The sequence below is a fragment of the Aegilops tauschii genome, chromosome 4, assembly GCF_002575655.3.
Source record: "Aegilops tauschii subsp. strangulata cultivar AL8/78 chromosome 4, Aet v6.0, whole genome shotgun sequence".
Lineage (NCBI taxonomy): Eukaryota > Viridiplantae > Streptophyta > Magnoliopsida > Poales > Poaceae > Aegilops > Aegilops tauschii.
Genome location: NC_053038.3, coordinates 418,442,379 through 418,514,467, shown reverse-complemented (window position 1 = coordinate 418,514,467; position 72,089 = coordinate 418,442,379). Strand labels below are relative to the sequence as shown.

Genomic DNA, 72,089 nt, shown 5'->3' with positions numbered 1-72,089 from the left:
AGAAGATCTTTTGTCATTGTAGGACCTTGACTTGGAACTTCTTTCTTTGCTTCTATACTCTTGTAGAACTTGTTGAAGTTCTTCACCATTAGGCTCAATTCCTCATTGAAGGCTTGTTTCTCACTTGATGATGTAGGAGCATAACATGAGGATTTGTAAGCACCACTAGACTTGTTGTGAAGCTCTTCTTTATCCTTGAGTGACATCTCATGAGCAACAATTCTTCCAATGACTTCGGTTGGCTTGAGATCTTTGTAATTGGGCATCATTTGGATCAATGTGCACACGGTATCATATTTTCCATCCAAGGCTCTTAGAATCTTCTTGATGATGAACCTGTCGGTCATCTCTTCACTTCCTAAGTCGGTAATCTCATTTGTGATGAGAGCAAGCCTAGAGTACATTTCAGCGACACCTTCACCATCCTTCGTTTTGAACTTGTCAAGCTGACTTTGAAGCACATCCAATTTGGATTCCTTGACGGAGTCGGTACCTTCGTGCATATCAATCAAAGTATCCCAAATTTCCTTTGCATTCTCAAGATGGCTGATTTTGTTGAATTCTTCGGGGCACAATCCGTTGGAGAGGATATCACAAGCTTGAGCATTGTATTGCAACATCTTCAATTCTTCCGCGGTAGCTTCACGATTCGGTTCTCTCCCATTGAAGAATTCACCTTGCAAGCCAATACACATAATAGCCCAAACGATGGGGTTATGCCCAAGAATATGCATTTTCATCTTATGCTTCCAACTAGCAAAATTAGTACCATCAAAGTAAGGACCTCTACGGTGGTAATTTCCCTTGCTAGATGCCATACTCTCCTAGGTTGTGAAACCAAGGCTATGATCACCAAAGCTTTGGAAGTCAAGGCTAATGGAGACCAAAGCTCTAATACCACTTGTAGGATCGAAAGTAGGTCTAGAGGGGGTGATTAGACTACTTGACCAAATAAAAATCTAGCCTTTTCCCAATTTGAAGTCTTGGCAGATTTTAGCAACTTATCACAAGTCAAGCAATCAACCTACACATGCAATTCTAAGAGTATAGCAGCGGAATGTAAATCATTGCATATGAAGGTAAAGGGGAGGAGTTTGGAGGGAGCAAACGCAATGTAGACACAGCGATTTTGGCGTGGTTCCGATAGGTGGTGCTATCGTACATCCACGTTGATGGAGACTTCAACCCACGAAGGGTAACGGCTGCGCGAGTCCACGGGGGGCTCCACCCACGAAGGGTCCACGAAGAAGAAGCCTTGTCTATCCCACCATGGCCATCGCCCACGAAGGACTTGCCTCACTTGGGTAGATCTTCACGAAGTAGGCGATCTCCTTGCCCTTACAAACTCCTTGGTTCAACTCCACAATCTTGACGGAGACTCCCAAGTGACACCTAACCAATCTAGGAGACACCAGTCTCCAAAAGGTAATAGATGGTGTGTTGATGATGAACTCCTTACTCTTGTGCTTCAACTGATAGTATCCCCAACACTCAACTCTCTCTCACAGATTTGGATTTGGTGGAAAGATGATTTGAGTGGAAAGCAACTTGGGGAAGGCTAGAGATCAAGATTCTTGTGGTTGGATTGGAATATCTTGGTCTCAACACATGAGTAGGTGGTTCTCTCTCAGAAAATGAATGCTGGAAGTGTAGGAACGTTCTGATGGCTCTCTCCACGAATGGAGGAAGGGTGGAGGGGTATATATAGCCTCCACACAAAATCAAACCGTTACACACAATTTACCAAACTCGGTGGGACCGAATACTCAAACTCGGTCAGACCGATTTAGTTCAAAATGTGAACGTTAGGATTTTCGATGGGACTGGCATGTCAACTCGGTGGGACCGATTTCATTAGGGTTAGGGCATAACGTAATCTCGGTGAGACCGATCACATGAACTCGGTGACACCGATTTCTATAATAGGCAAACAGAGAGTTGGTCAGGCAAACTCGGTGGGACCGATCGCTCATTTCGGTGCGACCGAAACGTTACGAAAAGGAAACAGAGAGTTTGCATTGCGAACTCGGTGGGACCGATCGCTCATCTCAGTTAGACCGAAATGTTATGAAGGGAAACAGAGAGTTTGCAATACCATCTAGGTGAGACCGAGATCCCTATCAGTGAGACCGAACTGATTAGGGTTTCTGGCTATGGCTATGTCAAGTGAACTCGGTGGCGCCGGATGGATCAAATCGGTAGGGCCAAGTTTGACTTTTGGTTTGTGAGATATGTGGAAATGAGAAAGTGGTTGAGGGCTTTTGGAGCATATCACTAAGCATTTTGAGCAAGCAAGCCATTAAGCAACACCTCATCCCCCTTTAATAGTATTGGCTTTTCCTATGGACTCAATGTGATCTTGGATCACTAAAATGAAAAGGTAGAGTCTTGAGCTTGAGCCATGTGTCCTTAGCATTTTGAGGGGTCCACATCTCTAGTCCATGCCATGCCAATCATTGAACTTTCTGAAATGATTATCTTGAGAGAATATTAGTTCAATGAGCTATATGTTGTTAAGAATTACCAAAACCACACAGGGATTAGTTGCACTTTCACACATCTACGCATAACACTAGTACGACTAATACAGAAGTAAGCAGGAGCGAGATAAGCGGGTTATACCCTCCTGCAGGCCATGACAAAGCCGCAGCAGTGGCGGCGGCGATGTCTTTGTTGGGAATCGTTGCATGGAAAACAAAAAAAATCTACGCACACGCAATGATCTATCCATGGAGATGCATAGCAATGAGGGGGAGAGTGTGTCTACGTACCCTCGTAGACCGTAAGTGGAAGCGTTTCACAACGCGGTTGATGTAGTCGAACTTTCTTCGTGCTCCACCAATCGAGTATCGAACGTACGGCACCTCCGAGTTCTACACACGTTCAGCTCGGTGACGTCCCTCGCCTTCTTGATCCAGCAAGTTGTCGAGGTAGTAGATGAGTTCTGTCAGCACGACGGTGTGGCAACGGTGATGGTGATGTGATCCTCGCAGGGCTTCGCCTAAGCACCGCGAAGATATGACCGAGGGTGTAAACTGTGGAGGGGGGCGCCGCACACGGCTAACAGTTGATGTTATGTGTTCTAGGCACCCCCTCCCCACATATATATAGGTGGGAGGGGAGGAGAGGCAGCCAGGGGCGCCCCAAGTAGGATCCGAATCCTACTTGGGTTTTCCCCAAGTGGCGCCCCCCCCCCCTTTCCTTTTTCCACCGGAGAAGAAATGAAGGGGGAAGAAGAGAAGGAAGGGGGGTGAACCCCCTCTCCTCCTTCTCCTATTCGGCCTACTACCATAGGGGGGCGCGCCACCCCTTGTGGGCTGGTGTGCTCCCCTCTCATGGCCCATACGGCCCAATATTCCCCCCGGGGGTTCCTGTAACCCCCCGGTACCCCGATAAATACCCGATACACTCCGGAACACTTCCGTTGTCCGAATACAATCATCCTATATATCAATCTTTACCTCTCGGCCATTTCGAGACTCCTCGTCATGTCCGTGATCTCATCCGGGACTCCGAACATCATTCGGTCACCAAATCACATAACTCATATAATACAATATCATCATCGAACGTTAAGCGTGCGGCCTACGGGTTCGAGAACTATGTAGACATGACCGAGACACCTCTCCGGTCAATAGCCAATAGCGGAACCTGGATATTGACTCCTACATATTCTACGAAGATCTTTATCGGTCGAACCGTTATGACAACATACGTTATTCCCTTTGTCCATCGGTATGTTACTTGCCCGAGATTCGATTGTCGGTATCTTCATACCTAGTTCAATCTCGTTACCGGCAAGTCTCTTTACTCGTTCCGTAATACATCATCCTACAACTAACTCATTAGTTACTTTTCTTGCAAGGCTTCTTATGATGTGTATTACCGAGAGGGCCCAGAGATACCTCTCCGATACTCAGAGTGACAAATCATAATCTCGATCTATGCCAACCCAACAAACACCTTCGGAGATACTTGTAGAGCATCTTTATAATCACCCAGTTAGATTGTGATGTTTGATAGCACACAAGGCATTCCTTCGGTATCCGGGAGTTGCATAATCTCATAGTCGAAGGAATATGTATTTGACATGAAGAAAGCAATAGCAATAAAACTGAACAATCAATATGCTAAGCTAACGGATGGGTCTTGTCCATCACATCATTCTCCTAATGATGTGATCCCGTTATCAAATGACAACTTATGTCCATGGTTAGGAAACCTTAACCATCTTTGGTTAACGAGCTAGTCTAGTAGAGGCTCACTAGGGACACAGTGTTTGTCTATGTATTCACTCATGTATTTGGGTTTCCAATCAATACAATTCTAGCATGAATAATAACATTTATCATGAATAAGGAAATATAAAATAATAACTTTATTATTGCCTCTAGGGCATATTTCCTTCAGTCCTCGGCCGCCTTCCTCTTGGCTTCAAGTTCCTCGGCCACGAGTCAGTTGGCTTCGGATTGCTGACTCATGGTGGTGACGAAGGCGGCGTGGATGTAGACGATGTAGTGGACATAGACGAACAACAGCAAGCAGTCGCGTAGGTGATGTTCCCCAAAAACCTAATAGCCCATCCCCCGTACAGGATCTCGAGAGGTGGGGGTTCGGAGGCCTACTCTCCTGTCAATCGTGCATGCGATGGGCGGGATGGGATAGCTGGCCGCAGTAGTAGCAAAAGGAACAATAGTGGACGGGTGCGCGTGGAGGCAGAGCAAATGCGATCTGTTCTTCTTGTGGCGGCTAGGGTTGCCAACGCCTTCATTGTATAGGCGCGCTCGGGTAGGAGAACATGGGCTGGACCCACACCCGAGTCGGTGACAACCCACGATCCAACGTCAAGGATTCGTGGCGTGTCTGTTGCGGACTCTTCATTTCTGACCGGCAAAAATAAGCGCATAGGTGTGAGCTCGGTCGGCTCATTTCCGCAACTTGTGGAGCGCGCGCATCATGACAAGGCCTGGCGAGGCGGTCGTCGAAGAAGGAGCGTGCGGTAACCCCTTCTCTTCTCAAGCTCCAATAGCATTTGAAAGAGAACCCCTTACAAGGAGGCCCAACTCCTCTTTTACTAGTGGGGTGGGACTAAACTTCCCACCACAATCATTGTCATATAACCCACATAGGCCCTTATTTCTGAAACTGATAGACATGCCCAAGGTATATTTCAACATTGGGGACAAGTTTGTCTTTTTTGTATGCAGGTAGTAGTGACTTTGTTTGCTGGAAGAACTCTTTCTGGTTGGATAAACCTTGGTTCCCTACTGAGGTAAATACATATTGCTAGGTTACTTCACCCTTATACTTGGGGGTGACCCAACCACTCTTACAAGAGAGCAATCACTTAACTTACTTCATATCTTAGCATAGTACATGTTCTAACTTAGGTTGAAGATTCATTACAACTTACATAATAACTTAGCATGAATAGTTCTAACATAACATATTGGAGTTCAAATGCATTGCAAGGCCCTAATTAACTTCACATAGGACATCCCCAAAGTGTACACCCAAATCAAGCATCGGACTCTTAGGCCATCTACTTATAAATGCCTGAAATGTACTTCACCACCACAACTACCAATTCATGAATCCTTGATAATCTTGATTTTCTCTATATTCTCCTCGCTCCCATAACCATCTTCCAGCAGCTCACCAATCACAGGCTCAATCTTCATATTCTCTTTTTTAAGCAGATCGTTGTCCACTTCAATCTCCTTCGTGGCCTTCCTAGTGTTCTGGATAATGTCAGCTTGGGTGTGTAGAATGCACCTCTGCTCCTTGGCAAGCTTAAGCTTTTCCATTTGAACATCCAACCTAGCATTCCGTCTAGCTCTTTCTTCTTCTTCTGAAACTCTTCCTCATCTACTGCCTTCTGGTACTCCATGTGGTCCACCTTCCCGTCTTGCTAATCAAACATATTGGAAATATCATCCACAAGCTTGGTATACTCATTGCACAGTTTCTCATTCTCCTTCTTAAGCTTGCCTAACTGTTTCTGAAATGCCTGTTTGTCAGTAACCCTTCCATAATTTTGCTCATGAAACGTTTCCCCACAGCTTTGATATACAATTATGAAGAATAACATGCCAAGGCCTGTCAAGCCACTCAATAACACCACCGTTCACACCTCCACCCTCCAATTGCAACTGCATAATTACATAACAATTGACAGTGCCTAACTAACAAACACATAACACGTTGTTAACACGAACATGATGATAGACAGACTGCAGCTATTCATAAACATATCAGTAAATGGGCTTATACTAATGCATCACATTCAAAACATATCACTAATGGGCTCAAACATATCACATTCAAAACATATCACGGAAACATGTTCGGACATATTCAGCTACATTTGCTACCTAATGCATGGGTTCAGAAAAAGCATAGATGTAATTCATAGATCTAGTGCTAAATTGAAAGGAAATATTGCAACCTCCGATTTGGGTTTTTTTATGTAATGTCCGTGCGCACGTGCCCTACTGGCGGGCCACCTTTGTCAGAAAACGGGTTGAAATGTTAGCAATGACCGATTTGGATTTTTTGAAACAGCCGACCACACTTTTGATAGTTACCAGTGACAAACAAAATCTGGTGACTTCTTAGAACCATAACCCAAAAAGTGATAGTTTTATGCTGTTCACTAAACTCGTTTAGAATGCAATAGCTTAATCTGATGGGTGCGGCATTGGAGGTATATTTTCAGTATTTCACCATTCCAAAAAAGGCGCATGAGTATTGAGTAGCCGTTGCATCTATCTTGCAAGCTAAGTCACACCTAGCCGGTAAAACAGAGCACATGTAGCATAATTGCGGTCCATGATGATACATAATAATGCCGTAGCGCACGGGGTGTTGTATTTGATAATTGCCATGTGCTTACCGAAAGTCTACAACATCTTATAATTATTATAATCTCGTCCCGTCGTCGTACCATCACCCTAGTGAAACATGACACTGCATGCATGTTCAGCTTCTGCCAAGATGCTCAGACCCGAGTGCATCGGCTCAACCTTAATCAACCCAATATCCCAAGATGTTCAAGAGCCATGGGATTTTTTCTACTAGTACTTTCTCTGTAAAGAAATATAAAAGTGTTCAGATTACTACTACTTAATGATCTAAACATACATGCAGTGCCATGTTTCTTTACAGAGTGAGACTCACTACTTAATTTGAAGTGGGAGACTAGGTTGGCTGCCATTGCATTATTAATCCACCCATGCATGCATACACAAACTGCGGCTCGTGTACTCATCACCTTGGTCCGACTCACACTCTCGCTCACTCACTGCCATAGCAAGCTATGAAGTGCTAACCATCATGGACATTTGTCATAATGCCAACCCCGGCACTTGATGAAATCCTGCCTGTCAAGCCGGTTTGTAATCTCGTACTGTACTAGCCTTTCTTCGCCCTTTATTTCCCCATTTTCCCGCGAAAGCTAGCCGCAACCCGCTGCGGACTATCATTTCGCGTGCCGTCGGAGAGTCCAAACCTCGACCCCTTTTGCTCCTACATAAACGGTCACAGATTCACAGTTCGACAGGCAGAGCAAGCAAAATTTGAGCGCTTAATTGGCCCCTGAGTGCTGTGAATTGCGCGCGCAGCTGAACAAGAAGCAGCTGTGACTGTGATCGATCGAGCACGTCGTCATGGCAGCAGCCATCGGCGCGGAGGAGCAGGACGTGCCGCTCTTCCACCCCTCCCCGTGCGCGTACTACGTGCAGAGCCCCTCCGCGGCATCGCACACCCTGAGCCACCCGGCGTCCGAGTCCACAGCGCTCATCCTCTCGCCGTTTCCCGAGACCGCCTTCGCCGCCCCGCGCCGTAGCGACGACGCCGGCGCCGGCCGCCACGAGCACGACCAGGAGGCCTCCCGCCTCGCCCTGTCCCGCTACTCCTCCTCCCGCGGCTCCAACAACTCCTTCCTCACCGACAAGAAGCCCAGCGGCGGCGGCGGCAGGGGGGCGCGGCAGGTGCTGAGGGTTGTCTCCGGGCGGTCCGACGACGGCGACGGCGACGGCGCTGACCAGAGGAGCGGGGCGTGGAGGTACGTGAAGCTGGACCCGGAGGCGCCATGCTGCTGCATCGCGTTCCAGGTGGCGTGGAGGGTGGCCGTCAGCATGGCGATCGCGCTCCTCGTCTTCGTCGTGGTCACCAAGCCCGCGCACCCCGGCGTCTCCTTCAAGGTCGGCAAGGTGGAGCGGTTCAGCCTCGGGGAAGGGCTGGACGGCTCCGGCGTGATCACCAGCTTCCTCAACTGCAACTGCTCCGTGGAGATGGCCGTGGAGAACCACTCCAAGGTCTTCAGCCTGCACCTCCTCCCTCCGCTGCTCGACATGTCCTTCGGCCACTTCACCTTCGCAAACTCACAGCAGGTACGCACACATCACCAACCATGTACACGTGCATTGCAGCGGCACGCCCGCCTAGTAGTGTGCTTATCATCTTGCGTGATCGACGCAGGGAGAGGGGCCGTACGTCGTCGTCGGGCCGCGAGCCGCTACGACGGTGAGGCTCTTCGTGGCGGCGCAGGAGAAGCCGATGTACGCGGCGGGGCGCGGCATGCAGGACCTGCTCGAGTCCGGCAAGGGCGTGCCGGTCGCCATCACGGTGCGGTCGCGGTCCCGGTACCGCGTGGTAGGGAGCCTGGTCCGGCTCACGTACCGCCACGACTCCCAGTGCGTGCTGTACCTCAGGAGGAGAACGCCGCGGCGGGACAACGCCCTCGCTGCCGCCGGCCACGCCACCTGCTCCGCGGCAGCTCTATGAAATATACTACTTGCTCATTTTGGCCACTTTGCATCTCGAAGTCTAGAATTCTAGATCGAGGATTTCATTTGCCACTTCACGAGAGACGTTGCAGCTCAGTTTTTACGTGTGGAATTGGAAACGGATGTGATTATATATAGATTAATTTGACTTGTGCAAAATTTCTACTGAGTATATGTTTCGTATGATCTGAAATTTGTGCAAAAATCTTCCTTGAAGATGCTCGTCCCATGGACAAGCGCGTTTAAGCACCCATCGTGGCCGAAGTGCCAGAGTATGTAGTTGGCGCTCGACCGCGCGCTGCCATGAATGGCCCGCTCGTCGGGAGACGTAGTGCGGTGGACGAAGCGCATCTCGGCGCTGGCGAGGGGCGGGCGCGCAGCGGAGGCCGTGGCGGAGTTCTCCAGGATGGACGCGGCGCCGAACGCGCTCACGCTGGCGAGCGTCCTCCCGGCGTGCGCCAGGCTACGGAGCCTCGTCCTGGGGCGGGCCATCCACGGGTTCTGGCTCCGGCGAGGGGGCGGCCCCGGCGCGAACCCGATCGTGGACAACGCCGTGCTGGACGTGTACGCCAAGTGCGGGGCGCTCCGCAGCGCGCGCCGCGTGTTCGACGGAATGCCCGAGCGGGACGTCTTCGCCTGGACCGCGATGGCGTGGGGGCTCGCGAGGAGCGGCAGCCCGCAGGACGCCGTCGCGATGTTCAGGGCGATGTTGTCCGACGGCGGCGAGGCCGCCCGCCCGAACGAGGCCACCTTGGTCAGCGTCCTGCACGCCGTGGCGTCCACCGGCGCTCTGGCATGCGGCAAGCTGCTGCACTCGTACGCGCTGAAGCGAGGGCTCGGCGGCGAGCAGGTCGTCGCCAACGCGCTGGTCGACGCCTACGCCAAGTGCGGGGAGGCGCGGCTGGCGTTCGAGGTGTTCGACCTGCTCCCGGACAAGGACCTGGTCTCCTGGGCCACCGTCATGAGGGCCATGGCCGTGCACGGCCGGTGCAGGGAGGCGCTGCAGCTCTTCTCCATGATGCTGCGCCAAGGTGTTCGACCGGACGGCGCCGTGTTCCTGTCGTTGCTCTATGCCTGCTGCCATGCCGGGCAGGTGGACCAGGCGCTGCACCTCCTGGGCGCCATGGGAAGGATCTACGGGGTCGCGCCGCAGCGGGAGCACTACACGTGCGTGCTCGACGCCTGCGGCCGAGCCGGGAGGCTCGACGGAGTTGGAGAAATATTCAGGCGGATGCCCGTGGAATGCGATCAGCAGGCACTTGGAGCTTACTGCTCCCATGCAAGTGCGAGCAAGGCAAACGGAGTTGTTGCCGGCGAGCGGTTCCTCTGGAAGAGGTTTCTCGCCGGAGAAGTGGCCGCCGGACGGGACACGTGCGTGCTCATGTCCAAGTCTCTGGCTGATGCCGGGCGATGGGACGACGTTTGTTCTGTCAGGGAGAGGGCTGCTGCAACAAGGATCGACGAGACTGCTGCTTGCACTTGGATTCAAGTGTAGCATCATTGCTCACATCACCTTTCAACAAGGTGAAAGTTCTACCTTGCATGAGATCTTATAGGCACGATTTTGATACAAGAATCTATTTTCGGATTAACAAATGAACAGTGCAAAGGTATGGAAAAATTCCTTGTAAGTTGAAATATGTACACGGGAAAAAAAATAACCCAAGCAAAATACGTTACAAGCAAGTAATGGCCGACTAGTGTGAAAATTTGATGCTCATCTGGCATTGAACCTATAAAGCCTGAAGAACCGCTAGGCAGGCGGAAGGTGGCCACGTCGCCTTTAAATCGCGAATGCCACCGCGTGTTAATTCGGTGCCCCGCTGGGGGCATTTTCGTCATTTCATGCGTTGGAGTATAAAAGGGAGCCGCTCCAATGGAGAAGACCTAGCCGCTGCTCCTCCCGCACTCGCGCCGCCCCCTCTCCCCTTCCTCCGCCCCCTCCTCCTCCTCCTCCTCCCATTGCCGCCCTCTCCTCCTCCTCCCACGGTCGTCCCCTCCTCCTCCGCCCCCCCCCCTCGCATCTCGTCCGCCCCGGGTGCGGAGGCGAGCTGCTGCACCCACGCCCCTCCTCCAACTCCCCCACCCCTCCTCCAATGGCGCTCCCTCCTCGGCTCGAGCCCTAGGGCCGCTGCCGCCTGGCACCACCTACGGCCGCGGTCGCTGTTGGCAGCACCTTCACCCGTCTTCGCCTACGCTGCCGCCGCCTCTGGTGGCCATCGGCCCCTCCGCCCCACCCACGGTCAGCACCGACCCCCCTCTTTGTTCCACCGCGCGTTAATTCGGTGCCCCGCTGGGGGCATTTTCGTCATTTCACGCGTTGGAGTATAAAAGGGAGCCGTTCCAGTGGAGAAGACCTAGCACTTGCTCCTCCCGCACTCGCGCCGCCCCCTCCTCCTCCTCCTCCCATCGCCGCCCCCTCCTCCTCCTCCTCCCACGGTCGTCCCCTCCTCCTCCCCCCCCCCCTCGCATCTCGTCCGCCCCGGGTGCGGAGGCGAGTTGCTGCACCCACGCCCCTCCTCCAACTCCCCCACCCCTCCTCCAATGGCGCTCCCTCCTCGGCTCGAGCCCTAGGGCCGCTGCCGCCTGGCACCACCTACGGCCGCGGTCGCTGTTGGCAGCACCTTCGCCCGTCTTCGCCTACGCTGCCGCCGCCTCTAGTGGCCATCGGCCCCTCCGCCCCACCCACGATCAGCACCGGCCCCCCTCTCTGTTCTTTTTTTGTTTAATGTATAGATTTAGGAATTGATGGATCTGTGGATGGATGGTTAGATCGATGGATGTGTGCTTCAGAATCTGGCAAAGCACCTCTTGTTGTATACATATGCAAATAGTAAAGTTCATTTTGTTGCATAGTGGGGAGAGATATGAAACTGCAGGTGTAATGTGATTTTATTATTTTGTGAACTTGTACTTACTGTAATTGTTGCCCTTTTTCAGGAAGTGACAGTGACTCCATATATTTTGGCAGCTGAAATGGTCGAGAAGTTTGAGTCAGGGACTAGAGATTTGGGCAGCCACTACAGCAGATCAATGTCTAATGTAAGTTTAACTACTCCTTTCCACATATCATGTGGGTGTATGTTGCTTACTTTTCGTTATTTTTGGCGCATGATAGTAGTTCGGAGTTTGATAAAAACAAACATACCCTTATCATTAATCTGTGAATATTTGATGGTGAAAACGGTACTTTCCACATATCGTGTCGGTGTACGTTGCTTAATTTTTGTTATTCTTGGGGCTGATAGCAGTTCGGAGTTTGATAAAAAAGAATCATTACCTTTATCGTCCATCTGTGAATATTTGATGATGATAACGGTATTAGTAGTTGATTAGGAGCTTTACATCCATATTGCAGTTTGTATGCTCATTGTGAATTGTTGTTGTTTAATTTATTTTTCCTGGTGCCATGATATGGATATCTCCACTAGCAATCCAGAGTTTGATGAATTGCCGCATTTATTACATCTTAATACTTGTACATGAAAAAAATATTAGTAATTTGGACTCACCATGCAGGAGGATGCAGCAACTGCCTCACAGAGAAGGCCCAAACTTATGCTAACAAGGCCAAAGGAACCTGAGTTTCAGACTACCCACATGGTCCGAGCAGTCAGAATGAAAAGCTCTTCAGAACTAGAGGAGGAAATGCTGGCCAAGATCTCAAAGTTCAGAGCATGGCCATTTAACAAAAAGGTGGGAAAGTTTCCTATATTTCTGTTTAACTAAATGAATTGCACGCTTCAGGGCATGAAGCCTAACTAATTTCTTGCTTCTGCTTTTAGATAGCATGAAGCCTAACTAATTTCTTGCTTCTGCTTTTAGATAGCATGAAGCCTAACTAATTTCTTGCTTCTGCTTTAGATAGTTGAAGCTCCGTCTTTCCCTCCTCTTCCAAGGACAGCTCCACAGCTTCCCGATTTCAATGTACGTATTTGACCGTCATAACAAATTCACCGAGTGACCGTCCACTAATCAAGTCATGCCTTTGCATTGACTACAGGAGTTTCACCTTAAAACAATGGAAAGAGCGTCTCGACATGCTGACACATGTTCATAAGCTTCTTCTGTAGGAACTATGCGGGTAAGCATACTAGCACCTGGTTTTGCCATGTTATGATGTTCATTGTGGCAGTTGCTGAATGTTAAATACATCTTATAGAGTCAGGGTAGTAAGCCACTTAAACTGACTGAAGCGAAACCCCCACAACTTGAGACAGCACTGCGCGTAAGGCCATCAAGGTACATTTAGTCTGAACATCGTTCCATGCAGATTCTTGAGAGGAAGGGCGGTATTGGTGTTTTTGCCCATCCGAAGGCCTAGGCAACAGAGCCCAAGGAGTTCCATTTTCGTACTGACGACCTCTTGGGACCTCCTGCAGTTGCGGATCTTCTCGACAAGGTGTGTGCTGAAGTAAAGCAAATAGTGTTGTCAGCAACCTTTTCACCTTTTTAAATCTGTTGTCCCATTTTTGCAGCTTTCTCTGTACTCTGAATCTTCTTCCTACAATGACAAGAGAGATATGCCGGGACTGACAATACCCAAACCTTTCAATTCACATACAGATGTATGTGAAATGTGTTTGGCCTATCCATCAGCATTATATCTCCTTCATCAATTGTTTTTTCTCATATTCTTTATGATGAAGGCTAGGAACTATGCTAAAATATACATATGTCTTAGTTGTTGCTTTTCTTAATGCAGATATGGAAGGTCTAAAAGCCTCTGTGAAAGATTTTTGGTTCTGTAGAAGCCAATGATCTGGCACACTGAGACCTTAATTTCTGGAGTGAACGACTGCAGGAATCAAAATACAATGTTGATGAGGTTCTTTCTTTACAGAAGTAGATTACAATATTAATGAAATTAGCTCCTGGCCATTGCATCTTTGCATACTTATTGGAAGTTGATTTGCTTATTGTGCTCGTTTCATATATGCATGCCCACTACTCCCTCTCATCAAGCTTTCTTTTATTTCTCTAAATTTTGGTGCGCAAGTCCGAGAAAGAAATAAGAGGAATAAACTATGGTAAGGTTGCGAAGAACATTATTTCCCTAGGTTGTGAATTTTTTTGGTCCTCTGGTATTGATTTCATGATTTGTGGTTAATACATGATGTTGGTATCTGATCTCTTTGTTGCTCATGCCTCACTTGATGTTGCATGGGTTACAGACAATACCATTGGAGTGGAATATATTTGATTCCATTTTATTTAACTACTGCCTACATGTGATTCCATTTTATTTCACTTTGATTTTGTTTTTCTGCAGATTGTTTCTAGGTGGCTGCTGATGAATCATGTAAGGATGATGCAGAACTCACCAGAGGGCAATGAAATGTTGATGGGTCCTTCTCTCACCCTACTCCATATAGATGCTTAGTTCTTCATGGACATTGTCTCTAATGTTCTTCGTAATATATTTTGGCTTAGACATAAAAACTCTGTGCCGCCTGTCACACAATTTTTTGTCATCCGGGCAAACCCTGTTTTCCATTAATTTCTTGATGTATGGTTAACATGCAGTCTTCTAGACGAAGATGGATTTAGGCTGTGTGGTTCCATAGTATGCATTGCACTCCCTCTAAGCATGAATATCTAAACATGCATGATGTATATTGCTCAGTCATGTTTTTTTCCCTTTATATTTCCAGGATATATACATATGTATTGCATTAGAATATAACTTCTACTTTTGTACTATTATTTTTCTTCCAGGTCAATGTGGCAGAACACCGTGTATATCAAATATCTTCAGGTTTCAGGATTTAAATGTCCTTTGTTTTGTGTACCAGGTGGTTACCTAAGTTTTTTTTTCTTATTATGTTAGATCATGAACAAATTAAGACATATATATTAATCTAGCAATTGATAGCATTTATTCTCATATTGTTGATTCTCTTACAGATCCACCACCTTAAATGGTGATGACAAAGATGCAAAGCACTCTGCAGTAGAGTTTAAGTACCAGGTTTTAAAGTGAACATTTGCCCTCATGAAGCCCCCACTTTGTGGCCATTGCAGCTGTGGTTAAGGAGGATTCCCGCCAGCACCATCTCACTGCTGGCCTGTGTAATCAATTTATGTTTCCAACCTTTTTGTTTAGAGTAAGTAGAACATCGCCTAGAAAGAAAGTAAGGTTGTTTCTGCCATGCCTATGTGGCCACTGAAGCATATCACTTTTTGTTTCATGTGCACCATAGTCCAGATTTAGTTTAGTGATATCCCAACCCTTTTGTTCTTGCTCTCAAGAACAAGACATGTATTGACCTTAGACTATCGTAATCATCTATGTGCCACACATCCTTTGGTGGCCGTGTATTCTAAATGTAAACAAGCACTTCCTAATATTAATGTATGCCCCCAGTTATATTGGTACTACTACATATTTGTCATAACACTACCAATCATATATAGTAAATTCAAAGGTGTCTATTTGATGCATCTCTACCTATGTGCCTTGCTTGACAAAAGCAATGTACTTACATAGTATGCTATTATCAAGTGACCTCATTACTTTTAGTCTATCATGGTACCAAGTATCTATTAAGTATCGGTCATATATACATGGTTTGAATACTTGGCTCGCTCTCGCTTTTTGCGCTATGGGCGCTCTGTTCTTGATCATGAATCTTTACGTGTCTGTGCTCAACTGAATCGTGTTTGCTTGGTGTGATCTCTCCCAGAACAAGAAGCTTGATGAGCAAGGAGTAGTATAACTGGCGGGAAATTCTAGAGCTTTTTTGTTATGTACCATCAAGATAATATGGCTTATCATTTTAAATAGCAATGCCTGTTGAGTGCTGATCATATTAATCTTTAATACTCTGTCTTGCTGGCCATGTACTAAAAATGGCACTTCCATGTCTAATATGCTTGTGATATGCTCAATCTGGACTATGCCCTAGAGGCAATAATAAATGGTTATTATTATATTTCTTTCTTCATGGTAATTGTCTATTATTCATGCTATAATTGTATTGTCCGGAAATCGTAATACATGTGTGAATACATAGACCACAACGTGTCCCTAGTAAGCCTCTAGTTGACTAGCTCGTTGATCAACAGATAGTCATGGTTTCCTGACTATGGACATTGGATGTCATTGATAACGGGATCACATCATTAGGAGAATGATGTGATGGACAAGACCCAATCCTAAGCATAGCATAAAAGATCGTGTAGTTTCGTTTGCTAGAGCTTTTCCAATGTCAAGTATCTTTTCCTTAGACCATGAGATCGTGAAACTCCCGGATACCGTAGGAGTGCTTTGGGTGTGCCAAACGTCACAACGTAACTGGGTGACTATAAAGGTGCACTACGGGTATCTCCGAAAGTGTCTGTTGGGTTGGCACGGATCGAGACTGGGATTTGTCACTCCGTGTGACGGAGAGGTATCTCTGGCCCCACTCGGTAATGCATCATCATGATGAGCTCAATGTGACTAAGGCGTTAGTCACGGGATCATGCATTGCGGTACGAGTAAAGAGACTTGCCGGTAACGAGATTGAACAAGGTATTGGGATACCGACGATCGAATCTCGGGCAAGTAACATACCGATTGACAAAGGGAATTGCATACGGATTGATTGAATCCTCGACACCGTGGTTCATCCGATGAGATCATCGTGGAACATGTGGGAGCCAACATGGGTATCCAGATCCCGCTGTTGGTTATTGACCGGAGAGGCGTCTCGGTCATGTCTGCATGTCTCCCGAACCCGTAGGGTCTACACACTTAAGGTTCGGTGACGCTAGGGTTGTAGAGATATATGTATGCGGAAACCCGAAAGTTGTTCGGAGTCCCGGATGAGATCCCGGACGTCACGAGAGGTTCCGGAATGGTCCGGAGGTGAAGAATTATATATAGGAAGTCAAGTTTCGGCCACCGGGAAAGTTTCGGGGGTTACCGGTATTGTACCGGGACCACCGGAAGGGTCCCGGGGGTCCACCAGGTGGGGCCACCTATCCCGGAGGGCCCCGTGGGCTGAAAGTGGAAGGGAACCAGCCCTTAGTGGGCTGGGAAGCCCCCCTTGGGCCTCCCCCCATGCGCCTAGGGTTGGGAACCCTAGGGGGGAGCTTCCCCCTTGCCTTGGGGGGCAAGGCACCCCTTCCCCCCCTTTGGCCGCCGCCCCCCCTTGGAGATCCCATCTCCCTGGGCCGGCGCCCCCCAGGGGGCCTATATAAAGGGGGGGAGGGAGGGCAGCAACACACAGCCTTGGGCGCCTCCCTCCTCCCCTGCAACACCTCTCTCTCTCTCTCGCAGAAGCTCGGCGAAGCCCTGCAGGAGACCCGCTACATCCACCACCACACCGTCGTGCTGCTAGATCTCCATCAACCTCTCCTTCCCCCTTGCTGGATCAATAAGGAGGAGACGTCGCTGCACCGTACGTGTGTTGAACGCGGAGGTGCCGTCCGTTCGGCACTCGGTCATCGGTGATTTGGATCACGGCGAGTACGACTCCGTCATCCACGTTCATTGGAACGCTTCCGCTCGCGATCTACAAGGGTATGTAGATGCACTCCTTTCCCCTCGTTGCTAGTAGACTCCATAGATGCATCTTGGTGAGCGTAGGAAAATTTTAAAATTATGCTACGATTCCCAACAGTGGCATCATGAGCCAGGCCTATGCGTAGTTACTATGCACGAGTAGAACACAAAGCAGTTGTGGGCGTTGAGTTTGCCAATTCTTCTTGCCGCTACTAGTCGTTTCTTGTTTCGGCGGCATTGTAGGATGAAGCGGCCCGGACCGACCTTACACGTACGCTTACGTGAGACAGGTTCCACCGACTGACATGCACTAGTTGCATAAGGTGGCTAGCGGGTGTCTGTCTCTCCTACTTTAGTCGGAACGGATTCGATGAAAAGGGTCCTTATGAAGGGTAAATAGAAATTGGCAAATCACGTTGTGGTCATACGTAGGTAAGAAAACGTTCTTGCTAGAAACCTACAAACCACGTAAAAACTTGCAACAACAATTAGAGGACGTCTAACTTGTTTTTGCAGCAAGTGCTATGTGATGTGATATGGCCAGAAGATGTGATGAATGATATATGTGATGTATGAGATTGATCATATTCTTGTAATAGGAATCACGACTTGCATGTCGATGAGTATGACAACCGGCAGGAGCCATAGGAGTTGTCTTTATTATTTTGCATGACCTGCGTGTCATTGAATAACGCCATGTAATTTACTTTACTTTGTTGCTAAACGCGTTAGCCATACAAGTAGAAGTAATCGTTGGCGTGACGACTTCATGAAGACACAATGATGGAGATCATGGTGTCATGCCGGTGACGAAGATGATCATGGTGCCCCGAAGATGGAGATCAAAGGAGCATGATGATATTGGCCATATCATGTCACTATTTGATTGCATGTGATGTTTATCATGTTTTTGCATCTTATTTGCTTAGAACGACGGTAGTAAGTAAGATGATCCCTTATAATAATTTCAAGAAAGTGTTCACCCTAACTGTGCACCGTTGCGAAGGTTCGTTATTTCGAAGCACCACGTGATGATCGGGTGTGATAGATTCTAACGTTCGAATACAACGGGTGTTGACGAGCCTAGCATGTACAGACATGGCCTCGGAACACACGCAATACACTTAGGTCGACTTGACGAGCCTAGCATGTACAGACATGGCCTCGGAACACGGAGGACCGAAAGGTCGAGCATGAGTCGTATAGAAGATACGATCAACATGGAGATGTTCACCGATCTTGACTAGTCCGTCTCAGGTGATGACCGGACACGGCCTAGTTGAATTCGGATCATGTTTCACTTAGATGACTAGAGGGATGTCTATCTGAGTGGGAGTTCATTAAAAATTTGATTAGATGAACTCAATTATCATGAACTTAGTCTAAAATCTTTACACTATGTATTGTAGATCAAATGGCCAACGTTGTCCCCAATTTCAACGCGTTCCTAGAGAAAACCAAGCTGAAAGATGATGGCAGCAACTATACGGACTGGGTCCGGAACCTGAGGCTCATCCTCATAGTAGCCAAGAAAGATTATGTCTTAGAAGCACCGCTAGGTGAAGCACCAATCCCTGAGAACCAAGACGTTATGAACGCTTGGCAATCACGTGCTGATGATTACTCCCTCGTTCAGTGCGGCATGCTTTACAGCCTAGAACCGGGTCTCCAAAAGCGTTTTGAGAAACATGGAGCATATGAGATGTTCGAGGAGCTGAAATTAGTTTTTCAAGCTCATGCCCAGGTCGAGAGATATGATGTCTCCGACAAGTTCTTCAGCTGTAAAATGGAGGAGAACAGTTCTGTTAGTGAGCACATACTCAGAATGTCTGGGTTGCACAACCGCTTGACTCAGCTGGGAGTTAATCTCCCGGATGACGCGGTCATTGACAGAATCCTCCAGTCGCTTCCACCAAGCTACAAGAGCTTTGTGATGAACTACAATATGCAGGGGATGGAAAAGACCATTCCCGAGGTATATTCAATGCTGAAATCAGCGGAAGGGGAGATCAGAAAAGAACATCAAGTGTTGATGGTGAATAAAACCACTAAGTTCAAGAAGGGCAAGGGTAAGAAGAACTTCAAGAAGGACGGCAAGGGAGTTGCCGCGCCCGGTAAACCAGTTACTGGGAAGAAGTCAAAGCATGGACCCAAGCCCGAGACTGAGTGCTTTTATTGCAAGGGAAGTGGTCACTGGAAGCGGAACTGCCCCAAATACTTAGCGGACAAGAAGGCCGGCAACGCCAAAGGTATATGTGATATACATGTAATTGATGTGTACCTTACCAGTACTCGTAGTAGCTCCTGGGTATTTGATACCGGTGCGGTTGCTCATATTTGTAACTCAAAACAGGAACTACGGAATAAACGGAGACTGGCGAAGGATGAGGTGACGATGCGCGTCGGGAATGGTTCCAAGGTCGATGTGATCGCCGTCGGCACGCTACCTCTGCATCTACCTACGGGATTAGTTTTAAACCTCAATAATTGTTATTTAGTGCCAGCTTTGAGCATGAACATTGTATCTGGATCTCGTTTAATTCGAGATGGCTACTCATTTAAATCCGAGAATAATGGTTGTTCTATTTATTTGAGAGATATGTTTTATGGTCATGCCCCGCTGGTCAATGGTTTATTTTTGATGAATCTCGAACGTGATGTTACACATGTTCATAGTGTGAATACCAAAAGATGTAAAGTTGATAACGATAGTCCCACATACTTGTGGCACTGCCGCCTTGGTCACATTGGTGTCAAGCGCATGAAGAAGCTCCATGCAGATGGACTTTTGGAGTCTCTTGATTACGAATCATTTGACACGTGCGAACCATGCCTCATGGGTAAGATGACCAAGACTCCGTTCTCCGGAACAATGGAGCGAGCAACCAACTTATTGGGAATCATACATACCGATGTGTGCGGTCCAATGAGTGTTGAGGCTCGCGGAGGATATCGTTATGTTCTCACTCTCACTGATGATTTAAGTAGATATGGGTATGTCTACCTATTGAAACACAAGTCTGAAACCTTTGAAAAGTTCAAGGAATTTCAGAGTGAAGTTGAGAATCAACGTGACAGGAAAATAAAATTCTTACGATCAGATCGTGGTGGAGAATATTTGAGTCACGAATTTGGTACACACTTAAGGAAATGTGGAATAGTTTCACAACTCACGCCGCCTGGAACACCTCAAAGAAATGGTGTGTCCGAACGTCGTAATCGCACTCTATTGGATATGGTGCGATCTATGATGTCTCTTACCGATTTACCGCTCTCATTTTGGGGCTATGCTTTAGAGACTGCCGCATTCACTTTAAATAGGGCTCCGTCGAAATCCGTTGAGACGACACCGTATGAATTATGGTTTGGGAAGAAACCTAAGATGTCGTTTCTAAAAGTTTGGGGATGCGATGCTTATGTCAAGAAACTTCAACCTGAAAAGCTCGAACCCAAATCGGAAAAATGCGTCTTCATAGGATACCCTAAGGAAACTATTGGGTATACCTTCTACCTCAAATCCGAGGGCAAGATCTTCGTTGCCAAGAACGGGTCCTTTCTGGAGAAGGAGTTTCTCTCGAAAGAATTGAGTGGGAGGAAAGTGGAACTTGATGAGGTGATAGTCACCCCTTCCGAACCGGAAAGAAGCGCAGCGCGGGAAAATGTTTCTGTGGTGCCTACACCGACTGGGGAGGAAGTTAATGATGATGATCATGAAGCTTCGGATCAAGTTACTGAACTTCGTAGGTCCACAAGGACACGTTCCGCACCAGAGTGGTACGGCAACCCTGTCCTGGAAATCATGTTGTTGGACAACGGTGAACCTTCGAACTATGAAGAAGCGATGGCGGGCCCGGATTCCGACAAATGGCTAGAAGCCATGAAATCCGAGATAGAATCCATGTATGAAAACAAAGTATGGACTTTGACTGACTTGCCCGATGAGCGGCGAGCCATAGAAAACAAATGGATCTTTAAGAAGAAGACGGACGCAGATGGTAATGTGACCATCTACAAAGCTCGACTTGTCGCTAAGGGTTATCGACAAGTTCAAGGGGTTGACTACGATGAGACTTTCTCACCCGTAGCGAAGCTGAAGTCCGTCCGAATCATGTTAGCAATTGCCGCATACTATGATTATGAGATATGGCAGATGGACGTCAAAACGGCATTCCTTAACGGCTTCCTTAAGGAAGAGTTGTATATGATGCAGCCGGAAGGTTTTGTCGATCCTAAGAATGCTAACAAAGTATGCAAGCTCCAGCGCTCAATTTATGGGCTGGTGCAAGCATCTCGGAGTTGGAACATTCGCTTTGATGAGATGATCAAAGCGTTTGGGTTTACACAGACTTATGGAGAAGCCTGTGTTTACAAGAAAGTGAGTGGGAGCTCTGTAGCATTTCTCATATTATATGTGGATGACATACTATTGATGGGAAATGATATAGAATTCTTGGAAAGTATAAAGGCCTAGTTGAGTAAGTGTTTTTCAATGAAGGACCTTGGAGAAGCTGCTTATATATTAGGCATCAAGATCTATAGAGATAGATCAAGACGCCTCATTGGTCTTTCACAAAGCACGTACCTTGACAAGATATTGAAGAAGTTCAGTATGGATCAGTCCAAGAAGGGGTTCTTGCCTGTATTGCAAGGTGTGCACTTGAGCAAGGCTCAATGCGCGACCACGGCAGAAGATATAGAAAAGATGAGTGTCATCCCCTATGCCTCGGCCATAGGGTCTATTATGTATGCCATGCTGTGTACCAGACCTGATGTAAACCTTGCCGTAAGTTTGGTAGGAAGGTACCAAAGTAATCCCGGCATGGAACACTGGACAGCAGTCAAGAATATCCTGAAGTACCTGAAGAGGACTAAGGATATGTTTCTCGTTTATGGAGGTGACGAAGAGCTCGTCGTAAAGGGTTACGTCGACGCTAGCTTCGACACAGATCTGGATGACTCAAAGTCACAAACCGGATACGTGTATATTTTGAATGGAGGAGCAGTAAGCTGGTGCAGTTGCAAGCAAAGCGTCGTGGCGGGATCTACATGTGAAGCGGAGTACATGGCAGCCTCGGAGGCAGCACAGGAAGCAGTCTGGATGAAGGAGTTCATTACCGACCTAGGGGTGATTCCCAATGCGTCGGGCCCGATGACTCTCTTCTGTGACAACACTGGAGCTATTGCCCTTGCGAAGGAGCCCAGGTTTCACAGGAAGACCAGGCATATCAAGCGTCGCTTCAACTCCATTCGTGAAAGTGTCCAAAATGGAGACATAGATATTTGTAAAGTACATACGGACCTGAATGTAGCAGATCCGTTGACTAAACCTCTCCCTAGGGCAAAACATGATCAACACCAGGACGCAATGGGTGTTCGATTCATCACAATGTAACTAGATTATTGACTCTAGTGCAAGTGGGAGACTGTTGGAAATATGCCCTAGAGGCAATAATAAATGGTTATTATTATATTTCTTTGTTCATGGTAATTTTCTATTATTCATGCTATAATTGTATTGTCCGGAAATCGTAATACATGTGTGAATACATAGACCACAACGTGTCCCTAGTAAGCCTCTAGTTGACTAGCTCGTTGATCAATAGATAGTCATGGTTTCCTGACTATGGACATTGGATGTCATTGATAACGGGATCACATCATTAGGAGAATGATGTGATGGACAAGACCCAATCCTAAGCATAGCATAAAAGATCGTGTAGTTTCGTTTGCTAGAGCTTTTCCAATGTCAAGTATCTTTTCCTTAGACCATGAGATCGTGCAACTCCCGGATACCGTAGGAGTGCTTTGGGTGTGCCAAACGTCACAACGTAACTGGGTGACTATAAAGGTGCACTACGGGTATCTCCGAAAGTGTCTGTTGGGTTGGCACGGATCGAGACTGGGATTTGTCACTCCGTGTGACGGAGAGGTATCTCTGGGCCCACTCGGTAATGCATCATCATGATGAGCTCAATGTGACTAAGGCGTTAGTCACGGGATCATGCATTGCGGTACGAGTAAAGAGACTTGCCGGTAACGAGATTGAACAAGGTATTGGGATACCGACGATCGAATCTCGGGCAAGTAACATACCGATTGACAAAGGGAATTGCATACGGATTGATTGAATCCTCGACACCATGGTTCATCCGATGAGATCATCGTGGAACATGTGGGAGCCAACATGGGTATCCAGATCCCGCTTATGGTTATTGACCGGAGAGGCGTCTCGGTCATGTCTGCATGTCTCCCGAACCCGTAGGGTCTACACACTTAAGGTTCGGTGACGCTAGGGTTGTAGAGATATATGTATGCGGAAACCCGAATGTTGTTCGGAGTCCCGGATGAGATCCCGGACGTCACGAGAGGTTCCGGAATGGTCCGGAGGTGGAGAATTATATATAGGAAGTCAAGTTTCGGCCACCGGGAAAGTTTCGGGGGTTACCGGTATTGTACCGGGACCACCGGAAGGGTCCCGGGGGTCCACCGGGTGGGGCCACCTATCCCGGAGGGCCCCGTGGGCTGAAAGTGGAAGGGAACCAGCCCTTAGTGGGCTGGGGCGCCCCCCTTGGGCCTCCCCCCATGCGCCTAGGGTTGGGAACCCTAGGGGGGAGCTTCCCCCTTGCCTTGGGGGGCAAGGCACCCCTTCCCCCCCTTTGGCCGCCGCCCCCCCTTGGAGATCCCATCTCCCTGGGCCGGCGCCCCCCTAGGGGGCCTATATAAAGGGGGGAGGGAGGGCAGCAACACACAGCCTTGGGCGCCTCCCTCCTCCCCTGCAACACCTCTCTCTCTCTCGCAGAAGCTCGGCGAAGCCCTGCAGGAGACCCGCTACATCCACCACCACACCGTCGTGCTGCTGGATCTCCATCAACCTCTCCTTCCCCCTTGCTGGATCAAGAAGGAGGAGACGTCGCTGCACCGTACGTGTGTTGAACGCGGAGGTGCCGTCCGTTCGGCACTCGGTCATCGGTGATTTGGATCAAGGCGAGTACGACTCCGACATCCACGTTCATTGGAACGCTTCCGCTGGCGATCTACAAGGGTATGTAGATGCACTCCTTTCCCCTCGTTGCTAGTAGACTCCATAGATGCATCTTGGTGAGCGTAGGAAAATTTTAAAATTATGCTACGATTCCCAACAGTTATCACTCCTAACTCAATAGTATGGTAACATTCATAAGGCAATATAAGTAGGCATCAGTCTCTAAATATTCTAACTTTCACGATTTGAAAGCCTGTTTCGCTCCCGCTCTTTGCGACTTATTTCCATATATATTTTATTTTCTGTTTACATATTTTAATGCACACTCTTTCAATACCTGGATTACACTCGGCCTTTGCGCCATGGCGCAACGGGTCATCTAGTAAGTACAACAACTGAACGGTTTAGGCTCGTGAGACCCATACATCACTCTGATGTGCTAGTTACATTGCCAATTTCAGAAATAGCAGAGGTAATATATACTATGATGCCACATATATCTATGAAGTACTCCCTCCATTCCAAAATAGATGACCCAACTTTGTACCGTTCCAAAATAGATGACCCAATTTTGTACTAAAGTTAGTACAAAGTTGGGTCATTTATTTTGGAACGGAGGGAGTATGAACTACTCCTGTTCTGGAACTCTAAATCAAATAATATCAGGGGATAGCTATTTGAGCGTTTGTATGTAATTTGTGCACTTTACATGCCCTGTTTCCACCATCCACTTATACAACTTGGAGTGGTGGGGAGAGGAACATGTGTTAACGAAAATGTATAAAGCTTTTATATAGAGATAAATTTTGTTTCTACCACAGCCATCCCCATAATTGAACACTAGCCGGATGTACCAACACATCGACCGACTCCACTTAAGCACCTATATAGAAACTTAGCTTGCAACCAGGAAAATGTTGTAGCATCGCCATAACTGATGTTGCATCACCAAAGAAGCCAACGGTGCTATTAGGCTGGTTCCAATGCATGGGTCTTAGAAGAGGTGCTAAGCATATTAAAGGCCTTAGCAACCAAACTCCCCAATGCATAGGTTCTTAGCTTCTTGTAGCTAAGCTCTCTTCATCTCTACTATTAGAGGAGGATAGAACGTCGTGATGGTTCGACCTCCATCGACCCCCCTTCCTATCGCTAGCTTTCCCACCCACATCCTCCCACCAATTTTTTTCAATCCCTCTAAAAACCAGAGACAAGTAAACAAGGGAACCAAGCGGTTCAATCAACACCTTCCTGCCCACCTTGTACGGTCTATCACTAGTAGAAAACAGGGCTTAGGTCACAGGGCAGTTTTCACATTAGCCCCGGTTCAGTCACGAACCGGGACTAATGTGAGCATTGGTCCCGGTTCGTGAGCCCAGGGGGCCGGCCGGGGCCTCGTGGGCATTGGTCCCGGTTCGTATGGACCCTTTGGTCCCGGTTGGTGGTACAAACCGGGACCAATGGGCCACGCTCCTGGCCCACCACCCTTTAGTCCCAGTTCATACCACAAACCGGGACTAAAGGGCTGGTCCTAGTTGCGGCCAGTGTTTAGTCCCACCTCGCCAACCGAAGGGCGCTCACACCAGTTTATAAGCCCGTCCCTCTATGCCTTGTTGAGCTTCTATTAAAGTGAAAATAAATGCCCTTATACAGGAAATTTGACTTAAATTCATAGTAAATTTCATAGAAATTTAGTAAGAATTTAGGTTGAATTTTCTCTATAAGTGCATCTATGTTCATTTTTATATTTATAAAATAAATAAACCTTAATAAAATAAATAAAACTAAATAAACCTTAATAAAATAAAATAAACTAAACTAAAGTAACTACAATAAATAAACCTTAATTAATTAAGTAAAAAATAGCAGCAAGTAAAATAAATAAAAATAGCAGCAGTAAAATAAATAAAAATAAAATAATTAAAGTAAAAGACATAAGTAATTAGAAATAAAATAAATAAGTTTTTTGTTGTAAGTAGAAAGAAAACCTTTTCAGAGTTCATTTGAAATGCTTTTCAATTTTAGGGTCTTATAGCTCAAAATAATTAGTAAATGCATGAAAAATAACAAATGAAGTCAGAAAGGATTGACAAATGATGACGTGGCTTTGAATGGTGCATTTTGAACACACAAAAAGTCAGGAGTTCAAATAAGGTTTAAAAAATGAAATCCCTTTGTTACAGACGAGTTTCCGGATGAAATCCTGATACTTTGAAAGAGATTGTCCGTTTTGTACACGAAGTGCATCCAGTTTTTGCCGTAACCCTCTCAACTTTCTTGCACATGCTATGTGGATGAAATGATGATATCATGCCAACTTTCAACCTTTTCAGAGTTCATTTGAAATGCTTTTCAATTTTAGGGTCTTATAGCTCAAAATAATTAGTAAATGCATTAAAAATAACAAATGAAGTCAGAAAGGATTGAAAAATGATGATGTGGCTTTGGATGGTGCATTTTGAACACACAAAAAGTCAGGAGTTCAAATAAGGTTTTAAAAATGAAATCCCTTTGTAACACACGAGTTTCCGGATGAAATCCTGATACTTTGAAAGAGATTGTCCGTTTTGTACACGAAGTGCATCCAGTTTTTGCCGTAACCCTCTCAACTTTCTTGCACATGCTATGTGGATGAAATGATGATATCATGCCAACTTTCAACCTTTTCAGAGTTCATTTGAAATGCTTTTCAATTTTAGGGTCTTATAGCTCAAAATAATTAGTAAATGCATTAAAAATAACAAATGAAGTCAGAAAGGATTAACAAATGATGATGTGGCTTTCAATGGTGCATTTTGAACACACAAAAAGTCAGGAGTTCAAATAAGGTTTAAAAAATGAAATCCCTTTGTAACACACGAGTTTCCGGACGAAATCCTGATACTTTGAAAGAGATTGTCCGTTTTGTACACGAAGTGCATCCAGTTTTTGCCGTAACCCTCTCAACTTTCTTGCACATGCTATGTGGATGAAATGATGATATCATGCCAACTTTCAACCTTTTCAGAGTTCATTTGAAATGCTTTTCAATTTTAGGGTCTTATAGCTCAAAATAATTAGTAAATGCATTAAAAATAACAAATGAAGTCAGAAAGGATTGAAAAATGATGATGTGGCTTTGGATGGTGCATTTTGAACACACAAAAAGTCAGGAGTTCAAATAAGGTTTTAAAAATGAAATCCCTTTGTAACACACGAGTTTCCGGATGAAATCCTGATACTTTGAAAGAGATTATCCGTTTTGTACACGAAGTGCATCCAGTTTTTGCCGTAACCCTCTCAACTTTCTTGCACATGCTATGTGGATGAAATGATGATATCATGCCAACTTTAAACATTTTCAAAGTTCATTTGAAATGCTTTTCAATTTTAGGGTCTTATAGTTCAAAATAATTAGTAAATGCATGAAAAATAACAAATGAAGTCAGAAAGGATTGAAAAATGATGATGTGGCTTTGAATGGTGCATTTTGAACACACAAAAAGTCAGGAGTTCAAATTAGGTTTAAAAAATGAAATCCCTTTGTAACACACGAGTTTCCGGATGAAATTTAAACTATTCAAATTTGGAAACTAATGGATTACCAGAAAGTTTATAATTATTCTGAGCTAAAAGCAAAAAGAATAAAAAAAATAAAGCAAAAATCAAAAGAAAATAAATAATTCAAAAAATAAAAAAATACTGGAAAAAATAAAAAAATGCCGCCTGATGGGCCACACAGCCTGCATATGACTAGAAACCCATCTGCACAATGGGCCAGGATGCAGGCCCGCAGGCCCAATAGGCCCAACATGGCAATGACAAAGGTAGGCATGTATAATGCCTGCATATTAGAGAGGAGCTCAGCACCTGAGCTGCAGCGCAGCTTATAAACAGGTGCTGAGCTCTCTCAGCTAGCGAGGTGGGACTAAACTTCCCACCGCACCGCGCCAGCACATTAGTCCCGGTTGGTGGCTCCAACCGGAACCAATGCTCCCCTTTGGTCCCGGTTGGTGCCACCAACCGGGACCAAAGCCCTCTGATTCCCGCCCTTTGCGCTGGTGAAAAGAGGCCTTTAGTCCCGGTTGGTGGCACCAACCGGGACCAAAGGGTGGGTATTGGTTCCGGTTGGAGCCACCAACCGGGACCAAAGCCTTTGCTATATAAGTAGCACTTTGAAAATTTTCTGATTTCCATCGCCAGTGTCCCCCCGCCCGACGACGCCGCGAGCTCGATCTACGCCGCCAGGCTGCCCCGTCGTCGTCGCCGTCGCCCGTACCCCCGAGCCCACGCCATCGCCCGTCGCCGTCGTCCTCCGCCCCCCCCCCCCCCCCCGCCGCCGTCGCCGTCGGCCTCCGCCGCGCGCCCCCGAGCCGTCGCCTCGTATACGTCACCGTCGCCGCCCTCCGCCCCCGGCCCGCCGCGTTCGCCGTCGCCCTCCGCCACCCTGTGAGCGCCGCCCCGATCCCCTCCTCCTCCCTGTAATGGACGCCGCCGCTGCCGCCGCGCCCCCTAGCTATAGTACTGTACGTAGTTTAATTTAGATTTGTAATTTAGTTGTATTAATTTGGATGTGTAGTTAGATGTGTAGTTAATTTAGTTGTTGTAATTTAGATGTATTAATTTAGATGTGTAGTTTAGATTTTTCATATTTAGAAGTCATTTATGTATGTTCATATTTAGAAGAAAAAGAAGGAGAGAAAAAAGGAAAATAAGAAGAGGAAGAAGGAGAAGAAGAAGAAGAATAAGAAGAAGAAGAGGAGAGGAAGTAGAGGAGAAATAAATAAGAAGATGAAAAAGAAGAAAAAAAAGAGTAGAAGAAGAAGAAATAGAGGAGAAGAAGAAGAAATAGAATAATATATTATTCTATTTTTTCTTCTTCTCCTCTATTCCTTCTTCTTCTCCTCTTTTTTCTTTTTTTTCTTCGATCTCCTCCTCTATTCCTTTCTTCTTCTCCTCTTTTTTTCGTCTTCTTCGTCTTCTTATTTTTTATCGGGTATGTCGTTGTCGGTATATGTACCCCCCTCCCCGATAACTTTTAGTAAGTACTACTTAGAAAGTGTTTAATAGAATTAGTTAGAAAAATAATAGAACTAGTTAAACTAGCTAGTTTATTTGTAGTAAGTACTACTTTATTCTATTTATAGTAAGGAAATTAATAGAACTAGTTTGTTTTTTTAGTTAAAGCAATTATTCCCGCATCGACGTCGACGATGCCTATCCCGCATCCTCGTCGTCGACTCGGCGGAGGAGGCCGGCTTGATCAAAGGGGCCATGTCCGGGATTGGGCTCCGCCGGGCTGGTTTTGGGAGGTGCTACCTTCCGGTGGGCGTAGGTTGGTGAGGAACCAGCCCGTCGTTGACCCGATCCTTGTTTGGTGGCGCTCGCGTGGGCCAGTGACGGTGCCGAGGCTTCCGGAACCGTGGAGGTGGTACGTCACCGTGTCAGCGAGGAGGACCAGCACGTCCGTCGCTACATGGTTGCGTTGGAGGGCAGGTTCGACAATACCTGGCAGGTTCTTCAGGGATCTCACTGGAGCTATGATCCTGTGATGGTTCCGTCCCTTTGGGTGTCCACCGCCCGCGCCGATACCCGTCGGGCGCTACTGTTCTAGCTGTACTAGCGATGCTATATGTATGATAGTATTCGAGGTGTATTAGTGATAATATTCGGCGATGTACGGACGCATGGAGATGATGTAGTTTTGCTTATAATTGAATGCATCCTAATTTGAATACTACTTTATTTTGTGATTTGATTTTGCTTATTGAATGCTCAAAGTGGAAAACTACGTACTCCGATCCTACTTTGAATGCTAAAATTGGAGAGCACTATGATTAGTTGATAGCTTATAGGGTTTTTGTTTTCGCAGAAATCTAGGAGCCCCCCCGGCCCCTCCATCATCCCCGCCGTCGTCCCCGTCACCGCCCCCTCCGACATCGAGGTGAGACCAGCCAAATCCTCTTTTAGAAAGATAATTAAACGATATTTCGGGTTGACTGTAAGTCTGTCGAGTCTCCACCATATATGAGAGGACGAAGAATCCCGACTGTTGTCGTGGGGGTAGCTTCTCCTTCGTTCCTGTGTGCTAGACAATTTGGTGTAATGCACTCGAGAACGAAAGGAGGAGCTACCATCACCGACGGTCGCAAATGTCAGAGAGGAATCAGTGAGGGAGAGTTCCACCATATATATATATGAGAGGACGAAGAATCCCGACTGTTGTCGTGGGGGTCGCTTCTCCTTTGTTCCCGTGTGCTAGCTAGACATTTTGGTGTAATGCACACGGGGACAAAGGGAGGAGCGACCATCACCAACGGTCGAATGTATACACCACGTGAGCTGAGAGTTTTCAAGAAAAGACTCGACAAACCGATAGTCAACCCGTGATGAATAATGATCTAACTTAGGTTTTTTAGTACATATATTTAATTGTAGATGTTTAATATTTGAATTATATATGAACATAGGAAATGTCGTACTCGGACGACGAAAGTCTCCCGGGGGAGTGCGACTGGTGCCACGACGACCGAGGTCAGTGCGACAGGCCTCACCTGGACGAAGATCGGCGCTTCAGTATTAAGCTGGAGGAGACGCTCGATGTTGAAACGGTACGCAACGACGACAAGTGTTATTTTTTCGTAATTAAGCACGACTTCAACTATTTCAACGTGTACTTTTCATCTTTTACAATTCGGCTAGCTTATCCCATGCCATGCAAGACGCTACGTCTTGGAGAGGATGGGTTTTGAAGACCATGAAAGTATGGAAACAAAGAAAATTCACCTAAGGACCCATCATGATATAGATTTTGAAGTAAAGCTGTATAATTCTGAGAGCGTAACCCATTTTGGTTGCAAAAATTGGGAAGCATTTTGCAAGATGTATGGTTTTGATGAGGGTATGCTTGTCACCATGGATCTTGGTGATCCTGACATCGAGCAAGACAATATGGACATTTGGGTCCTTGTTGATACGCCTCCAATTCTACCGCTATGTGAGTTTCTCAAACATAGTTATTAGCTAATTTATATTGTTCATTTCAAAATAGTTGACAGCTTATTTTGATTGTTCAAAGAATGTGCGGAACATGGTAGACAGAACCTACTACACCGATGGCTCTGAGTTAACTTATAAGGAGAAAACTCATCTGGTCGGATTTTGTACTGATATTGAGAATTACAATATCTACAATCAAACTCCTCATCATTATGGTCCTCCATACGTGCCACTAGTGCACGTGTTGAACTACGGTAACTACTATGGAGATACCCTGGTAAGATTTCTTACTATTACGACATCCGTGCATATTTTGCATAGTTCTAAAACTAGTGCATTATCATTGCTAACTATGAAGTTATTACTATGTTTTTCAACAGATAATCCCAGAGGATTGTGTGCCTCATTTGATGTATCAGAATGGTAGGCTTGATGTTTTGAATATACAACCAGGTCATCCTACGAATCTCAACTGTCCATACCGGATTTCTAAAAGAAGTGGAGACATGCAAATCAAAGAATGGAAAAAATGTATGGACAGTCGCAAGGAGCTTCTTGGAAGCAAAAGGAAGCGAGGCGCAAGAATTGGAGACAGGATGATCTCCATTCTCCATAATGGAGAGTCAGGGTCTATATTGTTTTATGCTATTTTACCTTAAAGAGGGTATTTCGGTCCTACCTAATACTGATGATCATGTGCTAAGAACAATTAAGTAGGGTTGGTTCGATGACTGTGAGGATGATGATCGTATGACTTGTTATTAATAACGAGTAGAAGTTGTATGATGATGATTAGTAGGACTTGTTATTATATATGATGATGCATGATGCGTGCATGAAGAGTTATTATATATCAGCGGGTGAAATGAACATGGATTGGATTGAAGTGAAGGCAACATGCATGTGGTGCGTGTCGAAAGTAGTACAATCCAAACTTGATCAAGTCCGGATTAGTATTACTTTCGACATGCACCACATGTTGCCTTCACTTCAATCTAAGCCATGTTTAGACATAGCAGTACGTAGCGTTGGTAAACCAAGCACGGAGATATAAGAGAGGACACTTCTCTCTAATAGCTACCTAATAACAACCTAAATTAACCCCCAACCCCCCCCCCCCCCTTTCAAAAAAAACAAAAACCTCAGCTCCTGCCAGGTGCTGACGCGTGGATGCCTATTGGTCCCGGTTGGTGGCACCAACCGGGACCAAAGGCCCTCCTGCCTGGGCTCCCCGCACCGGCCACGTGGACGGCCTTTAGCCCCGGTTCGTGTAAGAACCGGGACTAAAGGGCTAGGACATTAGTAACGACCTTTTAGTCCCGGTTCCTGAACCGGGACTAAAGGCCCTTATGAACCGGGGTAAAAGCCCCTTTTCCTACTAGTGTATGCAGCAAAACCAGCACACGATCGAGCCTCCTTTTTTCGCGTTCAATAGGCGCTTTTGCCACGATCTACCCACCCGAAGCCCACGCACAACACGTCCGTCTCTCCCACCCTGTGCTTCTTCCCAACCGCAGCCGCCGATCTGCTCTCATGCTGCTCTTCGTTCTCCTTGATATGGTGCCGAGCTCCTCCGCACACCTGCTCCCCATGCCGTTGCGGCACCGGCAGTGCATGCTGCTACTGGGTTCGGGACTTCGGGTACGCCGTACGCGACGTGACCTTTGCTGGTGTGCCACCAACGATGAGCCAGCGCGCCGTCGTTGTCCCCTTCCGCGTGGGCCGACCTGGACGGAAGGCTGCTGATCAGCCAGGCGGCGGCTTTTAGCTCCACTGGCGCGCCCTCCTCGACTGAGAGGCGACGGCTCGACTTCCTCCGATCTGGTGGTAGGACGAAATCCCTTTCTCTCTTGTTTCTATGCTTGATTTGGTTCTGTTTTTGTGCTGATCTGGTTTACTTTCATGGGCGTTTTAGGTTACTTGCATGTACGAAATCTTTTCCTCTCTTTAGATAACTCATGATCCAACCCTTGTACTCACGGTTCAGTATAAAATAGTAGAGGCAGTGTACATGGTGATAAGTATTCTATGTTTTCTTTTCTATTCATACAACAATGATGTATGATTATTATATGGCGTCCAAATGAGGCATCTGATTGTAAGATGATGTGTTTGTGAAATGCGAGCAGTAGCCAGTACATATTTTCCTCTTGTGATTTTGATAGCTCGGTGATGGCGGGCGAAGCCACCAAGCATCGACACACATCCTAACCAATTCAATTTGGTGTCATCTTGGATCTGACTAATTTTCTTCTTATTCCGCATGAAGTTCTAATGGATTAACATTCTTGTAGGTTGATTTGAATCCCCGGGTATGTGGTTATGCATGAGCTGTGGAAGCAAAGGTGTGTGTCGGCTGGAGCTCATTTATGGGGCTGTAATTTGGATGGTACAAACCTGTAATGATACAGACTCCCACTCAAAATCTCACTGCACCAACGGCTCTCGTAAGTGCTTGACTTTGTTTCTTCATACTACGCGATAATACATACGGGACGTGAAATTAGTAATTACCCTTAAATATTGTCTGTACTGGATTGCCAAAATTAGATTTATTTGTTTCTCTCTCCTGAGCAAATTTTTATAACACTGCTACGCAAATATAACTTGTGTTTCTCTCTCCTGCATTTTTGCATCGCCCTCCATACAAAAACATGATGGGATTTGGTCCAAGTGACAACATACAAGACCGTAACGATCAGCCTGTTTTAATTTACTGAAACTGGGTAGACGCTAGACAGAGACGTGATTATCCTTGGTATAGCTCCAAAGAATTTTAAGGTGCCAATTAAATGTGATGCTTGGTGGTAGATTGGAAGCTTGCTATATGTTTTTCTCAATGGGCATACCTGCTGGTATCTTGCCAAAGCCCAAGTTTATACAATTATACTTCTGTAACTGCAATGTCAGTACATTATGCTAGGTATGTGCCTCTTTAGTTCTCTCATTCTGGTTTGTTCTGTGTTCTCTGTTTAGTTATGGGGTGCCTTATTCTTTAGTAATACTGCACTGTTATGCAAAATTATGGCCTAACTTTACTGGGCAGAATTATGGCCTAACTTTACTGTACACGTGCAATTTTTCTTTTGCATGATCTACCAAATGGTGTTAAAATTTACTGCGCAGAATTATAGACTGATTTATGAAGGACACAAAACACCATACATGATTTAGCTGCAGCTCATGAAGTGCTGATCACGTTGCTTCACATTATAATTAGCAATCTGAATCGGTTTTCACAAACATACAAATGTTAATATCCTTCTCTGTGAGCTTTTTACCATGTGAAGCTTGTCTGTTTAATATGTCCCATAATCCTGAGAAGAATCATGACCATTGATGAAATCCAGCTCTCTTTTTTTTTTTAAATGCTAGGAATAAAAGAGTTCATAGCGATTTTCCTTCTCCGCGAGAGCTGACATAGTTTACAAAAGAGTGCACTTCCGGCCATGGTGAATTGTAGGATAAAATGACCACGGAGTTAGTCATGGTCAAGTTGACTGAAGCATGTGTATCCAAACTGATACATGTACTGCATTATGTCTTTTGTACGGACATATGGACATGCTTTGTGCTTGTATTTGTAGTTTAGTGAGTTTACTCCTCCTTCTCGGACAAACTTAAAATTCCAAATGTTTACTGGGAATGTGTTTTGATCCTAGAGTGGAGATGCAGAAAGCAAGTGTGAAAAAGGCACCAAAGTTTGTCAGCACTAGCTCGATGCATGCCTTTGTGAAACTGAATAGCATTTTACCACACCTTGTCACACCTTCCTGAGTAGCTGAGAACTAAGAAAGAACAAGTTTAATTATTTTCATCATGCTATTCGGTTGATTCTGGTATGCCCTCGACACTCCTATGCATGGTGCATTTAACCTATTAAGTGAAATTTTTCTTCCAATCCAGCACCATTATGTTGTAATGATCAAGCTTTTCGTCGACTGCAAAAGTTCCCACAAAATATTATGTTGTTTATTTATCTCCTAAATCACTATTTGTTATAAAAATTGTGAAAGAAATAAACAACATAATTTCCAATATGTTTAAAGTGGGATATCTGGTATTGTGGTTTTTAAATTTGTTGGATACCGCGTCCTTCTTCCGGTATCATTTTTAGAGATGTGCTACTGTTAGTATAGCAAATTTATACTAAGACATCTATAATTCCAAGTTCACATGATATTGCTGCCAGTTTATATCCAACAAATTTAAAAACCACAATACCAGATATCGGACGCCGGAAGAATTGTTGTGTATTTGTAGGAAACACTATATAATGAGCATATAACTTTATAGATGATTCGCTGACGCATTGTTGATTTTAAAGCGCGGAAATTACTGGCACTTGTTATGAGCGGTCTTAAATATGTTTGCTTCTCTCTCAGATAGAAAACTTTGTTCCTTGCAACGTGTTGATGTCTACCTCTATGCCATTCCAAAGTGAGGATATGTATATGTGCTGTCAGGACCCCGATTCTAAGTCACACCGATCTAGCCTGTAACACCTCATATCACTTTGCGGCCTCACGCACGGTATTCCCACGGGTGTCGCCTTACCATGGCCCGGGACCGTTTGCGCCTTTTGGCTCACGTATATGATAATGTCGCTAGCATCCATATGACAGAGAACCCGGGCCGACATGGCTAGTCGTGAACCCAAAGTGGCACTAACTTACGGGGACAGGCATACATGAATCAACATCGAGCATGTCGGTCAGCAGCGTGCGAATCTGGGCTGTAGCACTGGGCTAACAGGACTCCGGTGAACCGGGCTGTAGCAGGCTAGGCAGGACTCCGGATGTCACCGCGTGACATTTCCCCGAAGGGACAGACACAGGAACGAAGTGAATCACATGCCGGCCAGTCAAGTGTTCCGGAGCAGTAGTGCTGGGCTAGCAGGACTCCGGTGAACCGGGCTGTAGCGGACTACTATGGCTCATGGAAGCACAAGACTACATTTCCCCATAAGAGAGGCTACCAAGGATAAACAACTAGGTTGTCGGATCCCGCACATACCAAGCATTTCAATCATACACACAATATGCTCGATATGTGCAAATACAACATGGCATCACAACAAGACTCTACGACTGAGAGTATTTATTCATTAGGCTCCGAAGAGCCAAATATTACAAACATGGATCTCTCGACCCAGCATTAAGAGCATACAAGTCAAACACATGCGGAAGCTTAACATGTCTGAGTACAGACAACTATAAATGAAAAAGGCTGAACAGCCTGACTATCTACTAGATCCTACCGAGGGCACAAGATCGTAGCTGAGGTAACAAGCTAAACGTCGAAATCCACGCGGAACTACTAGCGAGACTGAAGTCTTTCTGCAAAAACATAAATTAAGCAAATGTGAGTACAAATGTACCCAGCAAGACTTACATCAGAACTAGCTACATATGCATCGGTATCAACAAAGGGGGTGGTGGAGTTTAACTGCAGCAAGCCAGCTTTGACTCGGTGGCTATCCTAGCTACGACTGCAAATAACTCTTTTGAGGTGGCGCACACGAGTCCACATATTCACCATATCAATACTCCACTATGGATCCGCTCCCGTCTCCCTACGAGAACGCCATCCATAGCACTCATGCTTATCTTGCGCATTTTAGAGTATCCACTTTCACTTGTCTATGAACTGTTATAGGCAACCCAGAAGTCCTTTACCGCGGACACGGCTATTCGAATAGATCATATTAACCCTGCAGGGGTGTACTTCGTCACACACGCTCTCACCACTTACCGCCGTTTACGCAGCATGTACTCGGCAACCTTCAAGCGGAAGCCCAGCGAGGGTGTCGGCCACAGCCTACCTAAACACTCAAGTCTCTAGTCCAGGTTTATCGCCTATTCAGGTTCCATCCGCAGGGAGTCCGGCCGAGGTTTCCACATACGGCCCCGAACGATGTGTACAGGGTTCCGCGACACCAAACGGGCGCCCGGCATGCCCGGCCACGTGCCTACCGCATCACAGCCCACCCCTCGGGTCAGCGCTGCCCACGGCCTCCAGCATACTACAAACACCAGAAACTACTTGCAACTCCTGGACAGAGGATAAGGGTGATTAAGAAGCCGAGAGGGTCCATTGGTTTCGGGCCCAATGCGTGGTAGTAACTGTATCATGGATCACAAACACAGAACTCAGTTCCTGAGGACGGCTTCAATGAGACAACCCACCATGTACTCCTACATGGCCTCTCACCGCTACCTTTACCAAATCGTGTTCACACACTTAGCTCACACACCGTAGGACATGTTCATCACCATTCCAATTCATCCTCGATGAATCAGACCCGACTCAACTCTAAGCAATAGTAGGCATGACAAACAAGCATGAATGAGTAGGCACATCAGGGCTCAAACAACTCCTACTCATGCTAGTGGGTTTCATCTATTTACTGTGGCAATGACAGGTCATGCAGAGGATAAGGGGTTCAACTACCGCAGCAAGTAACAGATGAATCGTTGTTGTTCTAATGCAGTAAAAGAGAGCAGGAGCGAGAGAGTGGGATTATATCGGAATGAACAAGGGGGTTTGCTTGCCTGGCACTTCCGAAGATCATATAGCTCTTCATCAGTGTCATCGAACTCATCGTCGGAACCACGTCTATCGAGAGGGAACAACCACCGGCAAACAAGGAAGAACACAATCAATGCAATGCAACAATTATGATGCATGCTAAGACATGGCAATATGAATGTGTTTTGGCTAATGCAACTACAAACAGATGGGTTTGGGTCATTTTGAACCAAAGGTTCAATCCCAAACTCAAATTATGAATTTAAATAGTGCCTTATCATGTTTTGAACTAAACAGCAAGGTTAAGTTGTTTAGACATGCATGGAACCAGTACAGATGGATAGATTGGATTTTTCTGATCATTTTTCATATATAAATCTTTTCAATTTGAGTTATAGATTATTTTCTATGATTTTTAGAAGTTTGCTACATTTTCTGGAATTTCCTATATAAAAAATAAATCCAGAAAATTATTAATTATGTCAGCACTACGTCATGCTGACCTCAGCAGGTCAACAGACCGGGTCCAGGTCAGACCTGACCAGTGGGACCCACTGGTCAGTGACCCAGTGTCAGTTAGTGACACAGACAGGTGGGTCCGGTCAACGGCCACGTCAGCGAGGTCAACGCCAACGCGTGGGGCCACTGTGTTTATATTAAACTTAAAATATTTTTGTTAGCTGTTTAGTTAGGCAGTGGGGCCCGCATGTCAGCGAGCCAGGGGGTTAGTTAGTGGGGCTGTTAGCGGCTAATGCCTTAGCCACGTCAGCGTCGCCGGATTAAGGGCCGGCGACCTTGCAGTGCGGCGGCGGCTCGCCAGGGGTGGCGCTAGGGCAGCGGCTGGGCGCGCTGAGGGCACCACGAGGAAGCCCTCGCTCGCCCGCATCCAGGGGTGCACGCAGCTGGGCGCCAGGAGGCCGGGCTCGACGGCGGCCGGAGTTCAGGCGTGAGCGCGGGCGGTGTTGCGGTGCGAAAACGAGCACGAGGATGGAGGAGAAATGGAGGGGAGCTCACGGGGATGCGGCAGGGCAGGTCAGCGGCCTCGGGGACGCTCTGGACGAGGCAAATCGACGGAGTCGATCTCCGGGCACCGGAGGTGAAGACGACGACGCTCCGGTCGACTGGGGCCTTTTCTGGTCGCGTGCGTCGGGTGTGTTGCTCCACGGGGTCGTGGTGGAGCTCGGGGACGTGGAGAGGGAACGAGGGAGTGGTTGCGGCCGTGGTGGAGCTCGTCGGTGGCGGCGGCGCGGTTCGGTGAGGTGGGGAACAGCAAGGGGGAGAGAACCAGAGGAGGGGAGAGAGAGCAGCGAGTGAGCGAGAGGGACCAGGGGGGCTACGTGGCGCCTCCAGGCGCTCGATCGAGGGCAGGGGAAGAAGCAGGAGGTGGAGCTCGGGCGCGCGCGCGTCGACACGCCTCTGCCTACTGGCAGAGGTTGAAGACGGTGGGGCTCCTAGTGGGCTGGCCAACAGTGCCAGGCCAGTGGGCTGGGCCGGCCACTTGGGCCGCCAGGTGGCTGCGCAGGTAACTTCTCTCTCTCTGGTTTTCTATTTATTAATGTTTTTTATTTTCTGCAATTGGTTTTGATTTGATTTTTAAAACATCAAATCATTTTTGAACTTTCTGTAAATTGTTATGTGAGCTCAGAAACTAGTCCAAGGTCACAAGCAACTTACAAAAATATTTGAACTTTATTTCTTATATAACAGAAATAAATTCAACTCAAATAGGTTATTGATTTAAGTCAAAGGCCCAAAATAAATATTTCTGTGATTCCAAAAATATTGGTTTGAATTTTACCTCTTACCAAAATTTTCACAGAGTAACAGGAACATTTTCTTAGGCTTCTTTGAGAAGATTTTAATGTTGACCATTTTTAAAAGGTTTCCGAGGCTTTGAAAATTCCCCAATTCAAATTTCATTTGAATTTAAACATGATGCATGGATGCAAGAAAAATCAAGCAAGGGCTGATCTGGGGCTGTGACATGTCTATTACGACATCCACACATCTTTAGCCATAGTATCACTGGGGTGTCCATCAGCAGATGATTATGAGAATCACTATAAGGTTCACCGGATCTGAAGAAGATGGTGACACAAGATGGTGGAGTACAAAACAGGAGGAAGAATACATATTTGTCCTCTTGCAAAGTGGTCACAGAAAAGGAGTTCCACTACAGTAAGTGATTTCACGGGTACGATATGGTCGTAGTTGGCAGAGGAGGAAGCATGTGAGTGAATAAGATCATTTTTCATGTCGCAGTTCGCTGAAACAGCCATGTATAATCAATAGCGCTCTATCCTTTTGCTATTCTGTAGCCACCGGAGATAAGAAGATGGTGGCTCGGCCTATTCCCACTAGGTGCTGGAGGCTATTGGGACTGAGATGAAACTAGCGATCCCCTGTCGTAGCTTGTAATATTTAGTATCCTTGTTAAATTTTGCCCTATGCCTTGATTGGTTTGGAGCTGGAGGTGAATTTGATCATTGCCCCAGTATCACTAAATATTTATTGGCAGAGTTGACATTCATGTTAATGTGTTCCACTTAATGTCTCTTGTTAGTTGCCAGGTCATAATGGAGAATCACGTGTTGTAACAAAGCGAGTGAAAATAGAGTCGAGGAGTAGACATGAAGGGTGAAATTGAGGAGATGAATTGTTCTGTAATGGTGGCTTTGGCTGCTGTCAGATTTGTTCGTCAAGACATCCCAAAAACCCAGCCCAATTTTACACCCTTTGCCATTAAGCCTTCTCTTCCTGGGTTTGATAGTTGTGCACTATAATTGCATGGTGTTTTCGGTCAGAAGATGATGCAAGCGATGTATGCGTCCAAGATGTAGCAAGAAGCATATAGTGGTGCAAGAATATGTGTAGCCATTAGGAACAACAACTATGAGTCCATGACTAGCACCAACAATGCTAGAGTAAGGGTGGATGAACAGAATGGTGGTGGGGCAAGAGGGAAGGGAGAAATATATCACTTCCGTTGCATGCAAGGAAAGGGTGCCTAATGAAACACAAAGACTGACTCGGAGCAAAGCAGCGAGTGGACATGAATGAAAATCATGTTCTGCACACAATTTTGAATTAAAAAATATATAATCATAATCTCTACATTTTATTTCGTATTCTGTGGCAACGCACGGGCATTCGACTAGTTTAATTAGTCGTGGGATCTTAGTAGTATGTAAACTTTGTGGCCTTTATGTTGCATTTTCGTAGCCACTAAAATCGCTTTAACAGACCACATAGAAATATATTTGAACCGAGTCCATACATAAAGTGCCAATAATATATTTGAACTGAGCCCAAACAGAAAAACAATAGTGGTGGTGACATTTTGTTTGGACCCCGATACTCTGCATGAGTGCTTGAGTAAAATAAAATCATGGAACTTTTCAAAACTGCTTCAGTTGCCTAAACTAGAATCAACTAGTAGTACTTTCTGTAACCTAGTTAGATGGTCGATGTGCAAAACAAATCATGGTCTGTAGTTTAGCAAGAATCTTGTACTAGGGCATATGGTTCAGATCACATAATATTTATATCAGTCTCCACTATTCATAGTTCAGACTATCATCAGTTTACCTATGGTTCAGATTGCATACTATTCAATCTACCTATGATTCAGTCTATCAGTTAGCAAGATGCAGAGAAACAAAAATTGCAGACAAAAATCTCATCTAAGCATGGACGGGAGGCAAGCACGAGCTGAAGTTGAATACAGAACACATATGTTGAAACAAACTAGCAGCTCGATTTTGGGGAAAATGGCTATTTATCATTGAGCAGCTATCTCCCGCCGCTGGTCCGTGCAGGCCAGAGAGTCGGCCGGGGCTGGGTTTCCACGACCAGAAGGGATGGCGGCTGCTGCACTGGGGTGGCGGCGCAGGGCGACAACTGAGTAACCGTTCCCCTGGGGCGGCGGCGTAGGGCGACGACTGAGTACTCGTTCCGCTGGCTGCGGCGGCGCGAGGCGAGGACGGAGTTGCTGTTGCGCTGGGTGGGAGCGGCGGCGCAGGGCGAGGGAGATGATGAGATGGAGGTCGCTGAGAAGAAGGGGAAAAAGGAGAAGAGATGGAACGGCTCGGCGCTGCATACGGGATCCAATTAACTGTGTTTCTACCTAGGTATGAGCGCTTGGTGCCGTTTCTTCGTGGGGTTACCGGTTCCTTCTCTCTCCTCTTTAATTAAGACGCCACGTCAGATTTTTGCTTACCTGGAAGGCTAAGCACCGATACAGCCTGGAGCGTTGGGAGAGGCCTTAGACCCTAAAAATTCCAAAGAGGGGATAACATTAGTGACACACTTATGGACCAGATATAAAAAAGAGCACCAGAAACAAATTATTGTCGTTGGTAACTAAGTATTATCACTTACTTCCCACTACCACTAATTGTTGGCTCTCAACAAAATGAGAAACCAACACCTCACGATAGTTGCATTTTCCATAGAAAAATAAATTAAATAAAATGAACACTAACAATGAGCTAAAAACCTAAGGAAATCATCACATTTGGTAAATCACAATAGCATGCACCAAATGACATTCCATAGAGCCCAATTTTATCCAACTAGATACACATGACTATGCTTTGACAAATTGAAAATAGACAGGTAGAAGGAAACTTCAATCATCAAAGAACATTGTTCCTCTATATCAGAAGTTGACCCCAAAGCAGAGATGCTAAGTGATATGGTGAAAGTCTTTGTACGTCCTCTGATCACAAAATGAATGCACCACAACATCAGCGCATCCATTTTTCAAATAACAGCACAAAATTTCAACATGCAGTGTACCAACATTGAGTGAACCAATGCAGTCTTTTGAAACTAATCGGCTAATCTAGTTCAAGAAACGATAAAATTGTTTTGTCTACAACATAATCAGAGTATCAAATTTGAATCTCTTTTGTTCATCGCTTCATTGCATTTAACAATGATGTATATGAGGAAGAAGCTTGTCCAACATCGTCTGAGATGGTTTGGACATATACAGCGCTGCATAGCGGACGGTTAAAGCGTGCTGATAATGTCAAGAGAGATCAGGGTAGACCAAACTTGACATGGCAGGAGTCCGTAAAGAGAGATCTGAAGGACTGAAATATCAGCAAAGAACTAGACATGGACAGGGGTGCGTGGAAGTTAGCTATCCACGTGCCAGAGCCATGAGCTGGTATCGAGATCTTATGGGTTTCAGCTGTAGCCTACCCCAACTTGTTTGGGACTAAAGGCTTAGTTGTTGTTATTGTTGTTGTTGTTGTATATGAGGAAGAAACTCATCATGATAAGGACCAAAACGATGAGAATGCAATGAACCTTTGTGTTACCTTTACAACGTTGCAAAATGGAGAAGCGTCTTCCTTCTTCTTGTCGGGCCCAAGGCGTATTGTAATTCATCCAATATCCATATTAAGTTGTCAATTCTGGCAGCTGGTCTCAACCTTATTTGAACATTGGTTTCATTTCCATGAAATGGAACCGGGGAGCCGATCCCTGATGATCTAAGAAAAATCTGGCATTAACAGCTTGGTCCCTCAAATGCTTTGTCTGCTGCAACAACCTTTTTGTTTCCACTTCATGATTCAAACCCCAAAATAACCAAAATGAATTTCATAAAAAGGGAATTATTTCATCAAATATTTCAATAGAATACAACTTTTGCATCAATATTTGAACTTTGAATGTCTTATTCCTCTACCCTTAGTATTGATAAAGTGATAAAATCTATTTGACATTCACCAGATAAAACTTTAGCACAAGATGATTCAAAGAACTATGTATCTTCGTCTTAATTTGGAGATTCATACAGCTTACTGAGAGCTTGGACTATTAACACAGGAAGTAAGATTTTTCTTACCAGCTTAATTTCATACTTGACAGACAAGTGCATCGCCCAAATATACTTAACATTTCCGTGTTTAATCATCACAGGCAATATGCAACGGAGAGGCGAAGAGGCAGTGGAGCACATCAAAATACTAAATATCTATTTTAGGAGTCAAAACTAGATGACTTTTGGCACAACTGATCAACATTATTGCATAACAAATTTCCTTCTGGAGGAAAGCAAAACAAAATAAGAAGTGCAATCTCTAACTGCATCCATAAACAATCTCTTTCACCAAAATGCAGAAGGGGGTCACAATAACAGACAACACAATGATAAACTATGAATTCGTACACGGTATTGTCCTCGTTGGAAGGAACCATAACATGAAGCACAAATCCATACCTTTATGCCCAATATTTTCTCTAGAACACATTTGAGGTTGATCATCTTGTCCAGGCCCAACTAGCTGGGGTGCTCCTAAAATCAGGCACTTCTCCCCTGAAAAACTAGCTGGGATTAACATCACGTAAAGAGGGTGAAATTAAACCATGGCATAATTTTAGGTGCCAACTGACCTGATGAAAGATGAGAGATTGCTGGTGTGCGAAGGAAGAGAGAACCAGCACCAAAAGGTGATTTGCATGATTATGCTAACTCAGACTCTCATTTCAGGTATTCAATCAGTCAATCTTGAGATTATCATCTAATTCCTAGACTGGTCAGTATAAGGGAAACTTCATTGATATTCTCACGCTTGTAGTAGCCTTCCCAGCATAATACCCTAACTAATGGGATGAAGATGCAAGTATCTAGCTCAAATCCTCTGCAGCGTATTTCATCAAGTAGGTTGAGCACCTTTGTATATCTTACTCCTTTGACCAACCGATTGTTCAGGTGAACAACATGATCAGGCACCGACCCATCTCTCAAAGATGCAAGAGAGTTTATTGCCTCGACAAATTTTCGATCTTTACATAAGCTATCAATCAATGTAGCATTAGTAAAGTTGTTTGGAGAAATTTGCCTACTGCACATATTGATGTAAGTTAGCTTGACTCCACGTAAATCCCCAGCATTGTAGAATCCATGAATCAAAGTATTGAAAGCCACAACATCATATCCAATCCACTCATTATCTATTAGACACTTTGCCAGACGGAATTTCCCAACTCCACAGAGGCCACGTATTGCAATTGTAAAACTAAACATATCTGGCCCAATGCCCTTTTTCAACAGATCAACCAGCAGCTTGAAGACTCTTGCAAAATCACCGGCATCGCAGAGCCTACCCATCAAAGTGTTATAGCAGAACACATCAGCATGCCAGCCTAATTCTTCACTGTGTTCCAGCAAGCAGACTGCCTCCGAAAACTTTGAGTCTCGGCACAAGCAATCAAATAGAATACTCAATGTCTCAACCGTTGGCGAGAGCCCTCTGGTGCGCATTTTATCTACTTGATGGCATGCCTCATCCAAGAACCCCATCCTGCACAGAGCAGACATGTAAATATTGTAGGTGACAGCATTGGGCGTCCACCCCTTCTCTTCACTTCTTTCTAATATCCTCTCCACCTTATGAAACTCCCTGATGCCGCAAAGCCCCTCAATAAGCACGCTGTAGGATACGACATCCGGGGAGCAGCCGGCATCGACCATGGCATCGAATAACCTCTCTGCTTCCAGAATCTTACCCTGCTCGCAGTATCCACGTAGAATCGCGGTGTAGGAGCGGACAGTGGGGCGGACTCCCCCATCCATCATGTGGTCAAGGATACCCCAGGCCTCCTCCAGCCGCCCGGAGTCGCAGAGCATGGAAATGTAGCAGTTGTACACGGCGGCATCAGGTGAACAGCTGGCGGAGGTCATCGCAAGGAAAATGTGGTGCATAGAGTCGAGCGAGCCATCATGGCACTTGAGCAGTGCGGTGAAGGCAGAAGCGGTGGGCGTGAGGCCGGAGACGAGCAGAGAGGAGAAGGCAGCGCGCGCGGCGCGGGGGCGGCCGGAGACGGCGAGGGAGGATATGAGGGTGGTGAAGAGGGGCGCGGTGGGGGGGAAGGGGAGGGAGCGGAAGAGGCGGAGCACCTCGTCTGGGCGGCCGGCGCGGGAGTAGGCGGACATGAGAGCATTGTAGGCGGCGGGGGTGCGGGCTGCGGGAACCGATCCTGCGGGCGGCGACGGGGAGGGGTTGGCGGAGAAGGAGGCGAGCGCGGAGAGGAAGGAGGAGAGCTTGCGGTCGTCGAGGCAGCGGCGGGGGAAGGTGGGGCGGAAGGGCATAGGAGGCGCCGGCGGCGGGCGGAGAGGTGTGGTCGGGTCGCCAGGGTTTTAGTAGGGTTTTGGGCCATTTTGCTGGTTTTGGTTTTGGAGGGAAAGAAATCAGACTGGGCCATTCGCGTGTTGGGCCGGCCTGGCCTCCTAGTGGATAGCTGGGTTTCGGCTTGAGTCGAATTTGTTTTTCGTAGTGTATTTTTCTGTCGGGAAATACTTCAAAGAGGCCCAGTCCATTCCAAAGGTCGGACACCTGAGAAAGCCTGCTCTCAATATGCTGGACTCATGTGCATGGCATGAGTCTTCTCGGTTCGGCCGACATATATATAAGATAAGAAAGGATTGAGAAGAGGAATCTAGAGGGGTAATTATACCCTCAACAAGTAAAAGTGGTAATTTTTAAATTGTTTAAGTTGAGATGGAGTTTTAGCACAAGTTTAAGCATTCACAATACATTTCAAGCAAGCACGACAAGGGTATATGCAGCGGAAAAGATAAAGCATGCTAATTGCAAGAAAGCAAAGGGATGTGATTGGAATGTGCAAACGCAATGAAGACACGGAGATTTTTGGCGTGGTTCTGATAGGTGGTGTTATCGTACATCCACGTTGATGAAGACACGAAGGGTAACGGTTGCGCGAGTCCATGGAGGGCTCCACCCACGAAGGGTCCACGAAGAAGTAACCTTGTCTATCCACCATGGCCATCGCCCACAAAGGACTTGCCTCGCTCGGGTAGATCTTCACGAAGCAGGCGATCTCCTTGCCCTTACAAACTTCTTGGTTCAACTCTACAATCTTGATGGAGGCTCCCAAGCGACACCTAACCAATCTATGAGACACCACTCTCCAAAAGGTAATAGATGGTGTGTTGATGATGAACTCCTTGCTCTTGTGTGTTCAAATGATAGTCTCCTCAACACTCAACTCTCTCTCACAGATTTAGATATGGTGGAAAGATGATTTGATTGGAAAGCAACTTGGGAAGGTTAGAAATCAAGATTCTTGTGATAGGAATGATATATCTTGATCTCAACACATAAATAGGTGGTTCTCTCTCAGAAAATGTATGCTGGAAGTGTAGGCATGTTCGGGTGGCTCTCTCACATATGGAGAAGGGGGTGAACGGGTATATATAGCCTCCACACAAAATCTTGTTGGGGAACGTAGTAATTTTAAAAAAATTCCTACGCACACACAGGATCATGGTGATGGATAGCAACGAGAGGGGAGAGTGTTGTCTACGTACCCTCGTAGACCGAAAACGGAAGCGTTAGCACAACGCGGTTGATGTAGTCGTACGTCTCCACAATCCGACCGATCAAGTACCGAACGTACGGTATGTGACGCACGGATAATTAAGCTACAGTAACCCTCTAGTAATGTTGCCACGTCACCACGATTACTGTTGATAATCTCGCGATGATTCAAAACTCGTTCAAATTCAAATTTAAAATAAAGTCAAACTAGAAAAGTTTTTCAAAAGTCAAAAACTAAAATGTTCTAAATGTAGCAAGTAATTCATAATAAATATTGATGGAGAAATCACACTTTTATAAAGTAGTTAAATGCACTATAATAAATAAAATAGTGGTAAAACTATTAATTAAATGCTCGTAAATTAATAAACAAATACAAACTACTTTCTAAAATGTGCTAAGTTGTTTGTGGCAGTGGCATAAATTGTAACATCTATTTGGGTGCCACTTTAGTATTTTTACTAAAACTAAAATTAAAAAAAAACTAAAAAAAACAAAGGGAAAATAAAACAAAAATAAAAGAAGAAAGGACCCCCCTTGGCCAACTGGGCCAGACGGCCCAGCCGGCCAGGCCACCAATCGGCCCAACCCCCACTCCATAACCCCACAAGGGGGGAAACCCTAACCACCCCAACCGCACACTCTCGCCCACACCCCGTCGCCACTCCCTCTTCCCCCTCCCGATCAGATCTGGATCGGGGACGAACCCCCCCTCGACGCCAACGCCTCGCCACCCCTGGACATCGACGCTGTCGCCCGTCGCCATCGCCACCTCGCCGGAGCCTCTTCGCCTCGACCACCTCCCCTCTTCACCAGAATGTCGCCCCGTCCTCGTCTCCCCCTCGACGGCTCCATCGAGCCTCGCCGCCCCGATCCCCTGCAGCCGCTGGTGAGGGCCCCGGCCTCCTCTTTCCCCCACATTCCGCGCTCACCACGACCCCGCCGAACCCATGGCCGCAACTTCGCACGCGCGCCCGCGTCCGGACCACGCCTGCAGCGCCCGCCTCCGCAGCCGCCCGCGCATGCCCCCGCGCTTGCCCGCCTCCTAGCGCTCGCTCCCAGCCTGGGCGTGCCCCTGCACCTCAGGCACACGCATGAGCGCCCGGGGCTGCGTCTCGCTCGCGTGCGCCCGCCCGTCGCCTCACCGTTGCTGCTCTGCTGCTAGCCCTGGCCGCCGGCCACCCGCCGCTGCTCCCGGCGGCTCTGGCGAGCCCCCCCCCCCCCCCCCCGCGCACGCACCACCGCCTCTGACCACGCCTCCAGCGCCCGCGCACACCGCCTCCCCCGCGTGTACCCGCCTTCGCATCGCTCCGCCGTGCCCGTGCCCACTGCCTAGCTTGCCCTGCTACGTGCTCGACGTCCCACCACGGCCCTGCTCGCACCGCTCGCCAACGGCCGCCTGCGGCCAACTCCCCACCAGTGCCCGGCTCGTCCACCGCCGCTGGTCACTTCGTGGTTGTGCCTGGCGCCCGCGCCCGGATCCGCCCCCAGTCCGGCACCCGCGCCCGTAACCCGCACGCCCGCACGCCCGTTAGGCCCCTATGGGCCTATGGCAAACGGGCCCCGCCTCCAGAACGTTTAAAAAAAAGATAAAAAATAATTAATTAATTAATTACTTAATGAATTAACTTAATTTAAGCATAATTAGTTAACCTAATCACCTATTTAATTAATTAAACCAATTTAGTTAACCTAACCTATGACATATAGGACCCACACGTCAGCTTGACCAGTCAACACCTTTGTTGACTGATGACGTCATGCTGATGCAATAATACTATTTTTGAATTTAATTAATAATTAATAAATTAGAAAATGATTTAAAAACTTTAAAAATTAATATAAAATAAACCGTAGTTCGGATGGGAAAACTTTGTACATGAAAGTTGCTCAGAACGACGAGACGAATCCGGATACGCAACCCGTTCATCCGCCAGACATCCCTAGCATAGCAAACACGCAACTTTCCCCCTCCGGTTCATCTGTCCGAAAACGCGAAACACCGGGGACACTTTCCCGGATGTTTCCCCCCTTCGCCGGTATCACCTACTACCGCGTTAGGGCATACCTAGCACCGCGTATTGCCTTGTTATGTTTTGTGATGCTTTGTTTGCTCCGTATTTACTATTTCTTCCCCCTCTTCTTCCCCGGTAGACCCCGAGACCGGCGCTGATGCCACCGAGTACGACTACGTCACCGACGACCCTTCCTCTTGTACAACAAAGCTTCCAGGCAAGCCCCCCCTTGATCACCAGATATCGCCTATTCCTTCTCTATACTAATTGCATTAGAGTAGCGTAGCATGTTACTGCTTTCGGTTAATCCTATTCTGCTGCATAGACTGTTATTGTTGCTACAGTTGTTACCCTTATCTGCAATCCTAAATGCTTAGTATAGGATGCTAGTGTTCCATCAGTGGCCCTACACTCTTGTCCGTCTGCCATGCTATACTACTTGGCCGTGATCACTTCGGGAGGTGATCACGGGCATATGCGATATACTTTATACTGTTACATTATTTATGATACTGTTCGGAGATGGGGGCTGAAGGGGCAGGTGGCTCCATCCCAGTAGAGGTGGGCCTGGGTTCCCGACGGCACCCGACTGTTACTTTGTGGCGGAGCGACAGGGCAGGTTGAGACCACCTAGGAGAGAGGTGGGCCTGGCCCTGGTCGGCATTCGCGGATACTTAACATGCTTAACGAGATCTTGGTATTTGATCTGAGTCTGGCCACTGGCCTATACGCACTAACCAACTACGCGGGAACAGTTATGGGCACTCGACGTCGTGGTATCAGCCGAAGCCTTCGTGACGTCAGCGACTGAGCGGCGCGCGCCGGATTGGACCGTAAGCCTGCTCTTGTATTAAGGGGGCTAGGTCTGCTTTCGGCCGCCCTCGCAACGTGTAGGTGTGCAATGGGCGATGGGCCCAGACCCCTACGCCATAGGATTTAGACCGGCGTGCTGACCTCTCTGTTATGCCTAGGTAGGGCTGCGACGTGTTGATCTTCCGAGGCCGGGCATGACCCAGGAAAGTGTGTCCGGCCAAATGGGATCGAGCGTGTTGGGTAATGTGGTGCACCCCTACAGGGAAGTTGATCTATTCGAATAGCCGTGTCCACGGTAACAGGCGACCCGGAGTTGTACCTTGACCTTATGACAACTAGAACTGGATACTTAATAAAACACACCCTTCCAAGTGCCAGATATAACCTGGTGATCGCTCTCACACAGGGCGACGAGGAGAGGATCGCCGGGTAGGTTTATGCTATACGATGCTACTTGGTGAACTTGCCATCTACTCTCTTCTACATGCTGCAAGATGGAGGCTGCCAGAAGCGTAGTCTTCAACAGGACTAGCTATCCCCCTCTTATTCTGGCATTCTGCAGTTCAGTCCACCGATATTGCCCCTTTACACAGATACCCATGCATATGTAGTGTATATCCTTGCTTGCGAGTACTTTGGATGAGTACTCACGGTTGCTTTTCTCCCTCTTTCCCCCCTTTCCCTTCTACCTTGTTGTCGCAACCAGATGCTGGAGCCCAGGAGCTAGACGCCACCGTCGACGATGACTCCTACTACACCAGAGGTGCCTACTACGTGCAGGCCGCTGACGACGACCAGGAGTAGTCTAGGAGGATCCCAGGCAGGAGGCATGCGCCTCTTTCGATCTGTATCCCAGTTTGTGCTAGCCTTCTTAAGGCAAACTTGTTTAACTTATGTCTGTACTCAAATATTGTTGCTTCCGCTGACTCGTCTATGATCGAGCACTTGTATTCGAGCCCTCGAGGCCCCTGGCTTGTATTATGATGCTTGTATGACTTATTTTATTTTTAGAGTTGTGTTGTGATATCTTCCCGTGAGTCCCTGATCTTGATCGTACACGTTTGCGTGTATGATTAGTGTACGATTGAATCGGGGGCATCACAAGTTGGTATCAGAGCCGACTGCTTGTAGGAATCCCCGTTCCAAACTCCTTGGCCGAAGTTGAGTCTAGTCATTGCAAAACTTTTACTAACATGGTTGTGTGGCTTACGGGCCCACGTCACCATTGGGTGGCATTAGGATCTTTTATTCCTCGCCTATACTCTGGGACTCTGAGCTCTCTTCTATTCGGGTTAAATGATTTTGCTAAAAATAAAACTAACTTTAGGTTCTCGAAAATACTTTCTCCCGGAGAGCCCCTCACTTCAGATGATCGCCTGCTGCACTAGAAGATTCCGAAGTTACTCTACGATGCTCTCTCGAGTCTTTGTGCCATCGCATTTGCGATTTCCTTCCACCGTCAACCTCTATGAAAACTGCATACACTTGCCATTCATACAATCATTCCCCGTTGACCTTGTTATTACAAGATGCCCCGAAATACTCTCTATTGTCCTGAGAATCCTTTAAGCTTACTGCCTTACAATTCTTAGCCACATGAATACCTCTACGGTTAATTCCTCGCACTTATCGAGTATTCGCTCATTCCCAGTTGTTCATGTGTTTCACAAAAGTCTTCGAGATACTATTCGATCTTTCGAAAATCCTAAGCAGTCTATTGCTCTTGAAATTCTTGCTTGCTTGCATTATGTTTAATCCCATAAGTCTCGTAATCTTATTGGCATCCCTTGTCATTATCATTTTGAGTCTGTTGATTCAATTTGTTGCGAATGCTCGCAATCCTCAATCAGATCCTAGAATTCATCCTTCCGGCTCAGACGTCATTTGGATATGAGCTGGTTCTTGACCAATCAATGCCTTGATCGGTTGTATCCCTAAGTCTATTCAACTTATCCATCCCTAATCAGAGCATTGCTTCTGGTCCCTTGTCTTGGAATTCTTAATTCCTTTGCATTTAAGCTTTGAGTTAGTTGTTTCTATAATCCGATGCACTTGCATTCCTTCTTCCTTTGATAGAGTACCGATACTCACATCAGCTCCGTTGTAGACCACCGGACCTCTTGTTGGATTATTATCCGACAGTGTCCTTCATATTCAAATAACCTTGTGAGTCTTTCCACGGGTATATAAAGCCTTGGGTAAATTGTATCCTCTGTTTTCTCAACCATGCTCTGTTTTCGGGCTGGTGGTATTTACTATTGAAGCTTGTGGTATATGTTTCCACGATACCCTGACGGGTTGAACCTATGCCTTCCTTTATATGTGTGAACTCAGAAGTTTTCACGAGTCATACTCATCTGGTATTTCACCAGGTAAAACTTTCAACACTAATGCCTTTATCAAAGCGAGAAGTGAATGGAAGGTTATACATTGAAGAAGTGGGAGTCGACCTTGAACCTTGCGTTCATGCCCATGGACACGATGTATAACTTATCATGGAAGCTGCTCGTAAAAACAATTACCCCCTTGTTATAAGTTCATCTTGTATCCGTGGTTCGATCATTTATGATCGTGGTTTCCGACCATGTTCTCCTTTAAATACCATTTCTCGTGCAAGTTTAAGCACTTGTCTTCTGCAGAGTAATACCCCAGTCCAACCTCTACTTTGATTTGTCATTGAGTATTACCCCCCTGGTATCTCAAGATTATCACGGAACTGCATAATTTCTTATGAGTTCTTTATAAAGTGCTACATTCTCATTGATTCCAATTTTTCACGGGCTCTGAGTTATTAAACACTCAAAGACACCGATAACTGACTCGAGTCCGCATCGCGATTAAGCAACTCTTGGTAACCTTCATTACTTACGAGTTTGAACTCAATCAGGTCATTCCTAGCCTATTTGGCTATATCCTTGTCGTGCCGATTTTAACTGTGCTACCTGGCCCTTCTTCCCAGAGCACAGTTTTTTGACGATGAGCTAAGCTTACGTCGATCTTTCCTCATCATATCATTTCGCTTTGGACAACAAGCTTGCTTTGGAGTTTGTGTCGTACCCTTGGTTCCATTAACCTTTCGCTTCATCATTCCTTTGACTTGATGTCATCGCCGATCTACTACATCTTCGTGGAGCCTCTCGACAAAATTTGTCGTGATCATCATCAACATCTTGACTCCTTCCTGGATATCAATTGAATCCATGATGAGAAATACCATCCTTGCCCTCGATGATTTGTGTTTTCATTGACCACTTTAATGCCTCCCCTCCAACACAAACTTGTTCGTGTTCTGTGTTATACCTTGAGTTCCTTGCTATCCAGCATTTGTTCTTAATTACCTTGGAGTATTACCATCTTTTATGTCAAGAATGCTGTGAGAATTGCTCCACCTCTTAACAATTCTTGATATAGTAATACCTCTCGCCATTTGCGTTCATTTCTTGGACTCCATGTTGTTTCTAACGGGAATACCGAAAAATGGGTTGTGATGTGTAAAATTCAAAACTTCTAGCAACCCTATTGATTGTAAGTCAATGAATGATAGCTTCATTCTTTGTGTATTGGTTATTGGATCACCATTCTAAGATTGATCATGCTACCTAATGCCATATTTCGGGCGCACCTTTCAACCAATGTTTAATTGTGTATGTTTTTCCTCGAGCATACATCATTATATCATTTGATATGAAAAAAGTTATCTCCATGTTCACATAGTTGTGGAAATCCATCTTTTTAGAAATCTTGATGATATGTCACTGAGTCCATCAGCCACCTCCCCACCCTCTCCTTGATTTAATGATGAACTCTTGTTTCGGAACTCTCTTCCATAGTTCATTTCCCGAGGATCTTACAATGTCATCTCGTCAATTTGTGTTGCACCTTTTCATCTCAGGCATCTTGAGTCTGAGGTATCCTGACACCAATTAGATCCGAATCTCAGGTCATATATGATGGTTTGAACATATTTCCAAGAGCTTTAACATTGGTCTTTATATGACCCAGTAAGGTGGTGTCATGCCTAGTACACCTGGGCAGAGGACCTATTGTTATAGTATCCTTTGTTAGCAAGGTTATCCATTCTTCCATGAGGAAATTGTAAGACTTATTCTACAAGCTGTTCTTGATGGATTCTTCGTGTATTCAGAGTTTGAACTTTGCTTGAAGACCATGTCAATGCTATCTCGAAGCGTGTCTCTGGTACTCCGATTTTACAATAAGCACATTTGTAGCACAATGCAAAATGTTTCTTGATCAATTATCCAAACACCGTTGTATGGGTAATGTCATGAAATTTCTTTCCCCTTTTATGAAGGGTTTCTACTTTATATCCTGCCATGGATATCATGCTTTGCTTGTCCTCGGGAAGGGTATACCCCTGGCATATGTGTCAAACACATTTTCCTTTCCATTGTTCTGTTTGATCTGATGATCACATTTTCCTTCCCATTGATTTGTTTAATCTTCCTTGTGATCCATATGATCTAAGCAGTAATATTCTTTTGCTTATGTACAACCTTGGTGTACAACCGTGTCAGTAAGACCCTGTTGCATTTGTCGATAGCATTCCGGTAACCACCGATGGACGAGAACTTTGCCTATTGGTACGCCTCGTTCAACGAGCAGGAAAATGGTTCTCTTCGTCCCTCGCTCTTGGTATCGATGTTGTTGCCGACATAACTGATAGGCTACCCTCTGACATGCCTTGCTATTGTGACCGTGCAAGATGTCAGCCCCCTTTCTACCTTGAACCACATGGTGGGCCCATAACCCACAGGTCACAGGATCGAAACCTGACTCTCCTGTACACCCTGTTGCCAAAGTTATTCCTAGAGCTTGACTCGTATGTAGTTCACGGGCCACCTGCCTAGTGATCTATTCTGGTATCAGACACAATACTTATTCCCATTGCTCTGAACCCCCTTCACATTTCGTATCAGGCGTCGAACGATTGCCTATGTGCTTGAAACTTCTTATTGTACCTTCGAACTTTACTCTCGATGTGTTTTAATTGTTCAACTCGAGAGGTACTCATATGCTCATTCATGGGTTAATCCCAGATTATTACCCTTATAGCATTCTGTCTTTGCCGATCTGCCCCGTTACCTATTCGTAAGTACGAAGGGACCCCCGAAGAAAGGATGACGACTTCATAATGATGACCTGAATCGGTGGAATGAAGACATCAATGTAATGGATCGATCTCTTCGAGAACAGCAGCCAAGATTGAGAAGATCCGTTAGAATTTCGTAACCAAACCTTTCCCCCTTACTCTACCTCTTAAATTTCGGGACGAGATTTCTTGTAGTGGAGGAGAATTGTGACGCCCGGATAATTAAGCTACAGTAACCCTCTAGTAATGTTGCCACGTCACCACGATTACTGTTGATAATCTCGCGATGATTCAAAACTCGTTCAAATTAAAATTTAAAATAAAGTCAAACTAGAAAAGTTTTTCAAAAGTCAAAAACTAAAATGTTCTAAATGTAGCAAGTAATTCATAATAAATATTGGTGGAGAAATCACACTTTTATAAAGTAGTTAAATGCACTATAATAAATAAAATAGTGGCAAAACTATTAATTAAATGCTCATAAATTAATAAACAAATACAAACTACTTTCTAAAATGTGCTAAGTTGTTTGTGGCAGTGGCATAAATTGTAACATCTATTTGGGTGCCACTTTAGTATTTTTACTAAAACTAAAATTAAAAGAAAACTAAGAAGAAACAAAGGGAAAATAAAACAAAAATAAAAGAAAGAAGAAAGGACCCCCCTTGGCCAACTGGGCCAGACGGCCCAGCCGACCAGGCCACCAACCGGCCCAACCCCCGCTCCATAACCCCACCAGGGGGGAAACCCTAACCACCCCGACCGCACACTCTCGCCCACACCCGTCGCCACTCCCTCTTCCCCCTCCCGATCGGATCTGGATCGGGGACGAACCCCCCTCGACGCCAACGCCTCGCCACCCCTGGACATCGATGCCGTCGCCCGTCGCCATCGCCACCTCGTCGGAGCCTCTTCGCCTCGACCACCTCACCTCTTCGCCAGAACGTCGCCCCGTCCTCGTCTCCCCCTCGACGGCTCCATCGAGCCTCGCCGCCCCGATCCCCTGCAGCCGTCGGTGAGGCCCCCCGGCCTCCTCTTTCCCCCACATTCCGCGCTCACCACGACCCCGCCGAACCCATGGCCGCACCTTCGCACGCGCGCCCGCGTCCGGACCACGCCTGCAGCGCCCGCCTCCGCAGCCGCCCGCGCATGCCCCCGCGCTTGCCCGCCTCCTGGCGCTCGCTCCCAGCCTGGCCGTGCCCCTGCGCCTCAGGCACATGCATGAGCGCCCGGGGCTGCGTCTCGCTCGCGTGCGCCCGCCCGTCGCCTCACCGATGCTGCTCTGCTGCTAGCCCTGGCCGCCGACGCCCCGCCGTGCCCGGCCACCCGCCGATGCTCCCGGCGGCTCTGGCAAGCCCCCCCCGCGCGCACCACCGCCTCTGACCACGCCTCCAGCGCCCACGCACACCACCTCCCCCGCGCGCACCCGCCTTCGCATCGCTCTGCCGTGCCCGTGCCCACTGCCTAGCTTGCCCTGCTGCATGCTCGACGTCCCACCGCGGCCCTGCTCGCACTGCTCGCCCACAGCCGCCTGCAGCCAACCCCCACCCGCGCCCGGCTCGTCCACCGCCGCCGGTCACTTCGTGGTTGTGCCTCGCGCCCGCGCCCAGATCCGCCCCCAGTCCGGCACCCGCGCCCGTAACCCGCACGCCCGTTAGGCCCCTATGGGCCTATGGCAAACGGGCCCCGCCTCCAGAATGTTTTAAAAAAGATAAAAAATACATAATTAAAATTAATTAATTAATTAATTACTTAATGAATTAACTTAATTTAAGCATAATTAGTTAACCCAATCACCTATTTAATTAACTAAACCAATTTAGTTAACCTAAGCCTATGACATATAGGACCCACACGTCAGCTTGACCAGTCAACACCTCTGTTGACTGATGACATCATGCTGACGTCATGCTGATGCAATAATACTATTTTCGAATTTAATTAATAAATTAGAGAATGATTTAAAAACTTTAAAAATTAATATAAAGTAAACGTAGCTCGGATGGAAAAACTTTGTACATGAAAGTTGCTCAGAACGACGAGACGAATCCGGATACGCAGCCCGTTCGTCCGCCACACATCCCTAGCATAGCAAACACGCAACTTTCCCCCTCCGGTTCATCTGTCCGAAAACGCGAAACACCGGGGATACTTTCCCGGATGTTTCCCCCCTTCACCGGTATCACCTACTACCGCGTTAGGGCATACCTAGCACTGCGTATTGCCTCGTTATGTTTTGTGATGCTTTGTTTGCTTCGTATTTACTGTTTCTTCCCCCCTCTTCTTCCCCGGTAGACCCCGAGACCGCGCTGATGCCACCGAGTACGACTACGTCACTGATGACCCTTCTTCCTGTACAACAAAGCTTCCAGTCAAGCCCCCCCTTGATCACCAGATATCGCCTATTCCTTTTCTATACTACTTGCATTAGACTAGCGTAGCATGTTACTGCTTTCGATTAATCCTATTCTGCTGCATAGCCTGTTATTGTTGCTACAGTTGTTACCCTTATCTGTAATCCTAAATGCTTAGTATAGGATGCTAGTGTTCCATCAGTGGCCCTACACTCTTGTCCGTATGCCATGCTATACTACTGGGCCGTGATCACTTCAGGAGGTGATCACAGGCATATGCTATTATACTGTTACATTACTTATGATACTGTTCGGAGATGGGGGCTGAAGGGGCAGGTGGCTCCATCCCGGTAGAGGTGGGCCTGGGTTCCCGACGGCCCCCGACTGTTACTTTGTGGCGGAGCGACAGGGCAGGTTGAGACCACCTAGGAGAGAGGTGGGCCTGGCCCTGGTCGGCATTCGCGGATACTTAACATGCTTAACGAGATCTTGGTATTTGATCTGAGTCTGGCCACTGGCCTATACGCACTAACCAACTACGCGGGAACAGTTATGGGCACTCGACGTCGTGGTATCAGCCGAAGCCTTCGTGACGTCAGCGACTGAGCGGCGCGCGCCGGATTGGACCGTAAGCCTGCTCTTGTATTAAGGGGGCTAGGTCTGCTTCCGGCCGCCCTCGCAATGTGTAGGTGTGCAATGGGCGATGGGCCCAGACCCCTGCGCCATAGGATTTAGACCGGCGTGCTGACCTCTCTGTTGTGCCTAGGTAGGGCTGCGACGTGTTGATCTTCCGAGGCCGGGCATGACCCAAGAAAGTGTGTCCGGCCAAATGGGATCATGCGTGTTGGGTAATGTGGTGCACCCCTACAGGGAAGTTGATCTATTAGAATAGCCGTGTCCACGGTAACAGGCGACCCGGAGTTGTACCTTGACCTTATGACAACTAGAACCGGATACTTAATAAAACACACCCTTCCAAGTGCCAGATATAACCTGGTGATCGCTCTCACACAAGGCGACGAGGAGAGGTTCGCCGGGTAGGTTTATGCTATACGATGCTACTTGGTGAACTTGCCATCTACTCTCTTCTACATGCTGCAAGATGGAGGCCGCCAGAAGCGTAGTCTTCGACAGGACTAGCTATCCCCCTCTTATTCTGGCATTCTGCAGTTCAGTCCACTGATATTGCCCCTTTACACAGATACCCATGCATATGTAGTGTAGATCCTTGCTTGCGAGTACTTTGGATGAGTACTCACGGTTGCTTTTCTCCCTCTTTTCCCCCTTTCCCTTCTACCTGGTTGTCGCAACCAGATGCTGGAGCCCAGGAGCCAGACGCCACCGTCGACGACGACTCCTACTACACCGGAGGTGCCTACTACGTGCAGGCCGCTGACGACGACCAGGAGTAGTCTAGGAGGATCCCAGGCAAGAGGTCTGCGCCTCTTTCGATCTGTATCCCAGTTTGTGCTAGCCTTCTTAAGGCAAACTTGTTTAACTTATGTCTGTACTAAGATATTGTTGCTTCCGCTGACTCGTCTATGATCGAGCACTTGTATTCGAGCCCTCGAGGCCCCTGGCTTGTATTATGATGCTTGTATGACTTATTTTATTTTTAGAGTTGTGTTGTGATATCTTCCCGTGAGTCCCTGATCTTGATCGTACACGTTTGCGTGTATGATTAGTGTACGATTGAATCGGGGGCGTCACACGGCACTTCCGAGTTCAGCACACGTTCAGCTCGATGACGTCCCTCGAACTCAGATCCAGCCGAGCTTTGAGGGAGAGTTCCGTCAGCACGACAGCATGGTGACGATGATGATGTTCTACCGACGCAGGGCTTCGCGTAAGCACCGCTACGATATTATCAAGGTGGACTATGGTGGAGGGGGGCACCGCACACGGCTAAGAGATCCAAGAGATCAATTGTTGTGTCTAGAGGTGCCCCCCTGCCCCCGTATATAAAGGAGCAAGGGGGGAGAGGCGGCCGGCTAGGAGGAGGCGCGCCAGGGAGGAGTCCTACTCCCACCGGGAGTAGGACTCCCTTCCTTTCCTAGTTGGAGTAGGAGAAGGGGGGAGGAGGAGGGAGAGAGGAAGGAAAGGGGGGCGCTGCCCTCCTCCTTGTCCAATTCGGACTAGAGGGGGAGGGGGCGCGCAGCCTGCCCTGGCCACCCCTCCTCTTCTCCACTAAGGCCCATCTTGGCCCATTAAACCCCCGGGGGGGTTCCGGTAACCCCCGGTACTCCGGTAAAATCCCGATTTCACCCGGAACACTTCCGATATCCAAATATAGGCTTCCAATATATCAATCTTTATGTCTCGACCATTTCGAGACTCCTCGTCATGTCTGTGATCACATCCGGGACTCCAAACTACCTTCGGTACATCAAAACACATAAACTCATAATATAATCGTCATCGAACTTTAAGCGTGCGGACCCTACGGGTTCGAGAACTATGTAGACATGACCGAGACATGTCTCCAGTCAATAACCAATAGCGGAACCTGGATGCTCATATTGGCTCCTACATATTCTACGAAGATCTCTATCGGTCAAACCGCATAAAAACATACGTTGTTCCCTTTGTCATCGGTATGTTACTTGCCCGAGATTCGATCGTCGATATCTTAATACCTACTTCAATCTCGTTACCGGCTAGTCTCTTTACTCGTTCCGTAATACATCATCCCGCAACTAACTCATTAGTTGCAATGCTTGCAAGGCTTATAGTGATGTGCATTACCGAGTGGGCCCAGAGATACCTCTCCGACAATCGGAGTGACAAATCCTAATCTCGAAATACGCCAACCCAACAAGTACCTTCGGAGACACCTGTTGAGCACCTTTATAATCACCTAGTTACGTTGTGACGTTTGGTAGCACACAAAGTGTTCCTCCGGTAAACGGGAGTTGCATAATCTCATAGTCATAGGAACATGTATAAGTCATGAAGAAAGCAATAGCAGAATATTAAACGATCGAGTGCTAAGCTAACGGAATGGGTCAAGTCAATCACATGATTCTCCTAATGATGTGATCCCGTTAATCAAATGACAACTCATGTCAATGGCTAGGAAACACAACCATCTTTGATCAACGAGCTAGTCAAGTAGAGGCATACTAGTGACACTCTGTTTGTCTATGTATTCACACAAGTATTATGTTTCCGGTTAATACAATTCTAGCATGAATAATAAACATTTATCATGATATAAGGAAATAAATAATAACTTTATTATTGCCTCTAGGGCATATTTCCTTATGTCTCCCACTTGCACTAGAGTCAATAATCTAGGTTACACAGTAATGATTCTAACACCCATGGAGCCTTGGTGCTGATCATGTTTTGCTCATGAAAGAGGCTTAGTCAACGGGTCTGCAACATTCAGATCCGTATGTATCTTGCAAATTTCTATGTCTCCCACCTGGACTTGATCCCGGATGGAGTTGAAGCGTCTCTTGATGTGCTTGGTTCTCTTGTGAAATCTGGATTCCTTTGCCAAGGCAATTGCACCAGTATTGTCACAAAAGATTTTCATTGGACCCGATGCACTAGGTATGACACCTAGATCGGATATGAACTCCTTCATTTGCTGCTTCCGAAGCAGCTATGTATTCCGCTTCACACGTAGATCCCGCCACAACGCTTCATTTAGAACTGCACCAACTGACAGCTCCACCCTTCAATGTAAATACGTATCCGGTTTGCGATTTAGAATCATCTGGATCAGTGTCAAAGCTTGCATCGACGTAACCATTTATGACTAGCTCTTTGTCACCTCCATAAACGAGAAACATATCCTTAGTCCTTTTCAGGTTTTTCAGGATGTTCTTGACCGCTGTCCAGTGATCCACTCCTGGATTACTTTGGTACCTCCCTGCTAAACTTATAGCAAGGCACACATCAGGTCTGGTACACATCATTGCATACATGATAGAGCCTATGGCTGAAGCATAGGGAACATCTTTCATCTTCTCTCTATCTTTTGCAGTGGTCGGGCATTGAGTCTTACTCAACTTCACACCTTGTAACACAGGCAAGAACCCTTTCTTTGCTTGATCCATTTTGAACTTCTTCAAAACTTTGTCAAGGTATGTGCTTTGTGAAAGTCCAATTAAGTGTCTTGATCTATCTCTATAGATCTTGATGCCCAATATATAAGCAGCTTCACCGAGGTCCTTCATTGAAAAACTCTAATTCAAGTATCCCTTTATGTTATCCAGAAATTCTATATCATTTCCAATCAGCAATATGTCATCCACATATAATATCAGAAATGCTACAAAGCTCCCACTCACTTTCTTGTAAATACAGGCTTCTCCAAAAGTCTGTATAAAACCATATGCTTTGACCACACTATCAAAGCGTTTATTCCAACTCCGAGAGGCTTGCACCAGTCCATAAATGGATCGCTGGAGCTTGCACACTTTGTTAGCTCCCTTTGGATCGACAAAACCTTTCGGTTGCATCATATACAACTCTTCTTCCAGAAATCCATTCAGGAATGCAGTTTTGACATCCATTTGCCAAATTTCATAATCATAAAATTGCGGCAATTGCTAACATGATTCGGACAGACTTAAGCATCGCTACAGGTGAGAAAGTCTCATCGTAGTCAATCCCTTGAACTTGTCGAAACCCTTTTGCAACAAGTCGAGCTTTATAGACAGTAACATTACCGTCAACGTCAGTCTTCTTCTCGAAGATCCATTTATTCTCAATGGCTTGCCGATCATCAGGCAAGTCAACCAAAGTCCACACTTTGTTCTCATACATGGATCCCATCTCAGATTTCATGGCCTCAAGCCATTTTGCGGAATCTGGGCTCACCATCGCTTCTTCATAGTTCGTAGGTTCGTCATGGTCTAGCAACATAACCTCCAGAACAGGATTACCGTACCACTCTGGTGCGGATCTTACTCTGGTTGATCTACGAGGTTCAGTAACAACTTGATCTGAAGTTTCATGATCATCATCATTAACTTCCTCACTAATTGGTGTAGGTGTCACAGGAATCGGTTTCTGTGATGAACTACTTTCCAATAAGGGAGCAGGTACAGTTACCCCATCAAGTTCTACTTTCCTCCCATTCACTTCTTTCGAGAGAAACTCCTTCTCTAGAAAGGATCCAAATTTAGCAACAAAAGTCTTGCCTTCAGATCTGTGATAGAAGGTGTACCCAACAGTTTCCTTTGGGTATCCTATGAAGACACATTTCTCCGATTTGGGTTCGAGCTTATCAGGTTGAAGCTTTTTCACATAAGCATCGCAGCCCCAAACTTTAAGAAACGACAACTTTGGTTTCTTGCCAAACCACAGTTCATAAGGTTTCGTCTCAACGGATTTTGATGGTGCCCTATTTAACGTGAATGCAGCCGTCTCTAAAGCATAACCCCAAAATGATAGCTGTAAATCAGTAAGAGACATCATAGATCGCACCATATCTAGTAAAGTACGATTACGACATTCGGACACACCATTACGCTGTGGTGTTCCGGGTGGCGTGAGTTGCGAAACTATTCCGCATTGTTTCAAATGAAGACCAAACTCGTAACTCAAATATTCTCCTCCACGATCAGATCGTAGAAACTTTATTTTCTTGTTACGATGATAACTTCACTCTGAAATTCTTTGAACTTTTCAAATGTTTCAGACTTATGTTTCATTAGGTAGATATACCCATATCTGCTTAAATCATCTGTGAAGGTGAGAAAATAACAATACCCGCCGCGAGCCTCAACATTCATCGGACCACATACATCTGTATGTATGATTTCCAACAAATCTGTTGCTCGCTCCAGAGTTCCGGAGAACGGCGTTTTAGTCATCTTGCCCATGAGGCACGGTTCGCAAGTACCAAGTGATTCATAATCAAGTGGTTCCAAAAGTCCATCAGTATGGAGTTTCTTCATGCGCTTTACACCAATATGACCTAAACGGCAGTTCCACAAATAAGTTGCACTATCATTATCAACTCTGCATCTTTTGGCTTCAATATTATGAATATGTGTATCACTACTATCGAGATTCAACAAAAATAGACCACTCTTCAAGGGTGCATGACCATAAAAGATATTACTCATATAAATAGAACAACCATTATTCTCTGATTTAAATGAATAACCATCTCGCATCAAACAAGATCCAGATATAATGTTCATGCTCAACGCTGGCACCAAATAACAATTATTCAGGTCTAAAACTATTCCCGAAGGTAGATGTAGAGGTAGCGTGCCGACCGCGATCACATCGACTTTGGAACCATTTCCCACGCGCATCGTCACCTCATCCTTAGCCAATCTTCGCTTAATCCGTAGTCCCTGTTTCGAGTTGCAAATATTAGCAACAGAACCAGTATCAAATACCCAGGTGCTACTGCGAGCATTAGTAAGGTACACATCAATAACATGTATATTACATATACCTTTGTTCACCTTGCCATCCTTCTTATCCGCCAAATACTTGGGGCAGTTCCGCTTCCAGTGACCAGTCTGTTTGTAGTAGAAGCACTCAGTCTCAGGCTTAGGTCCAGACTTGGGTTTCTTCTCCTGAGCAACAACTTGTTTGTTCTTCTTCTTGAAGTTCCCCTTCTTCTTCCCTTTGCCCTTTTTCTTGAAACTGGTGGTCTTGTTGACCATCAACACTTGATGCTCCTTCTTGATTTCTACCTCCGCAGCCTTTAGAATTGCGAAGAGCTCGGGAATTGTCTAATCCATCCCTTGCATGTTATAGTTCATCATGAAGCTCTTGTAGCTTGGTGGCAGTGATTGAAGAATTCTGTCAATGACGCTATCATTCGGAAGATTAACTCCCAATTGAATCAAGTGATTGTTATACCCAGACATTCTGAGTATATGCTCACTGACAGAACTATTCTCCTCCATCTTACAGCTGTAGAACTTATTGGAGACTTCATATCTCTCAATCCGGGCATTTACTTGAAATATTAACTTCAACTCCTGGAACATCTCATATGCTCCATGACGTTCAAAACGTCGTTGAAGTCCCGGTTCTAAGCCATAAAGCATGGCACACTGAACTATCGAGTAGTCATCAGCTTTGCTCTACCAGACGTTCATAACATCTGGTGTTGCTCCTCCAGCAGGTCTGGCACCTAGCGGTGCTTCCAGGATGTAATTCTTCTATGCAGCAATGAGGATAATCCTCAAGTAACGGACACAGTCCGTGTAATTGCTACCATCATCTTTCAACTTTGCTTTCTCAAGGAACGCATTAAAATTCAACGAAACAACAGCACGGGCCATCTATCTACAATCAGCATAGACAAGCAAAATACTATCAGGTACTAAGTTCATGATAAATTTAAGTTCAATTAATCATATTACTTAAGAACTCCCACTTAGATAGACATCCCTCTAATCCTCTAAGTGATCACGTGATCCAAATCAACTAAACCATGTCCGATCATCACGTGAGATGGAGTAGTTTCAATGGTGAACATCACTATGTTGATCATATCTACTATATGATTCACGCTCGACCTTTCGGTCTCAGTGTTCCGAGGCCATATCTGCATATGCTAGGCTCGTCAAGTTTAACCTGAGTATTCCGCGTGTGCAACTGTTTTGCACCCGTTGTATTTGAACGTAGAGCCTATCACACCCGATCATCACGTGGTGTCTCAGCACAAAGAACTTTCGCAATGGCGCATACTCAGGGAGAACACTTATACCTTGATAATTTCGTGAGAGATCATCTTATAATGCTACCGTCAAACAAAGCAAGATAAGATGCATAAAAGATAAACATCACATGCAATCAATATAAGTGATATGATATGGCCATCATCATCTTGTGCTTGTGATCTCCATCTCCGAAGCACCATCATGATCACCATCGTCACCGGCGCGACACCTTGATCTCCATCGTAGCATCATTGTCGTCTCTCCAACTTATGCTTCTACGACTATCGCTACCGCTTAGTGATAAAGTAAAGCATTACAGGGCAATTGCATTGCATACAATAAAGCGACAACCATATGGCTCCTGCCAGTTGCCGATAACTCGGTTACAAAACATGATCATCTCATACAATAAAATATAGCATCACGCCTTGACCATATCACATCACAACATGCCCTGCAAAAACAAGTTAGACGTCCTCTACTTTGTTGTTGCAAGTTTTACGTGGCTGCTACGGGCTGAGCAAGAACCGTTCTTACCTACGCATCAAAACCACAACGATAGTTTGTCAAGTTAGTGTTGTTTTAACCTTCTCAAGGACCGGGCGTAGCCACACTCGGTTCAACTAAAGTTGGAGAAACTGACACCCGCCAGCCACCTGTGTGCAAAGCACGTCGGTAGAACCAGTCTCGCGTAAGCGTACGCGTAATGTCGGTCCGGGCCGCTTCATCCAACAATACCGCCGAACCAAAGTATGACATGCTGGTAAGCAGTATGACTTACATCGCCCACAACTCACTTGTGTTCTACTCATGCATATAACATCTACGCATAAAACCAGGCTCGGATGCCACTGTTGGGGAACGTAGTAATTTCAAAAAAATTCCTACGCACACACAGTATCATGGTGATGCATAGCAACGAGAGGGGAGAGTGTTGTCCACGTACCCTCGTAGACCAAAAGCGGAAGCGTTAGCACAACGCGGTTGATGTAGTCGTACGCCTTCATGATCCGACCGATCAAGTACCGAACGTATGGCACCTCCGATTTCAGCACACGTTAAGCTCGATGACAACCCTCGAACTCCGATCCAGCCGAGCTTTGAGGGAGAGTTCCGTCACGTGGTGACGATGATGATGTTCTACTGACACAGGGCTTCGCCTAAGCACCGCTACGATATTATCGAGGTGGACTATGGTGGAGGGGGGCACCGCACACGGCTAAGAGATCCAAGAGATCAATTGTTGTGTCTAGAGGTGCCCCCTCCCCCGTATATAAAGGAGCAAGGGGGGAGAGGTGGCTGGCCAGGAGGAGGCGCGCCAGGGAGGAGTCCTACTCCCACCGGGAGTAGGACTCCCTTCCTTTCCTAGTTGGAGTAGGAGAAGGGGGAAGGAGGAGGGAGAGAGGAAGGAAAGGGGGGCGCCGCCCCCTCCTTGTCCAATTCGGACTAGAGGGGGAGGGGGCACGCGGCCTGCCCTGGCCGCCCCTCCTCTTCTCCACTAAGGCCCATCTTGGCCCATTAAACCCCCGGGGGGTTCCGGTAACCCCCAGTACTCCGGTAAAATCCCGATTTCACCCGGAACACTTCCGGTATCCAAATATAGGCTTCCAATATATCAATCTTTATGTATCGACCATTTCGAGACTCCTCGTCATGTCCGTGATCACATCCGGGACTCCGAACTACCTTCGGTACATCAAAACACATAAACTCATAATATAACCGTCATCGAACTTTAAGCGTGCGGACCCTACGGGTTCGAGAACTATGTAGACATGACTGAGACATGTCTCCGGTCAATAACCAATAGCGGAACCTGGATGCTCATATTGGCTCCTCCATATTCTACGAAGATCTTTATCGGTCAAACCGCATAACAACATATGTTGTTCCCTTTGTCATCGGTATGTTACTTGCCCGAGATTCGATCGTCGGTATCTTAATACCTACTTCAATCTCGTTACCGGCAAGTCTCTTTACTTGTTCCGTAATACATCATCCCGCAACTAACCCATTAGTTGCAATGCTTGCAAGGCTTATAGTGATGTGCATTACCGAGTGGGCCCAGAGATACCTCTCCGACAATCAGAGTGACAAATCCTAATCTCGAAATACGCCAACCCAACAAGTACCTTCGGAGACACCTGTAGAGCACCTTTATAATCACCCAGTTACATTGTGACGTTTGGTAGCACACAAAGTGTTCCTCCGGTAAACGGGAGTTGCATAATCTCATAGTCATAGGAACATGTATAAGTCATGAAGAAAGCAATAGCATAATATTAAACGATCGAGTGCTAAGCTAACAGAATGGGTCAAGTCAATCACATCATTCTCCTAATGATGTGATCCCGTTAATCAAATGACAACTCATGTCAATGGCTAGGAAACATAACCATCTTTGATCAACGAGCTAGTCAAGTAGAGGCATACTAGTGACACTCTGTTTGTCTATGTATTCACACAAGTATTATGTTTCCGGTTAATACAATTCTAGCATGAATAATAAACATTTATCATGATATAAGGAAATAAATAATAACTTTATTATTGCCTCTAGGGCATATTTCCTTCAAATCCAACCATTACACACATTTGACCCAACTCGGTCAGACCGAATAGAAGAACTCGGTGAGTCCGATTTAGTTCAGAATGTGAACGTTAGGAATCTCGGTGGGACCGACTGGAACAACTCGGTGGGACCGATGTGCTAGGGCTTAGGGCAAATATCAACTCGGTGGCACCGATTGCATCAACTCGGTGAGACCGAAGTAAAGCAATAAGGCAACAGAGCGAATGTCAAGCCATCTCGGTGAGACCGATCACAATTTTGGTGAGACCGAAATAATTGCAACAGGCAACAGAGAGTTGGCAAGGCCATCTCGGTGAGACCGAGATCCGTATCGGTGTGACCGAACTGTTAGGGTTTCTAGTAGTGGCTATGTCATATGAACTCGGTGGCTCCGGATAGGATGATTCGGTGGGGCCGAATTTGACTTTGGGTTTTGGACATATTTGGAATGAGAAAATGGTTGAGGGCTTTGGAGCAATATCACTAAGCACCTTGAGCAAGCAAGCCATTAAGCAACACCTCATGCCCTTTTAATTATATTGGCTTTCTATGGACTCAATGTGATCTTGGATCACTAAAACAAAGATGAAGAGCCTTGAGTTTTAGCCAATGCATGTCCTTGACACCTTGAAGGGGGTCCACATCCTCTTGTCCTTTCCACGCCATTGTTGAACTTGTCTGAAATACACTAGATAAAAGCATTAGTCCAACAAAAGATATGTTGACATTAATTATCAAAATCACCCAGGGAGCAGTTGTGCTTTCAATCTCCCCCTTTTTGGTAGTTGATGATAACATACATCAAAGCGTTAGGTAAAAAATATGTAGAGTAATAAGTAAAGCTTTGGAAAGACATGTAACATGCATAAGCTCCCCCTACATGTATGCAATCATGTGAAGATAGAATATACTAACATGTGAATGCATAAACATGACAGAGCAAGCAGAGAGTTACATGTATCTTGGCTATATGCATCAGAGCAAAATATATGATTAAGAAATGTACCTTCATGTTTATGATTCCCTCTTGCAAACAATATTTGCAACAGCAAGAGATCATCATGCACATGAGTGTGATGCATATACTTACTGAGCTGGCTTTGGAAAGAATGGACTTGAGAAAACAGGGTTAGATAACACAAAACACTCCTAATAAAGCATTTCAAGGAATCACAAGAATACCAAGACTGGGGTGACATGTAATCGGTAAGTACTAAGTACTTCATTTAGATGTAGACATGTCCCCAAAGATTTAAAGATATGCAATGAATTCCAAAGATTTTTCTCCCCTAGACATGGACTCTTTCTCCCCTGAATCTGATATTGGATAATGAGAGAAGGTAGGGTGAGAGAAAATCGGAGCAAGCAAGGGTAATATCAACCAAAATCAGAGCAACAAGAATATTAGCAATAGCTAAGATCAAACATATTGACATGTCTTTCCCCTCTTAAAGACATGTGACTTCTCTCCTGTTTGTCAACAAGCATATAGAAGAGCTTAGATGTGCTCATTTCATAAGCTTTGATTTGCTCATTTGGTAAGCTTTGATGTGCTCTCTCTCTCCCTTTGACATCAATTTCCAAGAAGGGCACTTCTGGATTATGAGCCAAATAGGTGTGGTCCTTGAGAGTCACTACAAAGTAGTAGGTAGTTTATGATGCTGATAGAGGGAAGAATCATTGAGTGGAGCTAAATAAAATAGGCAGTAAGAAATGGCAAAACATTTTCTCAGAGTCGAAATCGGTGGTGCCGATTCGTTTTCCGTCGGTGACGCCGAAATGACAGAGTCATAGAAAGTACTTATCGATGTGACCGAGTTAGTCCATGTCGGTTGTACGATCAACTATATACAAGGAGGCCTTGTATTTTGGTCGAGCCAATAGGTTTGGATCGGAGGGACCGAGTTCAACACAGAGTAAAAAAAATTCAACTCAGCTCACTTAGCAAATGAAATCTCACAAGGGTTTGCAAGGAATTTACAAAAAGATCTGCAACGAATTAAACACAGATAAAAAGGGGAAAAAGTAGAAAGATCCAGATGAATTTTTTTGTTTTGTTTTGTTTTAGAAGGGGACATAAAAACAATAAAATCATGCAAATGAAAAAAAAACACTAGAGAACTTCACCTAGAAATGGGGTTGGCGACAAGGTCACCTATGTTAGGGTATATTGACTTAGGAGTCAAGTGAGATCACGTGATGATGTTGCTTGAACTACGTCGGTATTTCCCCAAAGAGGAAGGGATGATGCAACACAACTATGGTAGGTATTTCCTCGGTTATGAAACCAAGGTATCAATCCAGTAGGAGAACCAAGCAACACTATGTAAACGGTACCTGCACACAAAGAACAAATATTTGCAACCCGACGCGTAAGAGGGGTTGTCAATCCCTCCACGGTAAAAAGATAGATAGATTTGTGGTAGACTCGATAAATAGATATCGCAATAAAACAAAATAAAATAAAGAAATAAAAAGTGCAGCAAGGTATTTTGGGTTTTTTGGAAATATAGATCTGAAAATAAAAGTGGCAAATAATAGATCGAAAAGCAATTATGATGGAGAATAGACCCGAGGGCCGTAGATTTCACTAGTGGCTTCTCTCGAGAAAAATAGCATACGGCGGGTAAACAAATTACTGTTGGGCAATTGATAGAGCTTAAATAATTATGATGATATCCAGGAAATAATCATTATATAGGCATCACGTCTAAGATTAGTAGACCGACTCCTGCCTGCATCTACTACTATTACTCCACACATCGACCGCTATCCAGCATACATCTAGTGTATTAAGTTCATGGAGAAACAAAGTAATGCATTAAGAACGATGACACGTTGTAGATAAGATCTATTCATGTAGGAATAGACCCCATCTTATTATCCTTAATGGCAACGATCAATACGTGTCTTGCTGCCCCTTCTGTCACTGGGAAAGAACACTACACGATCGAACCCATCACAAAGCACCTCTTCCCATGGTAAGAAAAATCGATCTAGTCGGCCTAACTAAACCAAAGATTCAAAGAAGAAATACGAGGCTATAAGTAATCATGCATATAAGAGATCAAAAGAAGACTCAAATAACTTTCATGGATAAAATAGATTTGATCATAAACTCAAAGTTCATCGGATCCCAACAAACACACCGCAAAAAGAGTTACATCAAATAGATCTCCAGGAGACCATTGTATTGAGAATCAAAAGAGAGAGAGAGAGGAAGCCATCTAGCTACTAACTACAGACCCGTAGGTCTACAATGAACTACTCACGCATCATAGGAGAGGGACCAATGAGGATGATGAACCCCTCCGTGATGGTGTCTAGATTGGATCTGCTGGTTCTGGAACTTGCGGCAGCTGGAATTGTGTTTCGTCGACTCCCCTAGGGTTTTTGGATTTTTGGGGTATTTATAGAGCAAGGAGGCAGTGCGGGAGGAGGCCGAGGTGGGCACAACCCACCAGGGCGCGCCTGGGCCCCTATGCATGCCTAGTGGGTTGTGCTCCCCTTGGAGCCCGCCTCTGGTACTTCTTTGGCCCAACATGTGTCTTTTGATCCAGAAAAAAATCTTTAAAAAGTTCACTACGTTTGGACTCTGTTTGGTATTGATTTTCCGCGAAGTAAAAAACAAGCAAAATACTACAACTGGCACCGGGCACTATGTCAATAGGTTAGTCCCAAAAATGATATAAATTTGCTATAAAATGATTCTAAAACATCCAAGAATGATAATATAATAGCATGGAACAAGAAAAAAATTATAGATATGTTGGAGACGTATCAGCATCCCCAAGCTTAATTCCTACTCATCCTCGAGTAGGTAAATGATAAAAACAGAATTTTTGTTGTGGAATGCCGCCTAATATGTTCATCACATATTCTTTTCGTTTATAGCATGGAAATTTTGACTTTTATATGGTTCGAAGCAATAGTCTAGTTTTGACATGAAGATTTCAATACTCAAGCATATCAACAAGCAACCATGTCTTTCAAAATATTAACACTAAAGCAAGTTATCCCTAGCCCATTATGCTCAATCATTGATCCATTCATGAAACACACTCGCATATTAGCTACACCCAATGCTCAATTACGATCATAGTGCCCCTTAGTTGGTGTTTTGTAAGAGAAGATGGAGACTCAAATAAAAATCAAAATTGCATAAAGTAAATAGAAAGGCCCTTCACAGAGGGAAGTATGGCTTGTAGAGGTGACAGAGCTCAAAGCGAAAGAAATAGAGATAAAACATTTTGGGTGGCATGCTTTTCCTGTCAATGAAAACGACCGAGTAGTTCCCAATACTTTCCATGCTAGATATATCATAGGTGGTTCCCAAACATAAAATAAAGTCTATTCCTTTTTCCACCATACTTTCACATTCCACGGCTAGCCATATCCACGGGTGTCGTCCATACCAACACTTCCCAAGGAATTTATTATTTGACAACATAA

The 72,089-nt window shown here is 46.0% G+C and overlaps 3 protein-coding genes across 5 annotated transcripts; 2 read left to right on the top strand and 1 right to left on the bottom strand.

Annotated features, from left to right (window-relative positions):
- Positions 1 to 7,474: 7,474 nt before the first annotated feature.
- LOC109773526 (uncharacterized) lies at positions 7,475 to 8,929 on the top strand. The gene is made up of 2 exons (XM_020332216.4): positions 7,475 to 8,393; positions 8,482 to 8,929. The coding sequence occupies exons 1-2, from the start codon at positions 7,668 to 7,670 to the stop codon at positions 8,785 to 8,787; spliced, it is 1,032 nt and encodes a 343-aa protein (XP_020187805.1). The 5' UTR covers positions 7,475 to 7,667; the 3' UTR covers positions 8,788 to 8,929.
- Positions 8,930 to 8,967: 38 nt separating this feature from the next.
- On the top strand, positions 8,968 to 10,479 carry LOC109773527 (putative pentatricopeptide repeat-containing protein At3g05240). The gene has a single exon (XM_020332217.2). The coding sequence runs from the start codon at positions 9,097 to 9,099 to the stop codon at positions 10,282 to 10,284; it is 1,188 nt and encodes a 395-aa protein (XP_020187806.1). The 5' UTR covers positions 8,968 to 9,096; the 3' UTR covers positions 10,285 to 10,479.
- Positions 10,480 to 36,308: 25,829 nt separating this feature from the next.
- Positions 36,309 to 45,927, bottom strand: LOC109767771 (uncharacterized). 3 transcript variants are annotated; one of them, XM_020326493.3, is made up of 5 exons: positions 44,177 to 45,927; positions 44,004 to 44,099; positions 43,099 to 43,344; positions 41,988 to 42,039; positions 36,309 to 36,576 (listed from the first exon to the last, which is right to left on the bottom strand). In XM_020326493.3, exon 1 carries the CDS (start codon positions 45,873 to 45,875, stop codon positions 44,301 to 44,303), a length of 1,575 nt encoding a protein of 524 aa, XP_020182082.1. In that variant the 5' UTR covers positions 45,876 to 45,927; the 3' UTR covers positions 36,309 to 36,576; positions 41,988 to 42,039; positions 43,099 to 43,344; positions 44,004 to 44,099; positions 44,177 to 44,300. The 3 variants fall into 3 exon arrangements, with proteins under 3 accessions (XP_020182082.1, XP_040243295.1, XP_040243294.1); XM_040387361.2 differs by having other exon boundaries at positions 43,099 to 43,272; XM_040387360.2 differs by lacking the exon at positions 36,309 to 36,576 and adding an exon at positions 37,792 to 37,855.
- Between the last annotated feature and the right edge of the window lie 26,162 nt (positions 45,928 to 72,089).

Excerpts from the sequence above, each read along its gene's own strand:
- LOC109773526 (XM_020332216.4), top strand. The coding sequence starts at position 7,668 with ATGGCAGCAGCCATCGGCGCGGAGGAGCAGGACGTGCCGCTCTTCCAC. Across the intron at positions 8,394-8,481 it reads CCTTCGCAAACTCACAGCAG|GGAGAGGGGCCGTACGTCGT; the intron begins GTACGCACACAT and ends TGATCGACGCAG.
- LOC109773527 (XM_020332217.2), top strand. The coding sequence starts at position 9,097 with ATGGCCCGCTCGTCGGGAGACGTAGTGCGGTGGACGAAGCGCATCTCG.
- LOC109767771 (XM_020326493.3), bottom strand. The coding sequence starts at position 45,875 with ATGCCCTTCCGCCCCACCTTCCCCCGCCGCTGCCTCGACGACCGCAAG.